Genomic DNA, 72,089 nt, shown 5'->3' on the forward strand with positions numbered 1-72,089 from the left:
GAAATACTCTTAATTGATTATTTAATTAATCGTATACCGATACGAGTTAATTAAATTGCTTAAAATTGACGGATGATTTTGTGAGTATAATTAACGTATCTTATTGTAATATGATTAAATGAGACACGGTCTAAGTAATCGAATTGTTTTATTACTTAAATGAAATTATTGTTTACAGAAACAATTGAAACAGAATGAATAAATTATTATAAATACAGAATGTTGTAGTTTATAATTTGGAGACACTTTTGGTACGAGTAATTACGAATTACTAGTCGATTTTGTAAATGACATATTTTATGAGTATGTTGATTTTTAATATGATAAAAATACATTGCATTGTAACATGTCATGTAACATGTGACACATGACAAAATTGACAAATGACAAAGATAATGTGGACTACCATTTTACATGGTAACCGAAAATAAGAAGGGCATTAAGGGTTTGTGTTGTTTAATTTATTTTATTGAAAAACACAATGATAACCCTAGAGTTGCATGCCTAGCCTCTTGTGAAGAGCAAAAATGAAATGCATTGGGCATGCTACCCAAGGCATTTTTTCGGCCATCCCACAAGAAACGAGAAAAGAGTTTTTCTCTTCCATCACATTATTCATTTTCTTTTCACCTAATATTTTTCCTAGTGTAAGAAAGAGATACTCTCTACAATATGTAATTTTTCTAGAGAAATAAACTCACAAATACACTACCTCTTGAACCGAAATTTCAAGAGCCAAATTAATATTTTGTGTCAATTTTTAAGTAGACTAATCTTAATACTAGATCATATTATATTAGTCTTTAAGATGTATTCCTTGGGTATATGCTTTTGGGAGGGATTCTATACTTGAATCTTGTTCATCCATAAGGAAAACTCAAGAACTAAGTAAGGTAGGTGACCTTACTAGTGCCCAAATATCCGAAACATGCAATGTAAGGAACCGATTTCTTCTCTTAACTATTGATGTTTGCATGCATAAGATCTAGAATTTATTTTATGACTAAATAAATTTGAAACATATAAGAATATGTTAAGTAATGAGATATAGATTTCCAACAAGTGGTATCATAGCACAAGGTTGTTTGCATGCAAATCGGTTATTGTTTTTCCGAGTTATATGATTAACAAACAAAACTTATAAATTTGTGTTTATTATGAAATATCACGAAATTTATTATGCATGTTAAAGTTTCTGGTCCTAAAATGTTTTAGGATACTTTGGTTTAATTTATGGATTTTATTGTTCATTTTATATAATATTGGCATTAAAATGTGATTTTTATGATAAAAATGTCATTTTTGGACGACAATTAGCTAAACTTAGAATTTTCCAGTGGTTTTTGGATATGTTTTCACATATATTATTTTTAGTTGATCTGGAAATTTTCATAATTTTTGGAGTTATTATGCTCGAAAAATGGATTTTTCATGATAAAAATCGAATTTAAATGAAAAATAGGTTAATATGAGAAATATTTCGAATATAGTCATAGAAATTTAGTATGTTGTCACATGCAATTTTACAAGATGTGTGTAAAATAATAGGCTATAATGAAGTCTTCATGCATGATTTATGGATTTTTGATGAAAAATAGCATAAATAGTGACTTAATTAGTGAATAATTGCTAAAACATACTTCATGACTAAGGAAAAACTTCACATGTTGCATTTTATTATCTTTTTCAGATCTAAAATCGAAAATTTGATGAATATAATTTTTCTCATGTTTTAATGATTATAATTGATAAATCCGATAAACCGCAACATTGTTTTTCCCGATAAATTTCGAAATTTTTAACCTAAGTTTTTGAACATTATGAGTGTCATGGTATTTTTCCAGAATGTTCATGAGTTTAAATTTCAAATTTTGAATTTATTTAAAATTTTTGTGATTTATTTGGAGTTTATAGCATTTTATTATAATTTTAGGTCCATTAATGAACAATTTTAGAAATATGAGTTAATTATGGTCAAATAGTTAGTGGAGACTAATTTTGAGTCCTAAGAAGTTAGGGTAATTAACTTGTGCATAAATATGAATTTATGTAATTATTGTGATTTTAAAAGGTTGAATCACGCAAATCCGTAAAAACCGATTAATATACGATATTGGCTCCTTAAAGGCAATTTAGCATAAAATTGGGCATGTTCATACATATTATAATGCTGCATTTTATTTATGATTGTCATAATTTTATTTTATGTAATTTTTGAATTATGTAATTTTACTTAGTATGGCCTTAGTTTTTTAATTGGTATTACCCGAAATGTATGGGAATATCGATTTAGTTGTAATTTATTGTGATCTCGTATCACCGTTTTATAATTTAATAGATTTATTTTATTTTAATTACAAATGTATAATAGGAAATTATGTAATTTGTTATGTAATTTATTTATTATTCCGGAGTTCCATAAAGACGGAGTCTTTCAAGAAGGCGATACATAAAGACGGTGTTATCTCGAGATGCGTGCCTCAACTGAAGTTCAAGGGACCAATGGAGTTGGTTTCCGAATATGTAATAGTTAAATAGTTTTTCTATTTTAGGAAGGCCATACTAGGATTTATTTTTATGCTTTGCATTTTATTTATATGTCGCATGCATCGCTAAATCGCCATAACTAAAACATGCATCATCTTTTAATCGAGTTTATCGACCGTGTCAATTAAAATTATCGTAGTTAACCGCTTTAGTTCACTTAAAACGTGATAGATAATAAATTGACACGACCTCTCGCTAAAATAAACAATTGAGACATAGCCTTACCAAAGAGTAGAAACCATGAAAACCTATTTCGTGAGGGAGTGCACTCGGCCACACTGGGGTACAAACCTTGTTACGTAGGGGAAGTGGGTGATAAATGTCTATCCACCGAATTCATGTTGATGATGGTTTTATCGGCCACACCGTGCCCAAGTTAATGTGGGTTTGGATCATGGACACATTTATTCGAAATTTGGATTGAACTCAACAAAAGTTTTTCGATAAGGGTTTTATCGGCCACACCGTGCCCCTGTTGAATGTGTTTTGGGCTAAAGATAAATGTTAATGTAATATTATCGACCAAGAGTTCTAAAAGTAGAATCGATTAAAGAGTTAATCCACCGAGTTATATTGATAAGGGTTTTATCGGCCACACCGTGCCCGAGTTAATATGAATTTGGGTCTTGGAATCATTTATAATAGTTGGGTAGAGGTCACTATATAAATGCTCATATCTTGTTAATCTTTTTACAAGTATTAATAAAACGATAAATGTTAAGTTTTCCACTATTCCGTTATCATATTGTTCTATTTCTTTACCCAATTCATATACGATATCATTTCGATTTTTGGTTCAAATCTCCATTAAAACATCGTAACTAAAGACAATATGAATTTGCTTCGAAAACCTCAAATGAACCATTGCTAAGGATCTCTTGTAAAGAGTATAGATTAAAGTTATTTATTATCAAACAGGTTTTTGATTCTTGACTAACATATCTACTTACAATGAATTGTTTCTCATATGCTTAATTAAATTAAGTACCTTGAAACGATAAATTGTTTTGGTGATTAGATTTGTCAGAATTCGTAATTGACCAAAATAACGCAACCACTTCAATGAAAGTTTTAAGACTAAAACAATTGAATTGAAGAGCAGTCTTCATAGGATTCAACTTTGCTTCTCAAGATTCTTTGAAATGAGTGGGAGCATTCTCTTAAACCGTTAAGAAAAGGACGAGGTTCAAGAAGTAAAATTAGAATGAAATTGATACAAGGTAATGTTAAAAGTAACGTTATTGAGAATGACGATACTAAACCTATCAATCCCGACCGATAAAGTTTCCACTGTCTTAAATGTTGGACACTAGAAAGGAAACTACCCCAAATTATTGAAGAATCAACAAGTTAGTTGTGGGACATCTAATGGGACCTTCTTCTTTAAATGTTTTTTTGATTAAACATAAATTTTGCTAGTACTACTTCGTCAATATTAAAAACCGGTGGTGGTTTTCATCATTATGTTTGATACATAGGATGATTAGAATATGACGACTAGCAACAATGAAGTCGAGAGATAGAGTCATTGTGTACTAAATCTAGTTTTCGGGTTTGGAGTTGTACTTAATTGTGACTATTAAGTACATAAACTCTAAATAAGAATACAAACTTGTTAAAATACAAAAGAGGTTTCACTTTTGTGACCCTATACACCACGATTTGATGTATGGGTAGCCCATTATCAAGGTGATTATATTCTAAACCAAACTAGAATGATATATCATGAAGATGATGCAAGACTCAAATTGGTAACCCAAGATTAAACCTTAAATTCTGGAATGATTAACGCAAAGAGTTATCGAGTACTCTTGAAACCATTAGATCGTATGGTATATGCGTATCTTGTATTCAAAGCAAGATGTCTCGTGCCTTTTGGTTAAAAAGGAGATCGAGGTTGTAAATCATTGATTCAAAAGAGGTTGATCATTTTCTTTTACCAAAGATTTAGGTTGACACTAATGTGTTCACTTAATAATGTAAATAGAGAAATCTTTGAAGAAATTCAAAGAGTTTAAGGGATCACGATTTAATCGTGATGGGATTATCAAAGTAAAGACTTTGATATAAGCCAAAGGAAATGTGATATAGTATCACAAGTTAATCTCTCTTAACACACATTATGGGATAATATGTGGTTGGATAAGAAATCAAACGCTATTCGATATGGTTTGGATTTCAATCAAGTTACTTTGAGTTACTTGATCCTTTTTGGGATTTTATCATTTTGTCTAAATTATTTTTCCACTAAATCTAAAGCAAATCATATGAGATATGAAATGGTAAGGTACCATGTTTGTAAGTTTTCACAAGAAACAAATGCTCATTTTTCCCTTGAAATGATCACGAGTACGACGGGTTTGCGGCTCGTGAAGCTGTCTTTCTAAAATACAAGTTTATTTCTAGAAGACAGAGTGGGAGAAATTATTCAAGAGCCACAAAGAAAGTTATGTCGCAGGAAACTCGTCTTTCTTGGCTACATGAGATGTTTTGTGTAAGAAGTTGTTTCTTCAAAACCTAGGAGGTTAAATTCGTCACTTGTTAAAGATGATGAATTCATGCTACTTTTAAGAAAGTAAAGAGCTTATAACTTACAAAAGAAATTGTTTGATTCAAGTTGATTACTTCTGGAAAGTAATCAACAAATGACTTACATAAGAGTGTTTAAGTCACAACTCAATACAAGGCTTAGAGCCATGAAAATCCGAAATAAAAGGCTTGATTAGTGACAAAGGGTTTTGCACTAATAAAGACAGATTTCAAAGCAAGATTGGTTGCAAAGGGTTTTGCACTAATTGAAATGCTTAAGTCTATTTGGATCTTCTTAGGGATTGTGTTTCATTATGAGGATATGCATACAGCAAGTGAATCTAAAACCCACTTCTTCAAAAGAAGGAATGTATTCAATACATGTCATGAGTTTTATAGATTCTTACAATCCTAAGATAATGTGAAACTTAAGAGAGGATCTTAAGTAGGACATCAATGAGTTGGAATCAATGTTTTGATCATGTTATAAAACTTTTCTCGATAAGTCGAGAAGTTGTGTTTATACATGGAGTTTAGTGGGAGTTACGGAAATTTTAATTAGTCTTATATGTGGATGACATATTGATCATTACGAATGATTTAAGACTTTTGGAGTAATATAATACATCTTTAATATCTAGATTTATGTAGATAAATCCACATGATATTAGCGTCAATAAGAAGTCTTATGTTGATAAGATTCATGACTAGTTCAATTAAATTGAACATATTTGATTGATTCCATTTGCTTCCGCTGCCGAATCAATTAAATAGGAAATGATGTATAACACTTCATATACTTTGAGTATGATGAATTGTTTTCAAAATCGAATTTAAGTAATCTTTACCAAGTAAGCCATAAAGATTACCCTTAAGTGTGCTTGAAGCATTAAGGAAGTAAAGCAAAGTGTTTATGATGCAATTTTGTGTAAGGGTGTTACACAAATGACAATTGACAATTGAGATTGCGCATGGTTTCCGACAAAACCATAATCAAAACACATCAGGATGGTTAAGATACCATTGTGGTTATGTTATTTAAAAAATAGATTTTCTGGAATCGTTCTAGGCAATAAAGAACAATGAGAAATGTTTACAACGGAAATTGAGTACACTTGCAATCATGGGATGTGCAAGAGAGATGGGTCCCGCACACTGTGAAAACAGTGGGAGCTATTCTAAGGCTAGAGGGCCTATGTCTTGATTGGATCTCGACACGTACTCAGAAAGTTTTGTAATGCAAATGTATACATTACAAAGGAAAACGAGTATGTAGTAAGGTTGAGTAAGGTACAAGAAGTTGATAAAACCTACTAACCAAAGTGAAGAAACCCAATTTGATTAAGATTGTGTTGATGATGCCTTAAGACAAATTAATCTCATTTGTTATTTAATTGTGTGCCTCTTAAGTTTAACCATGTAGCATGAAGCTCCAATTGTCAATTCAAGGTTATCAAGAATGTCATCATGAAGATCAAAGATGAAGATAGTCATTAGTGCTAATGTCATGTGTTGTAAGGTGATCGTTTAACACGAATTTACGTTTAGGTGCAAAAACAACAGTTGAGTCAACAATTAATTAAGGCTCGTCTTTGAAAGAAATATTTCGAAAATATTTGAATCTTTGTTAAAGTGCTTTTAACTTTCACAAATGTTTTCTGGAAATACTTTGAAGTCTTTTAAAGAATATAGAGCTTTCAATGACTTGCTAAGGAGTTTGCTTGCACAATAAGACACTTACTATAAATGGGTTGCTTGCTTTTACATTTATGGAAATGTTTATGGTTCCCATAAACACAACCATTTATGCTTGTTTCTTGTTGAAAAACCCAGCCTATTTTTGTATGTGTGCACAACCTGGTTTCTTGCAATCTTAGGCACCGATTTCTTGAGGAAGAATACTCGGTTTCTTGGAGAGCATTTCGGTTGGCTTTGCATGTTGCCCAAGCAAACTACTTACATTATTTTAATCACTTGTGCTTATGAGTGTAAGATATTTTAATGTAAAGTATACTACTTGAACATTATAAATAGCTTGCTTAATTCATTTTTACAAGTGTGCAACAAACGAGTTTTAAACTGAAAAAGACTTAAGCTTTCAATCGAGTAAATTAACTTTGCAAAATCGTTTATCATTTCAAAATCTTTGAATCTTTTGCAAGTTTGTTTATTTATCTTTTGAGTCTTTTACTTGAGTTTGTTGTTGCACCTAGTCGTTTTAGTCGTGTTCAAGGATCCCGTGTTTTGTACTTAAACTTTATCTCCTCCGTTCAATTGAGTGAACAATATTGAGATAAGTGGTCTTGTAACAAACGGGTAGAACCAAAAGTCTTAGGATAGAGTTATCCTTAAGCATGAAGTCTTCGAAGCGGAGTAGCTTTTGAGCGTGAAGTCTTTCGGCGGAGTAGCCCAAAGCAAGAGTCTTATTGCGGAGTAGCTTTAAGCAAGGAGTCTTTCGGCGGAGTAGCCCAAAGCAAAAGTCTTGGAAGCGGAGTAGCTTTTAAGCATTAGCAACCGGAGTAGGTTGGGGAGTTGTTTTATTATTCGGGGTGGTCTTAGTTTGTATGAGTTTACTTCGATCTAAGACGTTTAATAAAATAGCGCTGGACGTAGGTCGCGGAGTAGTGACCGAACCAGTTTTTAAAAACATCGTTAGTCGTGTCTATTTCGTTTTATTTCCGCCGCACACTCTACTCACGTCTTTATCTACAAAATCAATCGTTGAGTACATCAGTAACTTCGCTTGCTGAATCGTTGTTGAATACTTTTAACTCTCTAGTTCTAAGTATCGACTTCTCCTTTCATCTAAGCATTGTTTAAAGTGTTTAAGAGTTTTTTAAAGAAGCTTTCATTAAGCTTAAATTTTAAATAGACACCTAATTCACCCCTCCCCCTCTTAGGTGCCCTCGTCCTCGACTCTTCAATTGGTATCAGAGCCTTGTGCTCTTGATAATCGGTTAACTACCAAAGTGAGTTGATCCTATAGTCATCGACGGGAAACATACTAAGTACCCTATCTTCAAAGGGGATAACTACTCCTGGTGGAAGCACCGTATAGAACACTACGTCAAAAGTACGGATTATGAGTGTTGGGTCATTATTCAAAAGGGTCCCCTTGCTATAAGTTCTAACATCGACTCGATGGGAAAAGTGCCGTGAAAAGCGAGGAAAGTTATGTCGAGGCTGACTATCGTAAAGTCGAGAAAAATTCTAAAGCCATGTCCATTCTTCAATATGGCATCAGTGAACAAGATATCAATCGCATCTCCGGATGTACCTCGGCTAAAGAGATTTGGGACACGTTAAATCTTGCTTATGAAGGAACGTCCCAAGTCAAGAAGCATCGTATTGACCTTCTCATGCAACAATATGAGATGTTCAATATGATGAAAGATGAGTTAATCAATTGTCTTTCTTCTCGCTTTTCTAGTATTGTTAATGAACTTAAAGGTCTAGGTAGAGAGTTTGATTCCAAGGATATAGTCCGAAAGATCCTTCGTAGCCTAAGTGATAAATGGCAACCAAAGGTGACGACTATTGAGGAGGCCAAAGATCTGTCCAAATTGTCCCTCAATGAGCTAATGGGCTCACTCATGGCACACGAGTTAAGTCTCGCAAGGCGCTCGGGTGAAAGCTCCAAAGCTAGAGGTTTCGCTCTCAAATCAACCTCAAGTGATGAGGAAGATGATGGAGATGACGAGCAAGCTATGTACTCACGTAACATGGCGGATATGATCAATAGTCACATCCTAAGAAGTTCAACAATGCTAACAAAAAACGTTTTCAAAAGAAGAGATCTTATTCCACGGTGGCTTGTTTCAAATGTGGTGAGAAAGGTCACCTTATCAAAGATTGCCCCAAGTGGAATGAGTTCAAATCTAGAGAAAAACGAGATTTTGCAAAGAAAGATTTTAAGCATAAAGTCATGTCTGCAATATGGGGTGTATCTGATTCCGATGAGGATGATGTCCTTGAGGAAGAATTAGATGCCAAAGTTTGTATGACAACTCGTCTTGATCTTGACGGACCCAAGTCTTCAAAGAAAGAATCCGCACTCTGTCTTATGGCGCACTCCGACGACTCCAGCGATGACTCCGACACCGAGGTAATGAATCTCAAGAACAAGGTAAGAACTCTTTCTAAGGATAAGCTTTGTTTGATGTTTGATGATGTACTTGAGAAGAGTCTTGCTAAAAACGATAAACTCTATGACTTGCAAACTCAAATTGAGGAAATTGCTGAAGAAAATGTTGGTCTTAGAGAGTGTCTAGATGAGATAAAAGAAAGTAACATCATTCCATCACTCAGAAAAGAAATTAAAAAATTGAGGAAAGAAAACCTTGTTCTCACGAATATTGCTAGCTCGTCAAAATCAACAGTTGCCTCAACTGTTGTTTCTGATGTTGAAAAAGAAAACGAGTCTTTAATTATTCAAGTTGATATTTTGATTAAAGAACGAGACTCACTGCTAGCTGACCTTACCTCGTGTCGACATGATAATAAACAACTTGAAGAAATTGATATGTTGCTTAGTGATGAATGTAGTCATGCTAAATCCGCTTTCGATAAAGTAGGCAAACTAAATCTTGACCATCTTGCTAAAATTGAAACATTGACCAAAGAGTTGCATGATGCTAAAGAGTTTTACAGGAAATGGGAAGGTAGCCAAAACATTTTAGACTCCCTCATAAATCAGTCCCAAAAATCTGAAGAGAAAGCTGGACTTGGTTTCCAAAGTATGTGATTCATGAATCGTAACTTCGTAAACTGTGAACCAAGCAAGACCGATTTTCGAAGGAGAAAATATGCAGGCCTTCCTGAGTATATTGTTTGCAACTTTTGTGGTAAGACTGGTCATGACTTTAATGGTTGTCCTAATCGACTAAACGACTTAAATAAGAACATCAAGGTTGCTAAAAAGGAGTGGGTTCGCAAAGATTTGATTAACAATACAACTCACAAAAAGGGATCCAAATTCGTTTGGATTCCTAAACTAACCTCTTGATTTCTTATAGGCATTAGTGAGAGGCAGCAGCAATTGTTACTTGGACAGTGGATGTTCACGTCATATGACGGGAAGTAGAAACCAATTTCTCTCACTAGAAGCCTACAATGGTGGCACCGTGACGTTTGGTGACAATAAGAAAGTGTTGGGAAATGTGTCCTCAACAATAGTGCGATCACATGATTTAAATATCATTATTAAATCTCATTTTAAGAATACATATGGGATGTAATATTTTACAGTCAACTGGTCCACACATATCGGTAATGGTTGGCTGACTAGAGTTTGACATTACTGTCGTGCGACGGTGGTGATCAGTTGATCCCCTTAGGTCATACCTATAGGGAAATACTCTTAATTGATTATTTAATTAATCGTATACCGATACGAGTTAATTAAATTGCTTAAAATTGACGGATGATTTCGTGAGTATAATTTACGTATCTTATTGTAAATATGATTAAATGAGACACGGTCTAAGTAATCGAATTATTTTATTACTTAGATGAAATTATTGTTTAAAGAAACAATTGAAACGGAATGAATAAATTATTATAAATAGTAATGTTGTAGTTTATAATTTGGAAACATTTTTGGTACAAGTAATTACGAATTACTAGTCGATTTTGTAAATGACATATTTTATGAGTATGTTGATTTTTAATATGTTAAAAATACATTACATTGTGACATGTCATGTAACATGTTACATGTGACAAATTTGACAAATTACAAAATAAAATGGATTCTCCATTTTATGCTTAAAAACCGAAAATGAGGAGGTAGTGTAAGATATGTATTGTGTTTTTATCTTGAGTGGAAAACACAATCATGATATCTAAGTACTAGCCTTGCAAGCCTAAGCTTTTGAGAAGAGCAAAAACAAAAGGCATTGGGCATACTACCCAATGCTCTCTTTTTCGGCCTCCCATAAGAAAGAGAGGAGAGCTCTTCTCTTTAATATCATTATTCATTCTTCCCATCTTTTCTAGTGTAAGAAAATCCTCTAAAACTCTCTACAATTTATGATAATTCTAGAGAAATAAAATCTCACAAAACATCACCTCTTGACCGAAATTTTCAAGAGCCAAAATACAATTTATTTTGTGTCATTTTTATGGTAAAACTAATATTATTACTAGATCTAAATAGTATTGGTTTATTAAGATGTATTCCTTGGGTATATGCTTTTGGGAGGGATTCTACCCTTGAGTCCTTGTTCTTCCATTTGGAGAGCTCAAGAACAAGTGAGTAGGTGAACTCACTTGTGCCCATAAATCCGATTTTATGGTGAGAAAATTATTTTTCTTCCTTATATTGTTTATTAGTTTGCATGCATAAGACCTTTTTAATCTTATGACAAATTAATTTTAAAATATATGATTATGTTAGTATGTATATAGATCTACATTTCCTTCAATCGGTATCAAGAGCCACGGTTGTTTGCATGCAAATCGGTTAAAAGTTTTTCCGAGTTATAAGAATAACAAATAAAATTTGTAAAATTTGTGTTATTATGAGATATCACGAAATTAATCCATGCATGTTAATATTTCTGGTCCTAAAATGTTTTAGGATATTTTGGTTAATTTTTCGGATTTTTATTGTTCATATTATACAATAATGGCATTTAAATATGATTTTATGAGTAAAAATGTCATTTTTGGTCTAAAATTATCTATACTTCGAATTTTCAGTTGATTTTTGGATATGTTGTCACATATATTATTTGGAGATAACCTGTAAATTTTCATAATTTTTGGACTTGTTATGCTCGAAAAATGAATTTTTCATTATTAAATTCGGATTTAGGTGAAAAATAGGTTAATATGAGTTAAATTTCGAATCTGGTCATAGAAAATTAATATGTTGTCACATGCAATTTTACAAGATGTGTGTAAAATAATTGGCTATAAAGAAGTCTTTTTGCATGATTTATGGATTTTTGAAGAAAAATAGCATAAAAAGTGACATTATTAGTGGAAAATTAATAAAACATAATCTATGACTTAGGAAAAACGTATAATGTTGCATTTTATTATCTTTTTCAGATCTAAAATTGAAAAGTTAATGAAAATAATTTTTTCCATGTTTTTATGATTATTTTAGTTAAAATCGATAAACCGCAACATTGTTTTTCCGGGAAAATTTCGAAATTTTTTAACCTAAGATTTTGAACATTATGAGTGTCATGGTATTTTTCCAGAATGTTCATGAATTTAAATTTCAAATTTTGAATTTATTTGAAATTTTGTGATTTATTTGAAGTTTAATAGCTTATTTTTGTAATTTTGGACCATTTATGAACAATTTTATAAAATATGGGTTAATTATGGTCAAATTATTAGTGAAGACTAAATTTTGAGTCCTAAGAGGTTAGGGTAATTAACTTATGCATAAATATGAGTTTATGTATTTTTGTGATTGTAAAATGTTGAAATCACGCAAACCAAAAAAAAACCGAGTAATATACGATATTGGCTAATTAAAGGCGATTTAGCATAAAATTGAGCATGTTCATACATATTATAATGCTGCATTTTTCTTTATGATTGTCATAATTTTAATTTATGTAATTTTTACTTAGTATGGCCTTAGATTTTAATTGATATTGCCCGAAATGTATGGGAATATCGATTCGGTTGTAATTTTATTGTGATCTCGTATCACCGTTTTGTAATTTAATAGATTTATTTTATTTTAGTTACAAATGTATAATAGGAAATTATGTAATTTATTATGTAATTTTATTCATTCCGGAGTTCCCAAAGACGGATTTCTTCAAGAATGGCGATACATAAAGACGGTGTTACCTCGAGATGCGTGCCACAACCGAAGTTCAAGGGACCAATGGAGTTGGTTTCCGAATTTGTAATAGTTAAATAGTTTTTCTATTTTAGGAAAGGCCATACTAGGATTTATTTATCTTTATGCTTGCATTTTATTTTATGTCACCTGCATCGCTAAATCGCCATAACTAAACATGCATCCTTATTTCATCGAGTTTATCGACCGTTTCAATTATAATTATCGTAGTTCACCGCTTTAGTTCACTTAAAACGTGATAGATAATAAATTGACATGACCTCTCGCTAAAACAATCAATTGAGACATAGCCTTACCAAATAGTAGAAACCATGAAAACCTATTTCGCGAGGGAGTGCGCTCGGCCCCACCGGGGTACAAACCTTGTTACGTAGGGGAAGTGGGTGATGAATGTTAATCTACCGAATTCATGTTGATAAGGGATGTATCGGCCACACCGTGCCCAAGTTAATGTGGGTTTGGATCATGGACACATTTATTCGAAATTTGGATTGAACTCAACAAAAGTATTTGATAAGGGATGTATCGGCCCCACCGTGCCCTTGTCGATGTGTTTTGGGCTAAAGATAATTGTTAATGTAATATTATCGACCAAGAGTTCTAAAACTAGAATCGATTAAACGTTAATCCACCGAGTTATATTGATGAAGGATGTATCGGCCCCACCGTGCCTAAGTCAATATGAATTTGGGTCTTGAAATCATTTATCATAGTTGGGTAGAGGTCATTATGTAAATGCTATACTTGTTTACAAGTATTATTATAACGATAAATGTTAAGTTTTCCTCTATTCCGTTGTCATATTGTTCTATTTCTTTACCACAATTCATATACGATATCATTTCGATTTTTCAAAATCTCCATTAAAACATCGTAACTAAAGACAAAATATGAATTTGCTTCTAAAACCTCAATTGAACCATTGCTAAGGATCTCTTGCGAGGAGTATAGATTAATGTTATTCATTATCAAATAGGTTTTTGATTCTAGACTAACACATCTACTTACAATGGATTGTTTTTCATATACTTAAATGAATTAAGTATCTTGAAGCGATAAATTGTTTTGGTGATTAGATTTTCTGAATTCGTAATTGACCAAAATAACGCAACCACTTCAATGAAAGTTTTAAATATAAAACGAACAAATGAAGAGTAATCTTCATGAATTCAATTTTGCTTCTTAAAGCAAAGACTCATTGAAATGAGTGGGAGCATTTTCTTAAACCGTTAAGATGGGACGAGGTTCAAGGAAGTAAAGATTATAATGGAATTGATACAAGGTAATGTTAAAAGTAAAGTTGTTGAGAATAGCGATACTAAACCTATCAATCCCGACCGATAAAGTTTCCATTGTCTTAAATGTTAGACACGAGAAAGGAAACTACCCCAAATTATTGAAGAATCAACAAGTTAGTTGTGGGACATCTAATGGGACCTTCTTCGTTAAATGTTTATTTGATTAAACATAAATTTTGCTAGTATTACTTCGTCAATATTAGAAACCGGTGGTCGTTTTCATCATTATGTTTGATACATAGGATGATTAGAATATGACGACTAGCAATAATAATGTCGAGAGATAGAGTAATTGTGTACTCAATCTAGTTTTTGGATTTAAAGTTGTACTTAATTGTGACTATTAAGTGCATAAACTCTAAATAAGAATATAAACTTGTTAAGATACAAAAAGGGTTTTCACCTTTGTGACCCTATACACCACGATTTGATGTATGGCTAGCCCATTATCAAGGTGATTATATTCTAAAACAAACTAGAATGATATATCATGTAGATGATGTACGATTCAAATTGGTAACCCAAGATTAAACCTTAATTTTTGGAATGATGAACGTAAAGAGTTATCGAGTACTCTTGAAACCATTAGATTGTTAATGGTATATGCGTATCTTGTATTCAAAGCAAGATGTCTCATACCTTTTGGTTGAAAAGGAGATCGAGGTTGTAAATCATCTATCCAAAATAGGTTAATCATTATCTTTTACCAACGATTTAAGTTGACACTAATATGTTCACTTAATAAGGTAAATAGAGAAATCTTTGAAGAATTTCAAAGAGTTCAAGGAATCACGATTTAGTCGTGATGGGATTATCAAAGTGAAGACTTTGATATAAGCCAAATGAATTGTGATATAGTATCACAAATTAATCTCTCTTAACATGCATTATGGGATAATGTATGATTGGATAAGAATTCAAACGCTATTCGATAAGGTTTGAACTTCAATCAAGTTACTTTGAGTTACTTGATCCTTTTGGGGATTTTATCATTTTTGTCTAAATTATTTTTTCACTAAATCGAATCATATGAGATATGAAATGGTAAGGGTACCATGGTTGTAAGTTTTCACAAGAAAGAAATGCTCATTTTTCCCCTTTTCAATTATCACGAGCACGACGGGTTTGCGGCTCATGAAGCTGTCTTTCTAAAATACAAGTTTATTTCTAGAAGACAGAGTGGGAGAAATTATTCAAGAGCCACAAAGAATGCCACAAAGAACGTTATGTCGCGAGAAACTGGTCTTTCTTGGCTACATGAGACGTTTTGTGTAAGACATTGTTTCTTCAAAACCTAGGAGGTTAAATTCGTCACTTGTTAAAAATGATGAATTCATGCTACTTTTAAGAAAGTAAAGAGCTTATAACTCACAAAAGAAATTGTTTGATTCAAGTTAATTACTTCTAGAAAGTAATGAACGAATGACTTACATAAGAATGTTTAAGTCACAACTCAATACAAGGCTTAGAGCCATGAGAATCCGAAATAAAGGGCTTGATTAGTGACAAAGGGTTTTGCACTAATAAAGAGATATTTCAAAGCAAAATTGGTTGCAAAGGGTTTTGCACTAATTGAAATGATTAAGTCTATTTGGATCTTCTTAGGGATTGTGTTTCATTATGAGGTTATGAAATACATAACAAATGAATCTAAAACCCACTTCTTCAATAGAAGGAATGTATTCAATACATGTCTTGAGTTTAGTAGATTCTTGCAACCCTAAGATAATGTGAAACTTGAGAGAGGGTCTTAAGTAGGACATCAATGAGTTAGAATCAACATTTTGATCATGTGATAAAACATTTCTCGATAAGTCGAGAAGTTGTGTTTATACATGGAGTTTAGTGGGAGTTACGGAAATTTTTAATTAGTCCGATATGTGGATGACATATTGATCATTGCGAATGATTTAAGACTTTTGGAGTATTATAATACATCTTGAATATCCGGATTTATGAAGATAAATCAACATGATATTAGCGTCAGTAAGAAGTCTTATGTTGATAAGATTCATGACTAGTTCAATTAAATTGAACATATTTGATTGATTTCATTTGCTTCCGCTGCCGAATCAATTAAAAAGAAATGATGTATAACACTTCATATGCTTTGAGTATGATGAATTGTTTTCAAAAATCGAATTTAAGTAATCTTTACCAAGTAAGCTATAAAGATTACCCTTAAGTGCTTGCAGAAGCATTAAGGAAGTAAAGGAAAGTGTTTATGATGCAATATTGTGTAAGGGTGTTACACAAGTGACAATTGACAATTGAGATTGCGCATGGTTTCCGACAAAACCATAATCAAAACACACTAGGATGGTTAAGATACCATTGTGGCAATGTTAATTAAGAAGTAGATTTTCTAGAATCGTTCTAGGTAATAAAGAACAATGAGAGATATTTATAACGGAAATTGAGTACACTTGCGATCATGAGATGTGCAAGAAAGATGAGTCCCGCACACTGTGAAAACAGTGGGAGTTATTCTTAGGCTAGAGGGCCTATGTCTTGATTGGATCTCGACACGTACTCAGAAAGTTTTGTAATGCAAATGTATACATTACAAAGGAAAACGAGTATGTAGTGAGGTTGAGTAAGGTACAAGAAATTGATAAAACCTACTAACCAAAGCCTTCTCAAAGGCTAAACATGATGAGTCATGTCATTTCAATTAAATTGAAATGAACAACTATGTACAAGATCAAATTAGATTATAGAACATGAAATAGTAATCAGGCATTGACTATTCATATGTGATAATCGCATTTGTCGTTCGAGTTTTACTTTAAAACTCTTTTATTATACTTTGTTACATCCAAACGGGTTGTAGAGACAATCGAACCCCGTTAAAGTGAACGCGGATTAGCATTGTATTCGCCCATAGTCACTTGTATGAGGTGACGTCTCGAAGTGACTAGAGTGTGATGCGATTGATGGCAAGTTCAAGTACCATACAGTCATGTGAGATGACTAGTCGATCACATAGGCAGATTGTTAGGAACACTTTGTCGGGCCTTATGACCGCTTATAGAGTTCTGGCAAATTTATATAGCCTGGTCGTGGCGAGAGCTGCTATAGTATTCAAATGAGTCGATTCTTTTGACTAAAGACTATTCACCTAAGATGGCTCAGTTTCAGATTAACTTTGATTTGTGTTACTACGACCTTCGTAAATGGGGTCAAATGGGCATATTTTGGGTTATGATGGGCGTGGCTAGTCGAAGGGAATGAGTGCGATAGGAATTGTCCATCCCCTTGTCAGGGTTAAAACAATATCTCAGGGCCACTCGAGGAGTAATGAACTGGAAATGCGTGGCCACGCTCGGAAGGTATCCAGAGTGGATAAATCCGGTCAATCAGTTATTCTCCAGATCGAGGAAACCACTCTCGATATGATCACTTGCAAGTACGACCTGAAAGACACCTTGCATTGAGTGGGAGATAGTAATAGGACAAGAGAATTGGTGACGCACACTTGTCGAGGACAAGTGGGAGATTGTTGGGAAATGTGTCCTCAACAATAGTTCGATCACATGATTTAAATATCATTATTAAATCTCATTTTAAGAATACATATGGGATGTAATATTTTACATCAACCGGTCCACACATATCGGTAATGGTTGGTGACTAGAGTTTGACATTACGTCGTGCGACGGTGGTGATCGATTGATCCCCTTAGGTCATACCTATAGGGAAATACTCTTAATTGATTATTTAATTAATCGTATACCGATACGAGTTAATTAAATTGCTTAAAATTGACGGATGATTTCGTGAGTATAATTTACGTATCTTATTGTAAATATGATTAAATGAGACACGGTCTAAGTAATCGAATTATTTTATTACTTAGATGAAATTATTGTTTAAAGAAACAATTGAAACGGAATGAATAAATTATTATAAATACAGAATGTTGTAGTTTATAATTTGGAAACATTTTTGGTACAAGTAATTACGAATTACTAGTCGATTTTGTAAATGACATATTTTATGAGTATGTTGATTTTTAATATGTTAAAAATACATTACATTGTGACATGTCATGTAACATGTTACATGTGACAAATTTGACAAATTACAAAATAAAATGGATTCTCCATTTTATGCTTAAAAACCAAAAATGAGGAGGTAGTGTAAGATATGTATTGTGTTTTTATCTTGAGTGGAAAACACAATCATGATATCTAAGTACTAGCCTTGCAAGCCTAAGCTTTTGAGAAGAGCAAAAACAAAAGGCATTGGGCATACTACCCAATGCTCTCTTTTTCGGCCTCCCATAAGAAAGAGAGGAGAGCTCTTCTCTTTAATATCATTATTCATTCTTCCCATCTTTTCTAGTGTAAGAAAATCCTCTAAAACTCTCTACAATTTATGATAATTCTAGAGAAATAAAATCTCACAAAACATCACCTCTTGACCGAAATTTTCAAGAGCCAAAATACAATTTATTTTGTGTCATTTTTATGGTAAAACTAATATTATTACTAGATCTAAATAGTATTGGTTTATTAAGATGTATTCCTTGGGTATATGCTTTTGGGAGGGATTCTACCCTTGAGTCCTTGTTCTTCCATTTGGAGAGCTCAAGAACAAGTGAGTAGGTGAACTCACTTGTGCCCATAAATCCGATTTTATGGTGAGAAAATTATTTTTCTTCCTTATATTGTTTATTAGTTTGCATGCATAAGACCTTTTTTAATTTTATGACAAATTAATTTTAACATATATGAGTATGTTAGTATGTATATAGATCTACATTTCCTTCAGAAAGGTGAAATTATTGCAATCGGGAAGGTTGGTAAGTCATCGTCACAATGTGTCGACAAAGTGTTGCTTGTCAAAGGTTTAAAGCATAATCTCCTTAGCATATCTCAAATGTGTGATAATGGTAATATCGTTGAATTTTGTGCTAGTGAATGTCGTGTTTTAGATGGTAATACAAGAGAAGTTGTTCTAGAAGGAAAACGTGTTAAAGATGTTTACTTGACTAATCTTTTTGGTTTGTCTAGTCGTACCATGTCTTGTATGAGTGCTTTGAAAAAGAACGACCCATGGCTTTGGCATAAGAGATTAGGTCACGTAAATGCTAGAACATTGAACACCCTTAAGCGACTTGACTTATTTGATGGCATTCCTAATATGAAATTTGACTTTAATAGTTTGTGTGATGATTGTGCTAAGGGGAAGCAAGTAAGAAGCTCCTTTAAATCCAAAAAGTTCGTTAGTACATCTAAACCTCTTGAGTTACTTCATATTGATCTATGTGGTCCAATGCGTGTTAGAAGTAAAGGAGGTAGTCGTTTATTATGTGTGATTGTTGACGATTTCTCACGATTTGTTTGGCTTCTCTATTTGAGTTCTAAAGATGAAGTATTTGATGAATTTTTAATTTGGTTGAAAAAGGTCCAAAACAAGTTTGATAAAAAGCTCATATCTTTGAGATCCGACCATGGAACCGAATTTGAAAATTCCTCATTTATTACTTATTGTGATGAGCACGGTATTAGCCATAACTTTTCCGCGCGTGCTACACCTCAACAAAACGGGGTTGTAGAGCGTATGAACCGTACACTTGAAAACATGGCTAGGACTATTCTCATTAGTAGTAAGTTGCCAAAGAAGTTTTGGGCCGAAGCCGTCAACACATCATGTCACATTTATAATCGTGTTATGATCCGAAAAATGCTTAACAAAACACCCTACGAGTTGCTTAAAGGAAGAAAGCCTAATTTATCCTATTTGAAATGCTTTGGAAGCAAATGTTTTGTTCACAACAATGGAAAGGATAATTTGGGTAAATTCGATGCTCGTAGTGATGAGGCCGTATTTGTCGGTTATTCGGATCGTAGCAAGGCTTATAAAGTGTATAATAAACGAACCATGAAAATGGAAGAAAGTGTGCATGTCATATTTGATGAGTCTAGTCTTTTTCATTCTAATACACAGGAAGAGGATGATGAAGATGATGAGGACTATAAGCTTGGAATGATTCGACATGACATGGATGATGTACACGAGGAAAACGAACAAAAGGAGCAGAATCAACAGTCGGATCAACTATTGACTGAAGGAACTGGCCAAGAGACAGGGGGAACAGAAACACTTGAACCACAAAATGAGGCTACGACATCCAGGGGGAATGAGGGTACACTTGAACAAAATGAACAAACAGAAACAAACCCTCAAACACAAAATGAACCAAAACCAACAGTTGAGCGAACTGTTGAGTCAGAACCCCAAGAAGCCTCACCATCCTTAATCGTACCAAAGAAGTGGAAACACCAAAAATCTCACCCCCTTTCTAACTTGACCAGTGACTTGAATTCGGGAAGGAAAACAAGATCATCCCTCAATGATTTCTTTGCATCTCATGCGTTCCTCTCACAAATTGAACCAACGAACATCACCATGGAACTTGAAGATCCGAGTTAGGTGATGGAAATGCAAGAGGAACTAAATCAATTCAGAAGGAATGAGGTATGGCATCTTGTCCCTAGACCTACTGGGTGTACCGTGATTGGTACCAAATAGGTCTTTTGCAATAAGCTAGATGATTCGGGCAATATCGTAAGGAATAAAGCTAGACTAGTGGTGCAAGGATTTAAACAACAAGAAGGCATTGATTATAATGAAACCTTCGCACCAGTAGCTAGGCTTGAAGCCATACGTATGCTCATAGCTTTTGCAGCTCACAAAGGCATCAAACTGTTTCAAATGGATGTCAAAACGGCTTTTCTAAATGGTTATTTAGAAGAAGAGGTCTTTGTGGAGCAACCACCGGGTTTTATGAACAATGAATTTCCAAACCATGTTTTTAAATTGGACAAGGCGCTTTATGGTTTAAAACAGGCTCCAAGAGCTTGGTATGATCGCTTGTCAAAATTTCTTTTGGAAAATGGTTTTGTGCGTGGATCGGTGGATAAGACATTGTTCATAAAGTCACAAAGTGTGGTGAATGTTGATTATACAGATTTATGTCGATGACATAATATTTGGTGCAACGAATGAACTCCTTTATTTGTACTTTTCGGAACTAATGAAATCTGAGTTTGAGATGAGTATGATGGGAGAACTAGGTTTCTTCCTTGGGCTTCAAATCAAGCAAACTCAAGATGGTGTGATGATTCATCAACAAAAGTACATAAAGGAGATGCTATGTAAGTTCGGTATGACTAATTCTAAACCCTTCTCTACACCTATGGTTTCATCCACAAAGCTTGACAAAGATGAGAATGGTAAGAAAGTTGATGAAACGATGTATCGAGGTATGATCGGTTCATTACTTTATTTAACCGCTAGTCGACCGGATATTTTATATAGTGTATGTCTATGTGCTCGTTTCCAAGCTAGTCCTAGACAATCGCATTTCATTGCCGTTAAACGTATTCTTAGGTACTTGGTTGGAACGTCTAATTTGTATCTTTGGTATCCCTCACATTGTCCTTTTGAGCTTTTAGGATACTCGAATGCAGATTATGCCGGAAGCGTTGTTGATCGAAAGAGTACATCCGGGATGGCTACTTTCTTAGGTCCGTGTTTGATCTCATGGGCGTCTAAGAAACAAAACACCGTTGCTCTTTCCACCGCTGAAAGCGAGTACGTAAGTGCCGCATTGTGTTGCGCGCAAGTTCTTTGGGTTCGACAACAACTAAGGGACTATGGTATTATCTTTGATTCAACTCCTATCTTTTGTAATAATACTAGTGCCATTAACATTTCAAAGAACCCTATACAACACTCAAGGACTAAGCATATTGACATAAGACATCATTTTTTACGTGATCATGTGGAAAAAGGTCAAATTCGTCTTAAATTTTGTAGAACGGAAGATCAAATAGCCGACATTTTTACAAAACCGCTTGAAAGAGAACAATTCGTAAAACTTCAGTTGGAAATTGGTTTGTTGGATTCCGCGTAAAATTTTATGACGACTTGCCCTCAATGATTGACTAGAGTAGATGTTACACTTGTTTTTATAAGTGATTATGTGTTAGTATTACTCAATGAATTAGATGATTAATTTGCATGTAAATCCAATGGGTAAAGATATTATTCACATGGAGCCACTCAACCATCATCTAACCATCAAATCTCCTTTCCCCATTACCCATGTCCTAGCCGCCTAAACCCCACCTAACCGGCTACACCCACCTTCCTCTCAACCAATCAAATAAAAAAGCCTAAAACACTATTCACCTCATTTACTACATGTCCAAATTTTCAACTCTTAAATCATGACCTCCTTACTCACTTTCAAAATATTCAAAAAATTACACCTTCCCCAAATATTCTCCAAAACCGTCAGAAGCATACCTCTCCCAACTGTCACTTTTACTTTCACTATAAGAATCATGCCTCCAAAATCAACTAAGAAACTCTTGAATGCAATCCGAGACTCCTACAAACCGAAAGTACCAACGGTTGAACCACAAATCGAAAGTCTTGGATCAAAAAGTGCCCAAAATCAAAAACCACCAAAGAAACCTAGAGTCTTTGTGCCGAAAACCCCAATGACAAGGAAGAAATCAGTTGCTAATCGTCCTAAAACAGCTGCCGAGGCTAGGAGATTCTCAAGTCGGGTGTTCAATCAAAAATTCGATTTGAATATGCCGCATGCAACCGAAACCGAGGGTGAAGAAGGAAGCTCACGGGTTGTTGGTGAGATTGATGATGATGGAAATCCAATCATTCAAGAAGTTGAGGGAGTTGATGTTGGTGTTGGTAAGGAAAGTAACAATGATGAGGAGATTGTTGATGAGGATGCCGAGAAGGAAGGAGAGAAAAACAGTGAGGAAAAGAAAAATGAAAGTGAAGAGGAGAATGAGGAAAACATTGAAAAAGAAAAAGAAAAGAGTGTTGAAAAATCAATTGAAAAAAGTGAGGAAAAAGAAAAGAGTGTTGAGAATGTTGTTGAGGAATCCGGTGAGAAGAGTAATGGGAAATCGAAATCGAAATCAAAATCGAAATCGAAGGGAAGTGTTGGTGATGATGAGATGTTGAAAGATTTGGTTGGAAATAAAAGGAGAAAAAGGAGAGGCAAAACCGTGAGTGAGGCAACGATTGTGGAAACGGAAATTGACACGGAAAAATTGAATGCCGTCTTCAATAATGACGAGTTATTCAAGGAGGAAACCGTTCCCAAACCGAAAGGCAACGCAAGGAGAATGTCCACTCGGGTTATCTCAAAGAAAAGGAAAGTGGAGGAAATGGCAAAGGAAGCCGATGAATCGAATAGTGCTATGATTTCTATTGAGCAACCTCTTGATGAGAACAAGTCCAAGGCACTTGAAATTCTTCATGGGTATCGCTTTCCAAAGGATATATTTGATTGTTGTAAGCATGTCATCCAAGGGAACTTTAAATCGGGCCATCGCTATGAACTCGAATGGTATGATTCGTCCCCTGCTTTTAAATTCTTTAAAGATGCAATTCATGCACAAAAGTGGGAGAGTCTTCTTAATCTCTATAACCGAGTTTACTTAGCGGAGATTGTTCAATTTTATACTACGGTCAAAGTCGATGTCCAATCGGGTAGTCTTACCGCCGTTATCAATAACAAACCCTTGTGTCTCAATGTTGACATTGTTGGGAAATTGCTCGGTATTCCTACAACCGGGTTATCCTCATTTCCCAAGGGTGGTTGGCCGACTATTGATGGTAGAAGTTCCTTGACCGTAACAAAGTTTCTAAGTCCCAAAGCTACGTCCCCTATCACACTAAAACCGCGAGAAATCAAAATAAACCACCGGTTCTTTTTCAATTTCATTTTTAGAACCTTGATTCCTTGTAATGAGAGCCGTGGTGTGTGTGGTGTGCTAGACATGTGGTTGATTTATTATCTTGCTAAACACCTTCAAATTAACCTACCCGCTTTGATGTTCTTTCACATTGATCATCTTGCTAAGATTTTTGAGAAGCGTAAGGTTGATAGTTCCACCGTGTTAGCATATGGGATGCGGTTATCGGTCATTTTCGAGAAAATGGATATTGTGGACTCGACTAGTTTCGGTGTGGATCACATGTGTGACACTATGACCTCGGGAGTTTTATCACAAATGTACTTGAAAATTGATGGTGATAAACTTGCTCGTATTTGGTCGGGTATGAAGGCTACTGATGTCGCCTCCTCCTCTATGCAATCGTCTTCTATGACACGTCTCACTAAGGATGTTAAAGCCTTGTTGGATCTCCAACATGCTCAAATGAGTGAGATTGCGGGTCTTCGTTTGGAAGTGTCGGGTTTGCGTGAGGAACTCAAGGAGGTTAAGGGTCAAAATGAAGAGCTCTTAGAGATGGTTCACGGGTTGGTTGGAGAAGATGAAACAGAAGAAACCGATGATTGATCTCTTGCTCCTAGCCGTGCCTAGCCTATGCCGTATGTCGTACCAAGCCTTTTGCCATAACCATGCCTATTGCCTAATCAAAACAAAAGCCTTTCTAATCCCTTTTTACCTTGGCTTTGTGTTTGTGATAATTTACTAATATTGGTTATGTTGTTAGTTGTTGAACAATTTGTTTTGTATAACTCTAATCCTTATTTAGACTTGTGTTCTTCCTACTTGATGATGTCAAGAGGGGGAAGTTGTTTAAAATTGCAGGTGGTGATTCAATGACTCTTAGGCTTGCGTACACCGTAACTATGTTTACTTGGCGATAATATGTTCTACCTAGGCTAACGAAAAATTTGACTAATTTTCAATGACCATGTATTTATGCATCTTATTTTGATCATGTTTCGACTTGTTAACCTTCACCATGGATTAAGGGGGAATTGCACACTGAATTTTATTTGTCTTGCCATCATCAAAGGGGGAAATTGAAGAAACCCAATTTGATTAAGATTGTGTTGATGATGCCTTAAGACAAATTAATCTCATTTGTTATTTAATTGTGTGCCTCTTAAGTTTAACCATGTAGCATGAAGCTCCAATTGTCAATTCAAGGTTATCAAGAATGTCATCATGAAGATCAAAGATGAAGATAGTCATTAGTGCTAATGTCATGTGTTGTAAGGTGATCGTTTAACACGAATTTACGTTTAGGTGCAAAAACAACAGTTGAGTCAACAGTTAATTAAGGCTCGTCTTTGAAAGAAATATTTCGAAAATATTTGAATCTTTGTTAAAGTGCTTTTAACTTTCACAAATGTTTTCTGGAAATACTTTGAAGTCTTTTAAAGAATATAGAGCTTTCAATGACTTGCTAAGGAGTTTGCTTGCACAATAAGACACTTACTATAAATGGGTTGCTTGCTTTTACATTTATGGAAATGTTTATGGTTCCCATAAACACAACCATTTATGCTTGTTTCTTGTTGAAAAACCCAGCCTATTTTTGTATGTGTGCACAACCCGGTTTCTTGCAATCTTAGGCACCGATTTCTTGAGGAAGAATACTCGGTTTCTTGGAGAGCATTTCGGTTGGCTTTGCATGTTGCCCAAGCAAACTACTTACATTATTTTAATCACTTGTGCTTATGAGTGTAAGATATTTTAATGTAAAGTATACTACTTGAACATTATAAATAGCTTGCTTAATTCATTTTTACAAGTGGGCAACAAACGAGTTTTAAACTGAAAAAGACTTAAGCTTTCAATCGAGTAAATTAACTTTGCAAAACCGTTTATCATTTCAAAATCTTTGAATCTTTTGCAAGTTTGTTTATTTATCTTTTGAGTCTTTTACTTGAGTTTGTTGTTGCACCTAGTCGTTTTAGTCGTGTTCAAGGATCCCGTGTTTTGTACTTAAACTTTATCTCCTCCGTTCAATTGAGTGAACAACATTGAGATAAGTGGTCTTGTAACAAACGGGTAGAACCAAAAGTCTTAGGATAGAGTTATCCTTAAGCATGAAGTTTTCGAAGCGGAGTAGCTTTTGAGCGTGAAGTCTTTCGGCGGAGTAGCCCAAAGCAAGAGTCTTATTGCGGAGTAGCTTTAAGCAAGGAGTCTTTCGGCGGAGTAGCCCAAAGCAAAAGTCTTGGAAGCGGAGTAGCTTTTAAGCATTAGCAACCGGAGTAGGTTGGGGAGTTGTTTTATTATTCGGGGTGGACTTAGTTTGTATGAGTTTACTTCTGAGACGTTTAATAAAATAGCGCTGGACGTAGGTCGCGGAGTAGTGACCGAACCAGTTTTTAAAAACATCGTTAGTCGTGTCTATTTCGTTTTATTTCCGCTGCACACTCTACTCACGTCTTTATCTACGTAATCAATCGTTGAGTACATCAGTAACTTCTCGCTTCAATCGTTGTTGAATACTTTTAACTCTCTAGTTCTAAGTATCGACTTCTCCTTTCATCTAAGCATTGTTTAAAGTGTTTAAGAGTTTTTTAAAGAAGCTTTCATTAAGCTTAAATTTTAAATAGACATCTAATTCACCCCCTCCCCCTCTTAGGTGCCCTCGTCCTCGACTCTTCACAAAGCCTTCTCATAGGCTTAACATGATGAGTCATGTCATTTCAATTAAATTGAGATGAATAACTACATAAAAGATCAAATTAGATTATGGAATATGAAATAGTAATCAAGCATTAACTATTCATATGTGATAATCGCATTTGTCGTTTGAGTTTTACTCTAAAACTCTTCTTTTATACTTTGTTATATCCAAACGGGTTGTAGAGACAACATTGAACCCCGTTAAAGTGAACACAGATTAGCATTGTATTCGCCCATAGTTACTTACATGAGGTGACGTCTCGAAGTGACTAGAGTGTGATGCGATTGATGGCAAGTTTAAGTGCCATAGAGTCATGTGAGATGACTAGTCGATCACATAGGCAGATTGTTAGGAACACCTTGTCGGGCCTTATGACCGCTTATAGAGTTCTGGCAAATTTATATAGCCTGGTCGTGGCGAGAGCTGCTATAGTATTCTAATGAGTCGATTCTTTTGACTAAAGACTGTTCGCCTAAGATGACACAATTTCAGATTAACTTTGATTTGTGTTACTACGACCTTCGTAAATGGGGTTAAATGTGCATATTTTGGGTTATGATGGCTGTGGCTAGTCGAAGGGAATAAGTGCGATAGGAATTGTCCACCCCTTTGTCAGGGTTAAAACAATATCTCAGGGCCACTCGAGGAGCAATGAACTGGAAATGCGTGGCCACGCTCGGAAGGTATCTATGATAGATAAATCCGGTCAATCAGTTATTCTCCAGATCGAGGAAACCACTCTCGATATGATCACTTGCAAGTACGACCCGAAAGACACCTTGCATTGAGTGGGAGATAGTAATAGGACAAGAGAATTGGTGACGCACACTTGTCGACGACAAGTGGGAGATTGTTGGAATATATGTCCTCCGACAATAATGCGATCACAATTGTCGATCATGATGATCACATATTTAAATCTCATTTTAAGAATACATGTGGGATGTAATATTTTACAGTCAACTGGTCCACACATATCGGTAATGATTAGATGACTAGAGTTTGACATTACTGTCGTGCGACGGTGGTGATCAGTTGATCCCCTTAGGTCATACCTATAGGGAAATACTCTTAATTGATTATTTAATTAATCGTATACCGATACGAGTTAATTAAATTGCTTAAAATTGACGGATGATTTTGTGAGTATAATTAACGTATCTTATTGTAATATGATTAAATGAGACACGGTCTAAGTAATCGAATTGTTTTATTACTTAGATGAAATTATTGTTTACAGAAACAATTGAAACGGAATGAATAAATTATTATAAATACAGAATGTTGTAGTTTATAATTTGGAGACACTTTTGGTACGAGTAATTACGAATTACTAGTCGATTTTGTAAATGACATATTTTATGAGTATGTTGATTTTTAATATGATAAAAATACATTGCATTGTAACATGTCATGTAACATGTGACACATGACAAAATTGACAAATGACAAAGATAATGTGGCCTACCATTTTACATGGTAACCGAAAATAAGAAGGGCATTAAGGGTTTGTGTTGTTTAATTTATTTTATTCAAAAACACAATGATAACCCTAGAGTTGCATGCCTAGCCTCTTGTGAAGAGCAAAAATGAAATGCATTGGGCATGCTACCCAAGGCATTTTTTCGGCCATCCCACAAGAAAAGAGAAAAGAGTTTTTCTCTTCCATCACATTATTCATTTTCTTTTCACCTAATATTTTTCCTAGTGTAAGAAAGAGATACTCTCTACAATATGTGATTTTTCTAGAGAAATAAACTCACAAATACACTACCTCTTGAACCGAAATTTCAAGAGCCAAATTAATATTTTGTGTCAATTTTTAAGTAGACTAATCTTAATACTAGATCATATTATATTAGTCTTTAAGATGTATTCCTTGGGTATATGCTTTTGGGAGGGATTCTATACTTGAATCTTGTTCATCCATAAGGAAAGCTCAAGAACTAAGTAAGGTAGGTGACCTTACTAGTGCCCAAATATCCGAAACATGCAATGTAAGGAACCGATTTCTTCTCTTAACTATTGATGTTTGCATGCATAAGATCTAGAATTTATTTTATGACTAAATAAATTTGAAACATATAAGAATATGTTAAGTAATGAGATATAAATTTCCAACATAAGGCGTGTTTACGATCGGTAGGTCGTAAACACGTGTCAATTTTGTGACTTAGGAAGTCGGGTCTAGAATTTTAAGGGAGATGTGAGGGGGCGGACTCTCGCGTGAGGATTGTGTTGTGTGATGGTGGGTATTTATAGAGAAATGTAGGGAGGTAGGTCGGATTATTTTTCTTAGAGGCTAAGCAGATGGCCTAAAGAGGCGCGAGCCACCTCGTGATGGAAAGAGGTGTATTGTCCCTTTCAATTTGGACGTGACCAATTCTCCATCCATTGTTGATATGTGGCATTCATATAAGATATCGTGTAACAATATGACCATCTAATAAGATGATTTTGGGTGTTACTTGTTTTGTGTGCTTGACTCGGGTTTGACCCGTGTGAGTCGGGATTTGAATTTGGAGTCGGTTTTTGGCCCGGTGTCAGTTTTGACTCTAATTAGGGTCATTTTAATGGAAATTTCATGATAAAGACATTCATGGCATTATTTTTGACATTCGGGATTTAGGTTGACTCGGGTTGACTCAGGTTGACTCGAGTTGCGGGTTTCTGAGTCGGTTTTGGGTCCGAAGACGGTTTTGACTCTAATTAGGGTCATTTTAATGGAAATGACATGATAAAGACATTCATGGCATTATTTTTGACATTCGAGGTTTGGGTTGACTCGGGTTGACTCAGGTTGACTCGAGTTGCGGGTTTCTGAGTCGATTTTGGGTCCGAAGACGGTTTTAACTCTAAATAGTGTTATTTTAATGCAAATGAAGTTAGTAAACCATTTTTGAAATCATTTTTCATATTCGCGTAGTGCATTAAACCGTCTCATGTATATCCAATCCACGCACGCATATCAAAAACACGTTACAGTCCGATCATCATCGGGTGGTTTTTGGGAGGTGCAGATACCGGGTATCTACAGTTAATATAACTCACAACATATTGTAATTATAATTAACCATTCATTCTTATCTCAATTGTTTCATAAAAAATAATTAATTTTAGTAATAAAATCTTTTAATTACTAAAATAAATCTTATTTAATCAAATACAATAAGATATAAAATTCTCACTCACAAATGAATTGTTCAAATTTAAGGAATTGATTAACTTGTATCGTCATCCAATTAATCAACTTATCTATTAAGGGAATTTTCCTATAGGTGTGACCTTAAGGGATCAACTGATCATCACCGTCAAACGACAGTAATGTCAAGTTCTAGTTAGCCAATCGTTACCGATTAATGTTGATCAGTTGACTTATAATGAATCATCCCTTACGTATTCTTAATTTGAGATTTAAACATGTGATCGCACTATTGTTGAGGACACATACTCCAACAATCTCCCACTTGTCTGAGACAAGTGTGCGTCACCAATTCTCTTGTCCTATTACAATTTCCCACTCAATGCAAGATGTCTTGCAGGTCGTACTTGCATTTGATCATATCTTGAGGGGTTGCCTCGATCTGGAGAGTAACTGTCTGACCGGAATTATCTACCGTAGATACCTTCCGAGCGTGGCCACGCATTTTTAGTTCACTACTCCTCAAGTGACCCTGAGATTTTAAACAACCCTGACAAGGGGGTGGACAATTCCTATCGCACTATTCCCTTTGTATAGCCACAGTTCATCATGACCCAAAATATACTCATTTGACTTCAGTTACGACAGTCATAGAGTATAAATCAAAGCCAATCAGAAACTTGTGCCAACTTAGGCGAATAGTCTCTAGCCAAAAGAACTGACTCATAAGAATACTATAGTAGCTCTTGCCACGACCAGGCTTTTATGAATTTCCAGAACTCTATAAGCGGTCACTGCCCGACAGAGTGTCCCATAAAGTCTGTCTATGTGATCGACTAGTCATCCCATATGACCCTATGACACTTGAACTTGTCATCAATCGCATCACACTCTAGTCACTTCGAGACGTCACCTCCTATAAGTAACTTGGGGCGCATACTATGTCAATCCAGTTCACTTCAATGGTTCAATATTGTCTCAACAACCCATTTGGATATAACATAGTAATAAATAACTGAGTTTGCATAAAGAAACTCAAACGATAAATGCGATTATCTTATATAAATCAAAGACCAAGTTTTTCATTTCATATCTGTGGCACCCTTGATATTTAGCGTTATCTAATTACTTAAATGCGTAAATTATACAGAAAAACTGGTAGGATATGTTTGTAAATGGTTTAACTAGTCCAAAAACCTGCAATTTCAAAAATTTTCTAACTAAACCATTCACAACCAATTCCAACTCAAGAAGAGTGTCAAAAACCCTGCAACAACAGATAAACTAATTTACATACATAACTAAAGACGTGGAAATATAAGGATACAAACCAAAAAAACAGAAAAGGGAGACATATATCCCTTTAAATAATATACAAACCAAAAGTGTAAAAGGTTTACTAATAGAATAGCCAAAACTAGGTCCAAGGTTCCTTGCTCACTAGCCGTCTGTGACCCCAACTAAGCATCAACAACCTGTCAATCGCATTTTATACAAACACGAAAGCCACAATTCAGTGGGGAGTAACTTCGAGTCCTCCCAGCCACGAATCGTCAAAATTAATGTAACATGTAATGTAACATGTAAACAATTTGATAAACCATTTACTTATCATGTATTCTAGCAAATGACCCCTAAACTGACCAAACTAAACTATCATGTGAATCAGATAACATATAGTAATCCAAACTTTATCAACTGTAACCGGCTTACATCTCACCTATTACAGTTCATAAAATCACCATACAAGAAAGGGCAATATATCAAAGACAGGCATAAGTTCTTAGCACGGTCAATAGTCACTTTGTAACTCGAGTCTATACCACGAGGTAGGGAAGATAATCGAACCGGTATCTTGGCTCAGCGGTTACTATTAAGAAAACATGGCCAAGAGACAACACAACCCTAGCCTAAAATTTGCGCAGACCTAGACATGCGGATACACACCACCGCACCCAAGACCCACAACTTTTTTTAAAACAAAGTGAAGTGAGTACCCTAAGGAAGAAAGACCGAAGGGTTGGCTAGTACTTAAGCCGACCCCATACTATCAAAATAAGTACCGAGGTCATGCCCCAACTTGGATATAAATCCACTAGTCAGAAACACAAAGGCTATCAAGCAGTGAACATATACTCGTCAAGACTATAAAGACCTATCTATGATGAAGGCCGAAGTACTCACCTAGGACCTAGTCACGCCTAGTCCCGGCTTGAATATTTTAGCCCACACCACCCAAGACTCACCACACAAGTCAAGTAAGACACCCACTTAACCTTAAGAGGGCAAAAAGTCCTACTTACCAACCTAAATGCTAACATTCTATCATGTGAAAGGCTTATAATGTCTATTTACAGCATACAATCCCAACAGAATCCTCAATAAGTATTCAATACTAATTTCTAATTCTAACAATAGTAACCATATTAAAGGCTTCAGGGGAAACTAGGGCCATTTTTACAATACAAGTCACTATTAAATTCAATAAGCTATACATGTGAACAAAAGCTTGATAAATGGCCTAAAACAAGAAAAAGGCCGATTATCTAAATCATTCAACCGAATTTTTACCCGCAACCTGACCCGCGACAGTGCACGGGTCAAATTGCGGTCGACCAATCACTCAATTAAGCGACATCGCATCATCAAAGGGACTAAGGCTCGATTTTGGCACAATCAACAAAACATTACAATTATAGCTATAAAATTCATTTTGAGCCTATTAATTACAATTTCCTTTTGTAAACTACCCTAACATGTGATAACTATTAATATAAGCACAATTTTACTAATAACATAATTTTTGTTACTAGTATGCTTCAATTCAACTTACTACCCTTTTGTTACTTATACTATTCTAATATTAATTAACCCGAAAAGACCAAGATTGTACGAAAACCCGCGAGACAAGCACGGACCAACCCGGGCCAACCCCAAGACCGGCCGGGGCTGCCGTGGGCTTTGCCTTCTGCTCGGGCCCATTTGCCGCACCATTTCTCCTCTTTTTTTTTTTCATTTTTATACATTATAAGACCAAATCGAACATTAATTAATCGTCCCAAATTCAATTTTGATAATTTAAACTAACAAAAGGCATAATTTAAGCTAACAATTGACATGCATGCAACCATTCTAAACATGTGAAAATTTCTACACCAACAAAAATCACCAAACATACAAAAATCAAAAACATGTGACGATCTTTCGTCGAGTAACTCGAAATATGTTACCTTAAGCTAGAAAATGAGCAATTAGCACCTCAAAACCGAAACCCTAACCACAACTAGCCGCTATCCTCTACAATATACGAGTCCCCGAACTCGTCTTCCAATCCTTCACCTAATTAAACAATAAAAACACAAAACCGAAATCACCGAAATTTGGTCTTAAAATAACTTAATGAAAATTGAAATTAGAACATACTAAGTTGTAGATCGTGGCGAGGGGATTCCGGAAAGGTAAATTTCGTGAAAAACGGACTAGTAACGAATGAGTTGTGACGATTTTGAGCTTGATTTTGTGTATGTTAATGGTGTTTGGTCTTTTATGAGGTGTTGATGACATAAAAAAAATCAGAAATGAAAGGTAAATGGGAAGGGTGGTGCGCGTGAAAGGAGAAAGGAAAGGAGAAAAGGAAAGTGCGGGATTTTTAGTCGGGATTTTTACGAGTCGGTTTTGACTCGTTTCAATAATAATTAAATCCGTAAGTCAAACGCAAATTCCGTCAAGTCCAATGTCTTTAAACACGAGATTACAATAAAATTGAGTATTCATACGACCCATTTCCAAATTCGTTTACCCAACGTTCAAACGAATTGTCATTTTCCCCCCGATACGCCCTTATTTCGAAATAAAAGATTTTACACGGTTTAAACTATTTTTAAACATTTCAAAACTATCAAAATAAATACTTTTCTTCAAAATATAATAAAATTATATTTCTTCGAATTATTTTTACTTTAAATACATTATTGTCAAATTTTACTTGATTAATTAATTATTTTCGAAACATATTAACGGTCCGAAATTTACGGGGCGTTACAATATCTCATAATCTAGTACAAACTTGGCATGCGTTTCAGACCCATGGAAATAACATGTTGGTCATGCTTAGCCTGCGATAAAGACTTGGTTAAAGGATCAACAATGTTCTCATCCGTCCCAACCTTACAAATCGCTATTTCCTTCTTTTCAATAAAATCTCTAATTACATGAAATTTTCTAAGAACGTGTCTAGACTTGTTACTAGACTTGGGCTCTTTAGCTTAAAAGATTGCCCCACTATTATCACAGAAGATCGTGATAGGATCTTTGGCGGTAGGAACTATCCTTAGCCCCTCCAAAAATTGCCTAATCCACATGGCTTCCTTGGCAGCTTCAGGCGCTGCAATGTACTCAGCCTCTGTAGTAGAATCAGCAATGACCGACTCTTTGAAGCTCCTCCAGCTAACCGCCCCACCATTAATCATGAAAACAAAACCATCATGGGATTTCAAATCATCCCTATCAGTTTGAAAGCTTGAGTTAGTGTAACCCTTCACACTTTGCTCGGAATCTCCTCCAAACACCAAGAATGAATCCTTAGTTCTTCTCATGTACTTAAGGATATTCTTGACGGCTATCCACTGACTCTCACCTGGTATGTCTTGATATCTACTTGTCATGCTCAAAGCATACGATACATCGGGATGAGTGCATATCATGGCATACATGATTGATCCCACGACGGAAGCATAAGGAATCAATTTCATGCGTTCAACATCTTCAGGTTCTGTGGGTGACTGAGACTTGCTCAATGTGACCCCACTACCCATTGGAATAAAACCTCCCTTGGATTTGTCCATGTTGAAACGTCGAAGAACCTTATCAATATAAGACTCTTGACTGAGTGCCAATATCCTCTTAGATCTATCTCTATAGATCCGGATACCCAATATGCGTTGTGCCTCTCCTAAATCTTTCATTTGGAAATGATTCCCTATCCACCCCTTAACAGAGGTAAGCATTGGTATATCATTGCCAATGAGAAGTATGTCGTCTACACACATAATCAGAAAGATGAATTTGCTCCCACTAAACTTCATGTATAAACATGGTTCTTCGACACTTCGAGTGAAACCACTCTCTTTTATAACAAGATCAAAACGATGATTCCAACTTCCTGATGCTTGCTTAAGACTATAGATGGATCTCTTAAGTTTGCATACCATGTTAGGATTTTTAGGATGTACAAAACCCTCAGGTTGTACCATGTAAACTTCCTCCTCTAAATACCCATTTAGAAAGGCGGTTTTGACATCCATTTGCCATATTTTATAATCATGAAATGCGGAAATCGCTAACATAATCCGAATTGATCTAAGCATGGCTACGGGGGCAAAGGTTTCATCATAGTGTAAACCATGAACTTGGGTGAAACCTTTTGCAACTAGCCTCGCTTTATAGACATTATAATGTCCTTCTATACCATTCTTTACCTTAAATATCCATTTGCATTGAAGGGGTCTCACACCTTTAGGCAAATCAACCAAGTCCCATTTGGTTCTCATGCATAGATTTTATTTCGGATTTCATGGCCTCTTGCCATAAAGTTGAATTTGGACTAGAAATTGCAGCTTTGTAGGTTGCGGGTTCGTCACTTTCCAAAAGTAAGACGTCCAATTTGTCATCCAACTCGATGATGCCTACGTATCGATCGGGTTGGCGACTAACCCTACCTGACCTCCTAGGTTTGGAAGGAACAATAACTTGATTAGACGATGAAGGAACATCTTCTTGCACCTCTTCTCGAGTTTGTGGTTCTTGAACTTCATCAAGTTCAAATTTTCTCCCACTTTGTCTTCTAGAAATGTAATCGAATTCTAGAAAGACAGCCTCATAAGCCAAAAACACTTTAATCTCATAACGGTTGTAGAAGTAATACCCACGAGTATTCTTTGGATAACCTACAAAGTAACACTTGTCAGATTTAGGTGCTAGCTTGCCGGTAGACTTGTTCTTTACATAAGCTTCACAACCCCAAATTTTCATATATGACAAGTTTGGGACTTTTCCCTTCCATATCTAATATGGAGTCTTATCTGCAGCCTTGGTTGGACATTGGTTTAATGATTTCATGGCCGTTAGAATTGCAAAACCCGAAAACGAATCCGGTAGATCCGTTTGACTCATCATAGATCGAACCATATTCAGTAGGGTTCGATTCCTCCTTTCGGCAACACCATTGAATTGAGGTGTGCCTGGTGGAGTGAGTTGTGATACAATATCACAATCTTTTAAGTGAGAATCGAATTCATTGCTAAGATATTCTCCACCACGATCGGATCGTAGTGCTTTAATCCTTTTGTTCAATTGGTTCTCTACTTCCTTTTGAAATTCTTTAAATTTCTCAAAAGCTTCACTTTTATATTTGATTAAGTAAACATACCCATATATACTTAAATCGTCGGTAAAAGTGACGAAGTAGTCATAATTTCCTCTAGCGGTGATACTCATTGGACCACATACATCGGTATGTATTAGTCCCAACAAATCACTTGCTCGTGTCCCTTTACCACTAAAGGGAGCACGAATCATTTTGCCAAGGAGACAAGATTCGCAGGTTCCATATGATTGAAAATCAAATGGCCCAATAATTCCAGTCGACACTAGTCCTTTGATGCGTTTCTCATTTATGTGACCTAATCGACAATGCCAAATGTACGATTCATTTGGTTCACTTGTTTTGAGTCTTTTGGATTGTATGTTATAGATATCTTTGAGTCAAAAATCTCAAGAACATAAATGCCATTAATTGAAGTGCCTTGGCCTATGGCCAAGTTATTCCTAGAGATTTCACAACCATTATTCTTAATAGCAAAAGAAAATCCATCCATGTCTAACATGGCAACGGAAACAATGTTCTTAGATAAAGAAGTTACAAAATAACAATTATGTAAGTACAACTCAAAGCCATTAGCTAAAACAAGTACATAAGTTCCTCTTGAAGTGGCGGCTACCCTAGCTCCATTTCCTAGTCGGAGATCTACATCATCCTTGTTTAGCTTTTCCACGTTTCTAAGCCCCTGTATATTTAGGAAATATCGGTATACTTCCTCTAGAAATTCTAGGATTATAACGAAATTATAGTTATGAAAAACTAGTCATAAACGAATTTACATAAACAAAAAGAGTAGAGATTAAGAATTAACCTTTAGTCCTAGCAAATTTGGCCTAAGAACAAATATCGAATTGATATTCTCCTAATCGTTGCACCCAAAATATTTTGTGAAATGCCTCTCAATTTGCTAGAATGAGATTCCCAATTTTGTGAATTTTTAGGGTTTATGTGTGATGTGATGAGAGAAAATTAGGTAAAAAAGAATTAGGAGAAATGATCTCCCCTTTCTCTCTTTCAAACCGTCCAAGAGGGAGTAAAATGGGAAGATATTTATTTTCTTCTTTTTACTCCCTTTGACCGAGTAACCAACCCAAAATAAGGAGAGGAATCTTCTTATTTTTGGTAGTTATCCTAATGTATAAAAATGTGTATAATTATCAATTATCATTTATGTCGTCATGTTATAATAAGTCTACATACAACAGTTTGTAGTCGATTTATTAATACCGGTCTGTCAACATTTATAATGATAATTTTGTATAAAATATAAATTAACTATAAATATCGCATATTTATAATTTGCTAATTAAATATAACTGGTTACGTTTAATTACGAATTAACATCTTAATTCGTTTAAGCTAACATTATATACATTAATTAAATATAACAGTTTATATTCAATTTTACGAGTGTGACTAATTCGTCTCATCTAATATTATTTAATTGAATTAAATAATCGTCTCATCATCACATTGACTAACTGTTTAGTCAAATACATGGACTAAACTTTTAGTCAGGCATCAATGTGATTATATTTTCATAAAATCACATCTCTCAAACACATCCTTTAGGTGTGACTTTTAGGGACCAGTTGATCACCGCCATCAGTATGATAATAACGTCAAACTTCTAGCAAGCCAACCGTTATTAAGTAAACGTTAATCAACTGATAAAATACAAAGTATACCCTTGTGAACCTATAAGAGATTTATATACATTATCACACTAACTGTGGAGGACACAAGCTCCAACAATCTCTCACTTGTCCTCACAAGTGTATGTGCGATAACCGATTCTCATAGCCTAAAATTTCTCCCACTCAATGTAAAACAATTTGCAAAATCCGTATTCAGAAAGGTCGTATTTTATAAGTGATCAATATCAAGAGTGGTTTTCCCGACTAGAGAGTAACTTAACTTATAAACGAATCATCATTTGAGCATGGCCATGCATTTCAGTTACAACTCCTCGAGTGGCCATGAGAAATAACTAAACCTGATAATGGTTGGATATTTTCTTCAACTCGAATCCTGCAGATATAAGCACAGTATGAAATGACCCAGAAAAATCTGCTTAGCCCCCAGTTACGGTCGACCATGAGAAAGAAACCAAAGTCACCCAAAAACTGCCTTAATCTCAAGAGACAGTCGATAGTCAAAAGAATCGACTCTAGGAACACAATGGACGTCCAATCCACGACCTGACACCGAATATTTTTAAACATTTAGGACTCCATTACGTTGTCACAATTTGTCCTACGAGGTATCGTTATAACTCGCATCGGTGATCGATCAGCCAACCGTTTGACTTATGGCTCGTTGAACCCACCATCAATCGACTTCACAAAATAATAGCCAGAGTTATCAGCTCATGTAGGCGATTACGGACCAAAACAAATATAATGTAATTCCGTTCACTTTGTGGCGTTCAATGTTGTCGTACAATCCACATGAAAAACAAAATATTATAATAAAACGATGAAGTTATAAATAGCATATGTAAAGGAAAAATGTATCGAATTCATAATCAACTACTACAACTCAGGAACACGCTTAATTCCCATGGAAATAACGTGCCCTTCATGCTTATCATATTTCAACGGTTTAGTGAGAGGATCCACGATGTTGTCATCCGAAGCTATCTTGTCAATCACTATCTCCTCTTGCTCCACGTAATCACGGATCAGGTGAGCCTTCCGATGTACATGTCTAGACTTGTTGCTAGACTTAGGCTCCTTAGCCTGGAAGATGGCACCCCTATTGTCACAATAGATGGTGATCGGGTCATTCGAACTAGGAACTATGGTTAGTCCTTGTAAGAATTGACGCATCCATATTGCTTCGTTTGCTGCTTCCAAACCGGCATAGTACTCGGATTCAGTAGTAGAATCTGCTACAACTTCCTGTTTGGAACTTTTCCAGCTGACCGCAGCACCATTAAGAGTAAAGACGAACCCGGACTGAGATTTTGAATCATATCGATCCGTTTGGAAGCTAGCATCTGCGTAACCGATTGCACATAGCTTAGTATCTCCTCCATAAGTCAATACCCAATCCTTAGTCCTCTGTAGGTACTTAAGGATGTTTTTAACAGCTATCCAGTGTGTTTCACCTAGATTCTTTTGGTACCGACTCGTCATACTCAATGCATATGCCATGTCTGGACGTGTGCATATCATGGCATACATGATTGATCCTATGGCTGATGCATAAGGAACACGACTCATGCGTTCAACCCCTTCAGGTGTCGTGAGTGACTGAGACTTGCTCAAATGCATCCTAGACGTAATTGGAAGGTTCCCCTTCTTGGAGTTGGTCATGCTGAACCTTTCAAGAATCTTATCTAAATAAGACTCCTGACTCTGTGATAACATCCGTCGTGATCAATCTCGATAGATACGGATTCCCAATATGCGTTGTGCCTCACCCAGATCTTTCATCTAAAAATGGTTCTTCAACCATCCTTTTACCGAAGATAAGAGAGGAATGTCATTCCCAATCAAGAGTATGTCATCGACATACAATATCAAGAAAGCAATCTTACTCCCACTCGACTTGACATATAAGCATGGTTCCTCGACCGATCGAGTGAAACCATACTCTTTTATCACCTGGTCGAAACGATGATTCCAACTCCGAGAAGCTTGCTTAAGTCCATAAATGGAACGCTTAAGCTTGCACACTTTCTTAGGATTTTCAGGATCTATGAAACCTTCGGGTTGTACCATGTACAACTCCTCCTCCAACTAACCATTTAAGAAGGCGGTTTTCACATCCGTTTACCAAATTTCATAGTCATGAAAAGCGCAATCGCTAAGATTATCCGAATGGAACGCAACATAACTACGGGTGCAAAAATTTCATCATAATGCAATCCGTGCACTTGAGTGAAACCTTTATTTTGTAAAGCCATTTGCACTGAAGAGGTCGTACCTTGTTAGGTAAATCAACAAGATCTCATACGTCATTCTCATACATGGAGTCCATCTCGGATTGCATGGCTTCAAGCCATAGCTTAGAGTCGGAACAGGTTATGGCACCTTTATAGGTAGCGGGTTCATTACTCTCTAGGAGCAAAATGTCATTTTCCTCGACCATACCAATGTATCTTTCTGGAGGATTAAAGACTCTACCCGACCTCCTAGATTCCCGAGGAATATTAACCATTTCATCAGTTGAAGGAACAACTTCCTCCATCTGTTCCTCGGTTGTTGGTTCTTGAATCTCCGATGGCTCGAAGGTTCTATTACTTGACTTGTTCTCAAGAAATTCTTTCTCTAATAACTTTGCACTAGCCGCAACAAAAACTCGATGTTCGGTAGGCGAATAGAAGTAATGACCAAACATTCCTTTTGGATAACCAATAAAGTATGTCTTGACCGATCGCGGGCCGAGCTTATCCTCGTGTCTCCACTTGACATAAGCCTCGCAGCCCCAAACCCGAATAAAGGACAAGTTAGGGACCGTTCCCTTCCACATTTCATATGGAGTCTTGTCGACAGCTTTAGACGGACTTCGGTTAAGTATAAGAGCAGCTGACAAAAGAGCAAAACCCCATAATGAATCAGGTACTACCGTGTGACACATCATGGATCGAACCATATCAAGTAATGTTCGATTTCTCCGTTCGGACACACCATTTAATTGAGGTGTTTTGGTGGAGTTAAGCGTAAAACTATTCCACGAGTCTTTAAGGTGTTGATCAAACTCATTTGAAAGATATTCGCCACCCCGATCTGAACAGAGTGCTTTAACCTTTCTTCCCAGTTGGTTCTCAACCTTATTCTGGTATTCCTTGAATTTTTCAAAGGACTCACTTTTATGCTTCATTAAGTAGACATATCCGTATCTACTCAAATCGTCCGTGAAAGTGATAAAATATCTATAGCCATCTCTACCGGTGGTTGACATAGGTCCACATACATCAGTATGTATGAGTCCTAATAGGTCACTAGCGCGCATTCCAACACCTTTGAAGGAAATTCGAGTCATTTTGCCGATAAGACATGATTCACATGTGCCAAATGTAGAAAAATCGAATGCGGGAATAGTCCTATTCTCGATGAGTTTCTTTACACGTTTTTCATTTATGTGTCCCATTCGACAATGCCATAGATAAGTTTGATCTTTGTCACCAACCTTTAATTTCTTATTATTCACATGTAATATATCTGTGGTTTGATCTAAGATGTAAATTCCATTCATGGAAACTGCTTTGCCATAAACCATTTCATTAAAAGAGAAAATACATCTATTGTCCTTTATTGAAAATGAAAAACCGTCTTTATCAAGTACGGAAACAGACATAATGTTCTTAGATAAACTGGGTACATAGTAACAATTATATAAATATAACTCAAACCCACTAGGGAGCTAGATTACGTATGTTCCCTTTGAGACTGCAACAACTCGTGCTCCATTCCCGACTCGCAGGTCCACATCACCCTTTGCGAGAGGTGTGATGTTTTTTAGGCCCTGCAAATGATTACACAGATGAGAACCACAACCAGTATCAAGTACCCAAGTTCCGAAACTTGCATGGTTAATCTCAATCATATGAATATAAGATGACATACCAACAGGAGTGACGCGGCCTGCTTTTATGTCCTCACGGTACACGGGACAGTTCCTCCTCCAATGTCCAGTCTTGTGACAATGGTGGCATTCAACGTTACCGTCCTTGCTCGTTGCCTTGCCTTGTGAGCCACTAGTCTCACAGGCCCACTCTTACCGTTTCCTGATTTTTTAAACTTTGGCTTTCCTACAGTTAGGTCGCCGTGAGCTTTGCCCTTACCCTTATTCTTGTTGGAAATCATGAGAACATCTTGCTTCATGCTCCCACTCAATTTCATATCCTTCTCGGTCTGTACGAGAAGTGAGTGTAGCTCATGAGGACTTTTCTTTATGTCATTCATGTAGTAATTTGCCCTGAAGAGGGCAAAACCATCATGAAGTGAATGAAGCATAAAGTCAATGACTATTCTCTCACTGATTTTGCAATCAAGTGCCTCCAATTTCTCGACATTCTCAATCATGTTAAGAATGTGTGGGCTAACCGGTTGGCCCTTCTGGAGTTTCGCATCAAAGAAGCGACAGGTATGCTCATAAGTAACGATTCTCAGTGCTTTTTAGAACTCATTAGTGAGCGTGGTGAAAATCTTGTTTGCACCTTGGGCAATGAAGCGTCTTTGCAAATTGGTTTCCATTGCAAAAATGAGTACGCTCTTTATCGCACCCGCTTCCATAAGGAAGTCACTATAAGCAATTGACTCGTTAGCTCTTGCATTGGGGCCAAGGTTTGGCGGTACTGGCTCAGTTAAGTACTTGAGCTTACCGTCAGCAATGGCAGCATTCCGTAATGATGCCTCCCAGTCCGCAAAGTTGGACCCGTCATTCTTCAGTCGTGTGAATTGATTCATGTGGTCCATGAAAGCTTTTAGCCAGGATTCGCGTCCAAGTGTGGCACTTGGCATAGGGATTTCGTTATTTCCAGCCATTTGTTGTAACAGTATTATCAATATAAACGAATTCTACACTGCGAAAGAGAAGAATAAAAATAATAAGCATACTCATCGTTATGATTTAAGTCTAATGCAATACTGTTATAACGCGAAGACTCAAGTATTTATACAATTGACCTTCCTCAAGAATTATATAAATGATCCCAAGACTCAATTATCTGTAAATTGATAAGCCAACCTCTTGGCTAATTCTACTACTAGAATTCTTGGTCGATAAATTTTTGTAAATTCTATCTTTAGTCCATCATAATCACGAGAAACTCTTCGGATTATAATGTTGAGGTAAACTAAGTCAACACAAACTACTTACCCAACGTAGAAGGGGTCATATGGAGAGTAAGATCCTATATGCCTACCGACAAAGAAGGGATTCATAGCTGTTTGGCCTATAAAGACTAGTCTCAATTTCAGGTTTTAGAGGAAGATCCCATCAACTTTATTTTAATTCATTTTAAGTGAACTAATATCTAGCATGCGAGAATGAATAAACTAAGGTGATGGCTTAAAATTGTGTGACATCTGTATGTCTATGAAAACTAACATCCATTGTTGTTAGAATCCCGATTCGATCCAACGATTATACGATTTTACGATCCAAAAATGCTTGACCGATCCTGAATCCTACGATTCCATCATAGTTGTAGAATCTTACGATCCTGTTAATTTGAAAATTTCTAGAGATGGAATAATAATACGATCCTACGATTTTACGATCCTACGATCCGATTCCATAATAAAAAAATTAATATATATTTTTATATAATGACATCGTAAACTCAAATTTCGTGTAATTTGTAGAAACATGTTCATACAATGACACTAAAATCATTCCTTACCAACATTTTATGAATAAATATTAATAAATAAGTGTTTTAATTTTCAATTATATGTTTTTACCAAATAAAAAATTATATTTAGGGAGTTTGTAGAATCTTGCGATTCTACGATCCGATTCTACCGATTCGATCCTACTCTCCCCATCGATAAAAAGTAGAATCCCGATCCTGACAACATTGCTAACATCCAAACTATATGAGTCAATTTTCATGCATTTTAGTAGTAGGTGGTTTGGTTTAGGCGGAATATGATGCACTAATTATCATGTGAAGAAATGCAATAAGAATGAAAAACGTAAAACAAAAACAAAGTCCTAGTGTGGCCTATCTACCAAAATGAACATAAATACAACATTGGAATCCTTCCTAGGACCCGAGAAGCTTGTCTTGATGTTCCATCTTGGTCCATGTAGCGGGAGTGAGCAATCCAATCTCCATCTTTAGTCTTCTCAAAATTACAATTAAAAATTACATAATAAACCTATTTACATTCTAATTTCAAAACCATAATATAAAAGAAAACCAAAGGAGATACGAGATCTCAAAATTACATTAAAATTATGTTTCCATCATTACGAAAACATAATTAACTAAGGCCACACTAGGTATTACAAATTACAACCGATTGCAAAAATACGTAAATAAAACATTCAACAAAACATTCAACTAAATAAAAATGCATCAACTATAAATTAATCATTCAAGACATAATTCCTTAATTATGTAGAGTAATTTATCCAAACCACCTATTTAAATGATCAAATTATGTGACAATTCCTCAATTACTCACAATAATTTCAATCTTAATTCACATTAACCTATAATATGAATTAATCTAACATTATTTTAAACTTCTTTAAAATAATTTGGGTATCTCAAATTTGTGAACCTTTTCACAACAAACAATTATACATTATAAATAATGTATAAAGATTATTGGCCAAAAATGAACAATTTTTTATTTTTTTTATTAATGCTCTCGGCAAAACAAAAAAAAAACAGAATTTTTTTTCCTTTTCAATGCTCACGACATTGTGCAAAAACGAAAAAAACAGATTTCTTTTTCTTTTCTCTCGGCAATTCCAAAAATAAAAAAAACCAGATTTTTTTTTTATTAAAATTGCCCTAGGCAATCCTACAAAAACGAAAAAAAAAAACAGATTTTTTTTTTCTTAATCGAAAACAACCACTTTTATATGAACAATTTGTTTAAAGTTGCTAGTAGAACAAGATTGGCATAATCAACATCTTATTAATTTAAACATATATTCAAACTAGATGATTCAATTTAACCTCTTAAAATGAATATCTAAATCATGATTAAATCGATTATCCGGATATATGATTCATCACAATTGATTTGAACATTATTAAATTTAATGAATCATGATTATAAATATCAATTTAAAACCATGTATGCCAAAAACTATATAGCAAAACAAATGAACATCATATATCAAAACAATTTCCATTTACATTTTAATTTAATTCTTATTAAATCAAAACATCTACAAATTTATCATATTATCATCTTAACATATTAAAACAACAATATGAATAAATCAAATGGAAACAAAACATCAAAAATCAAAATTCATTTCGGCAAAAATAAAAAAAACCTCACGGCCGAAATTTTTTTCGATTCTCCAAATTTTTTTTGTTTTTGTTTAAATCCATTTATGAAAATCATACAAAATAATTTCATGGTCTATGCTCTGATACCACTTGTAGGAAATATCGGTATACCTCCTCTAGAAATTCTCGGATTATAACGAAATTATAGTTATGAAAAACTAGTCATAAACGAATTTACATAAACAAAAAGAGTAGAGATTAAGAATTAACCTTTAGTCCTAGCAAATTTGGCCTAAGAACAAATATCGAATTGATATTCTCCTAATCGTTGCACCCAAAATGTTTTGTGAAATGCGTCTCAATTTGCTAGAATGAGATCCCCAATTTTGTGAATTTTTAGGGTTTATGTGTGATGTGATGAGAGAAAGTTAGGTAAAAAAGAATTAGGAGAAATGATCTCCCCTTTCTCTCTTTCAAACCGTCCAAGAGGGAGTAAAATGGGAAGATATTCATTTTCTTCTTTTTACTCCCTTTGACCGAGTAACCAATCCAAAATAAGGAGAAGAATCTTCTTATTTTTGGTAGTTATCCTAATGTATAAAAATGTGTATATAATTATCAATTATCATTTATGTCGTCATGTATTAATAAGTCTACATACAACAGTTTGTAGTCGATTTATTAATACCGGTCTGTCAACATTTATAATGATAATTTTGTATAAAATATACATTAACTATAAATATCGCATATTTATAATTTGCTAATTAAATATAACTGGTTACGTTTAATTACGTATTAACATCTTAATTCGTTTAAGCTAACATTATATACATCAATTAAATATAACAGTTGTTTTGTCCATATTTTGCGCAAGGCTGGAAATACGACCGGGGTAGAATAGTATGGGGGTAACTAGTATTATCCTGTTTCGATATTATCGTAATCATGCCTAGGCAGGGTTGATAAAAAGCAATGCAAATAAATTAAATAATAAGACAAAGGAATTTGTACGTGGAAAACCCTTGAATGGGAAAAAACCACGGGCACCAAGCCAGGAGAGGATTTCACTATGTAATTGGGAGAATATAAGTATGATAATGACAATGTTTGTAATATTTCTTTAAGTGTTGTGTGGCTTGTAATATTGTAGAGCATATGTTGTGTACGTTAAAGTGTGTCCCTTCCCCAAATGATCTTCAAATGCTTCTTATATAGGCAGGCTGAATGGCTGCCAAATCTTTGTACTTAATGCTGAATATTTCTCCTTAATTGCAGTCTTTATTGCGCATTAATGCCTATTAATGCTCCTTATTTATGACAGAATCTTCATAATCAATATGCTCTTAATTACCATATTAATGTGGTAATAATCCTATATAATTATCCTTGACTTGGTCAATTGTTGACCTTACACTTGACCGTTGTTCTCTCCGGCCTGGTGCCTGTCTCCTGATACCCTGATAGCCTGACACCCTGATGGCCTGACGTCCTGATACCCTGATGGCTTGACGTCCTGACACCCTGGTGGCCTGATGTCCTGACACCCTGAAGATGATGTGGGAGTCTAGGCTTATCAACTGGTGCCAAACTTGGACTACCCTGACGGACCTGCCCTGATCGTCAGGCCAGGGTAGAATTCTATCCTGTCAGTAGTGCGAAATTCCAGGCCCAACAATTGCCCCTTATCTCGTTACTATCGCTGGGTCAGGCTAGAAATAAGGAGATAACCTTATCTTTTCATCTTTAGACGACTTCTTCAGGACGATTCAGCGTGGTTCATCATTAAGAAACGGCTAGTTGCAGTAAATCCCAAACTTTACAGTCTATAAATAATTTCTTCACTTCATACTTTATTATCCACCAAAACTTGATCAATTCCTCTATAATTCTCCCAATCTTTCTTTGATCTTTGTCTTCAACCTTCGTCTATTTTCCTTGAAATTACCAGAAAAACTAACCATGGTTGTAAAAAGATAATCAACCAGGGTTGCTGTTGCTCTTGGCACACCTTTCGTCTCAAACTCTGAAAATATTTCTGAAAATAAGCCTGAATCTTCTGGAAATTAACCCATCACTTTTGGAGATGCATCCCCTGCTCTAGCTGTTGATAATGTCACCATCTTCTAAAAAAAATTTGAGCCGATGAAGGTTCTCGATGAACAACACTTTTTCCTCAATCGTCTCAAACCTAAGTTTGAGAAAATTTGGAAGGATGAAGGCATCATTCCTGCTGATTCTGGCGTATGGATTCCTGAAAATTCTCCCATTTGGGTGGACTGGTCATATGTATCAGGGCCAACTTGGTTGGGCCTGACCTGACGTATCTTAATTTCGATGCATGCGTTGGTGGTGAGTACCCTTCGATTTTTGTTTGCCCCGCACAAATTCTCGTTAGTACAAAGGAAAGCGGGAAAGTTCACGTGGTGGTTGCTTTGTCTTGATCTGGAGCTGATCTTGATAAGCTAATTGATCTGAATGATGCCCCTGCCATTCCTACTTGGTATATTCAGTATGTTACCCTGTACGTATGATTCAGTCATGTAGCCTACGTACAGTTGACCTGGCTTATCTTTGCCCCACCATATGAATCAGTAATGTTTGCTTTTTTATCAAGTGTATTCGCGGAGTGTTTGAGTCAATGTTCATTGCTGCCACAAGGCAGGGTAAGACAAAGATTATATTGAAAAAGTATTCTGAGCCGATGAAGGCTAGTATGTTTCTTGAGAAAGAGGAATTATGGCGCTCGGTCAGGCGAGGAATAATTTATGATCGGTGTTATCATCTAGCCCTGACAAGAGGGATGTCATTCGCAGAAATGTCAATCAATGGTTTTTTGCCCAACCAAGGAGAATATCCTTGGTAGAATCATTAATCATTTTGTACATTTTCCCTGGGGGAATGTCCTTGTAAAGACAATTTTATATTTTGTAGGTCCTAGTCAGGGAGATTATCCCTGATAGGATGGATATACATTTTGCTATCTTTGCTCCAGAGGGTAAGGGTTTTATTAATGATATATGTAATACCCGCCCTTTTTAGAGACCCTTTGACCAGCATTGACTGACCTTGGGAGCGGGATTAGTCTTAGAATAGTGTGCCAAAACCATCTTGGGTTGCGTGTCATGAGTGGTACTCGATAGAGTATAGGCTACTCGATCGAGTATCTAGGTTACTCGATCGAGTAGGGGCTCACTCGATCGAGTATGTTGGGTACTCGATCGAGTACCGAGTTTTCAGCGAGGGTTTTATATCGCGTTTTGTTAAATCCGCAAATCACTTCCGCCACTTTCCTCCTATCCTTCAGTCGCCTCTTTCTTTTCCCTTCACCTCAAAACCTCCATGGAAGCCTTTTTGAAGATCCTTGAGCCTTAGGAGGGCGTCACTTGAGTCGGGTAGCGGTCTTTTGCTGAGTTTCTCCCTATAGGTATGTCATAATCATCATCCGTGTCCTTGTTCTTCGCGATTAGGGTTTGCTTGGTGGTAATAGATGATTGTGTTGTGCTTATAGGCTTTGCTTGATTGCTGGATATGTCATATGCTGGCATGGATTGGTTGCAGTTGCTTAAAGGTAGGTTCGCCTACTCAGTTTCTGTAGATGGTCTAGCGTGTCGGTCGTTGTGATTATTTTGTGATCGCTTAGTATCGTAATTGTTTGGTGACGATTGTGATGGTGATTGTGGTTGTGGTCTTAGGTTCTCGAGATGCGTTCTCGGCCGAGTGGAGTCACTTGCGGGAGTGGCTTCACGCCCTAGTTTCGCCCTTCGTGGAACCCGCCACGGAAGGGGATGTGCACATTAAAGGGCAGGGTTGTCGCTCGATACGATGAGCGGGGATTTGGTGGGAACGGCTGCGGTCCTCCACTGCCAGGACTGGTCCAGTGGACAGTCAGTGATAGAGTTGAGTTGGTTATCGTGACTGTGTTTGAGATTGATAGCATTGTATCGAGTTAATGTTAGTAGTTGCTGTTGTCGTGTCTTATCTCGGTACTGACCTTGTGTGGTGTTTGTTTGTTATGTGTCTGGCGTGATCCCTTATGGTGAGCAGTTGGTCTTAGCAGGTGTTGATATTGTTGATTGCTGAAGTCCGGGCAGGGATGAGTCTTCACGAGATATGATGGTCATAACGAGTAGTCTTTGAGTTGTATCTTTTATACCGTTTGTTGGTTTAAATCACTTGTAATATAACTTAATAGTTCTTTTATCGACATTTGATTATTACTAACCTCGGGCAACCGAGATGGTAACGCCCTTATATGCTAAGGAAGGCCTAGTTAAGGCTCATCTGAATATGGGGGTGTTACAAAGTGGTATCAGAGCGACGATTGTGGAACCTGTAACAAATGAACATAATGAACGTAGGGAGTCTAATAAAATGAACCTGGTGTATGTGTAATGGGAGCCCCAGCTGATGCTAGATTTTGGGTGAGTAGGCGCCCTCATTTCAAAATCTTGACCCCATGACACTTAAGCCAGTCACATGGTATGGGAATGTGGAGTCCGTGTGTCTATGTGTGATATGTATGTTAATTGTGCCGGAGCTACCTCCGGTTAAGTCTTTGTTAGAATTAATAGGGATGTGATAGTGGTACCTGGGCCGCGTATAGTAATCGTTGGTGAAATTAGTGGAGTTTTTGGAATGATTAGTGAGTTTATACGATGGTTATGAGATATGTGACGGAAGTTTATATAATAGAGATGCGTGAAAATGTGGAATTGAATGTGGTGACATGAAGAGTGAACATGTAGGTGTTTGCTATAAGTTAATGATGACGGGAGTCATATACGAGTTTATAAATCCTACAGTAATTACAATGATGATAGTTATAGTATGGTTGAGTTATAATTCGAGTCATAGCATATAGTAATGCATTTATGCCTTATTCGTTGGTTGGAATTTTTCCGCTGCGTAATATTTGATTCGTGCAAGATGAATTGCTTATGATAGAATGTAAGACATGATTGAATAAGTTGTTTGAAAAGTATGTAATTATGTGATAAGTGAAAGAAAGAATTGATGTTAATTATATGCTTTAAATTGAAGTGAACACGAGTTTAGTAGTAACAAGTAAAGTAAGTTTAAGTGTAATATGATGGCATGATTATGTTTATAAATAATTCGGTGGCAGGTAAACCGAGTTGGGTAACTTGTATAGTGTAATGTGACGTGTATCTTATTTGTTGAAGAATTGCATTTTGCGCGATAATGGTTGTAATACGTGATGGAGTATGACAATTCGTGCCAAATTCCGAACTAAGTTTGGAATCGACACACAATGTTGTTTTGCAGGAATCTTCAAGTTACTTCGTATTTCTAACCGAGTACTTAACCATACTTGACCGAGTGCGAGTGCTTACTAGACCGAGTAGACCTCACTCGATCTAGTTAGGAAGCTATGACGTCGGGATGTGGGGAAAATTCCTGCAGATACTCGATGAATTAGCTCCTACTCGATCGAGTAGGGTGGTACTCGATCGAGTACCCTAGGCACTCGATCGAGTAGGTTATTGTACAGTGAATCCTACGGGTTTCATAAAACCCCTATTCTTTTTATTTCTCCCCATTCATCCTCTATATTTCGAACCCTAGAGCCTTGTTTCCTCTCTAAATCTCTCATACTCTTTGGTTAGTGGTGATTCTTGGGGTTGATTTCTTTGCTTAATTTCGTTTCTTTACTTTGCTACTCAATCAAGGTATGCTATTCTTCTTAATGTACATGGTTTACTGATTTGAATGTGTTAGAGAAGTGAAACAATCTGAGATTTTCGATTATTATGATCAATTTGGTGCTTTTAATTGTTGAAATATGATTCACATGCCTCCTTTCCATGTTTGCTTGTGATTAATTGCTGTAAATTAGACTAGAAATTGCAAATATTGAACCCGAAATTTCTAGGGTTTCCAAAATTGAAATCGATTTTTGGTTGTTTTACAATGGTTAGATGGTAGAATTGAGCCCTATGTGTTGTTTACATCATGTTGAAGGATGGATTTGATGATTTCCACCTTAAAAAGTTGCCTTAAAACTCCGTCTTAAAAGTGCCTCAAATGGGAATTCGCGATTTATAATTGGAATTTGGTGTTGTGAATGACATTATAAGTATAAGTTGAACTTCAATATGATAATAGAAACGATAATTGATGAAAATATGCCAAAATTATCACAGCTGTAAAGACCGTCTGAAAATTCTAAGTGAATTGTTGTTCATAATATTGAAGGGTGATAATGATATGTTCCAAGTTATTCTTTTCCATGAACTAGTAAGAATGCCTCACATGTGATTAGAAGTGTGTTTGGAATAACCTTAGAATCATGCTAGGATATTAGAATTTGCTGAGCATATGTAATCACCATGATAATTTCTTTCACAACTATGGCCTATGAGTAGTAGTAATCTGAGCTTGTATGTCAAATTTTGGAAACTGTTGGTGAATGTGTGTACATAGCTTAATATTCAAGGTTAATGGCATGACTTATGTGCTTCACATGTTGAAATTTGTTGGTGAATTGGTCTACCTAACTGAATGAGTTAAGTTCAAGTTACATGAAGTAAATGCTTTACGTGTTTGTGCAAGTTGCTTAAGTCATATGCTGAAACAGATGCCTTGACTGAACATAGGAACCCGCCAAAGTAAACGGGGGAGGGGTAATCCACCTGAGATGGGGGAAGGGAGTGGACCTGTGGTACCCGCAGTTCTAGAGTACCCTTCTGTTGTTTTTGTTGATTTCAAGCAAAGAGAGCGTTTTGTAGCTTTACAAAAACGCAAAATGAGACCTACAAGGTGTATAGACACTACTTTGTTGGAGGAGTTGGAGATAGAGACGGATGTCCGTCACATATTTGAGACTTTGGGTCTTCTTGGGTTGTATAGGCTGAGGAAACACACTTATCCTTTTCTCACCTTGGAGTTTATGAGCTCCTTTATCTATGACCTCGTTGGCCAGACCGTTGAGTTTCGGTTGATGAACACTAGTTTCTTGCTTTCTATGGACCAATTTGCTTCTCACCTTGGGTTGGCCAAGCCTCCCAAGGACTCCATCACCGACATCCCTGCTGAGTGCGGTGTATGCCGCCTAATGCCTTGTCGACCGGAAACCGGCTCCTACCTCGAGTAACATGCGATTAATGACGTTGCATGTCACATTGAGGATCTTTCTCTGTTCTCTCTCGAACCTTCTTTATGACAGAAAGGATATCAGTAAGCTGAACAACCATGAGGTGTTACTTCTGATGTCTTACTTGAACCCGGAGCGGACCCGAAAAGTGGTCTTTAATGCTCCTTCCATGGTTTGTGCCGCCCTTGCCTTGATGGCTACTGCCTCTTCCTGATACTTGAGTTGTGGCGCCATCGCCACTCGGTTAGCTGAAAAGCTAACCTCTTTCGAGGCTTCTTCGGAGTACGTGCCTCTAGTTACCCCGGTGCCCACCATGGACCGTGACTACTATCTCGACCTGAAATGGTTGAGGACTTTGGCTGACGGTAGCCTAGCTTGGAGGGTGTGGGGCATGAGTTGGATGAAGATTCCAGCTCCTGAGCACCTCCCACCCACGGAGCCCTTGGAGCCGACGGTAGTGACGGTGGACTCCGATGATGAGGAGGAGGAGGAGGATGATGATAGACCCCGCCATCTGCAGACCTACCTCATCGACGACACCATTCTCGAGGTGATGCCGGAGCCGACAAAGGGCGAGAATGCGTCGGTCGTGGCGGTGGAGAGACCTAGGTTGGGGAGAGGACCCCGTCGAGTGAGGGAGAAGACCTCGGAGACTAGGCCACGGCCGGTGGCACCACAGCAGCAGCAGCCTTTTCCGTGCTACCCTTACCTCGACACCCCGGAGACGCGATCCAGCTACTTGGCAGAGAGAGTGTCATCTACCTTGACACTCCGGAACATGCACGAGATGGCGTACGTTCAGGGGATAGGGACCGAGGGACCGCATCCGGTGTGGTGGAGTGGAGTTGGGAACTACACAGGGGTTTTCCATTCCTACGGGGTGGATCAGTCGACGTGGGGGACACCTCAGTCCTTTGCCTATGGTGGCTTGACTCCATGGTATGTGGGTCCGGGAGCAGGAGCAGGAGGGGACGCGGGGATTGGGTCATCGGGAGCAGGTGCTTCTGGCGGTGGTGGTGATGATGAGGTGATGGAGGAGCAGCAACAGCAGCAGCTGGAGGAGTGATACTCCTTGTTTTATCTTTGTTGATGGTAGTTGGTGTTAGTGGTTAGTAGTGTTGTTAGACTTTAGTAGTTTTTTTTGTTGCGACTTTGATTTTGGGACTTGTATTGTTGGCCATAAGGCCGGATTTGATATTTTAACTTGTTGCAGGATGTTAGAAGTCGGGGAGTCGTCCTGACTCGATTTATATGACAAATATATGCATGTATGTTGCCTTATGACATGTTGTATAGAGGAACTTGGCCTGTAGGTACTCGACAGAGTACCCCGTACTCTATCGAGTAGCTGCAGGAAGGTGGGATAAAAAGCATTCTGACCTGTAGGCTACTTGATCGAGTAGCCAAGGCACTCGATCGAGTAGCATGGCACTCGATCGAGTACCGCTACATACTCGATCGAGTAGCACTATTACAGGAGGTTTTCAAAAATTAAAAATGTTCAATTGTTTTATAATTGCAAGTTTGATGTTTAAGGTAGTTATTACTGCATAGTAACACCTTTGAACCGTTAATTTCATATGTTGGAAGTCGTGTTTGAAGTTTTATAAGCGTATTTGTCACAATTAGTGAAGCGGTAATAGTTTCTTGTTACTTTAATGTTGCATACGACCTATTACGAGCTATTTATTGGAGTTATAACTTCTTGTACACTTGTGCATACCATATTAACATGTGTTGTCGACGGTGACTATACATTCTGGAGGTTTGTGTATGAATTCTAATTTAACGAGTATATAGTTAGTGAGTAATGTCCATGACAAATAACATGGTTTTCTTTAATGTTATGATGCAAATAATAGGTAATATGTGTTGTAATTTTGGTGGTGAACTTCGGGGACGAAGTTCCTTTTTAGAGGGGAAGAGTAATGTCGCGAAAATTATCGCGAAATAAAAGGCTGATATCGAAATTATGTTTTGTTTGCCTATAATGTTTTGTTGTTTAATTGCAAAATTTTCTAGTACCATTGGTTACTTTACTTGTATGAGGTGTATTTGGTTACCTCGGTTTGTGGAGTAATTCATGCGTTGAAGTGAAAATGATAGAATGAATTGTAAAGGACCGTCATAAAGAGTCTTATCTCGGCGCGATGCGTCGTAATTGAATGAATTGAGTAACACGGTAGTGTTAATTTTGCAGTATGAGGTTGATATGAGATACGTTTCGGGTTGATAAATTGTTGTCACGTGATGAGAGATGGTTGTTTGTGTTGGCTCATATGGCAAAGTCGATGTTTGATACATAGTCATTAGTAAGAATTGATGCATACATGTAGAGTGACAATTAACGGTGATAATGCTTGCATGATAGTGGTAAGAGTCGATAGGTATAAAGTGTAGACGGTGATGATGATGACATGGGGGGGGGATGGTATTTCCAAGGAGTAATGGTTTGAGCGGGAAGATGGGTGAGGTCGTGTTGTTTCCGTGTCTTAAGCGGGAGATAGGTGAGTTGAACTTCGGGGACGAAGTTCTTTTTAAGGGGGGAAGACTGTAATACCCGCCCTTTTTAGAGACCCTTTGACCAGCATTGACTGACCTTGGGAGCGGGATTAGTCTTAGAATAGTGTGCCAAAACCATCTTGGGTTGCGTGTCATGAGTGGTACTCGATAGAGTAGAGGCTACTCGATCGAGTATCTAGGTTACTCGATCGAGTAGGGGGTCACTAGATCGAGTATGTTGGGTACTCGATCGAGTACCGAGTTTTCAGCGAGGGTTTTATATCGCGTTTTGTTAAATCCGCAAATCACTTCCGCCACTTTCCTCCTATCCTTCAGTCGCCTCTTTCCTTTCCCTTCACCTCAAAACCTCCATGGAAGCCTTTTTGAAGATCCTTGAGCCTTAGGAGGGCGTCACTTGAGTCGGGTAGCGGTCTTTTGCTGAGTTTCTCCCTATAGGTATGTCATAATCATCATCCGTGTCCTTGTTCTTCGCGATTAGGGTTTGCTTGGTGGTAATAGATGATTGTGTTGTGCTTATAGGCTTTGCTTGATTGCAGGATATGTCATATGCTGGCATGGATTGGTTGCAGTTGCTTAAAGGTAGGTTCGCCTACTCAGTTTCTGTAGATGGTCTAGCGTGTCGGTCGTTGTGATTGTTTTGTGATCGCTTAGTATCGTAATTGTTTGGTGACGATTGATATGGTGATTATGGTTGTGGTCTCTGGTTCTCGAGATGCGTTCTCGGCTGAGTGGAGTCACTTGCGGGAGTGGCTTCACGCCCTAGTTTCGCCCTTCGTAGAACCCGCCACGGAAGGGGATGTGCACATTAAAGGACAGGGTTGTCGCTCGATACGATGAGCGGGGATTTGGTGGGAACGGCTGCGGTCCCCCACTGGCAGGACTGGTCCAGTGGACAGTCAGTGATAGAGTTGAGTTGGTTATCGTGACTGTGTTTGAGATTGATAGCATTGTATCGAGTTAATGTTAGTAGTTCGTTGTTGTTGTGTCTTATCTAAGTGCATCGACCTTGTGTGGTGTTTGTTTGTTATGTGTCCGCCGTGATCCCTTATGGTGGCTTGGTTGGTCTTAGCAAGTGTTGATATTGTTGATAGTCAAGTCAAGGCGGGGATGAGTCTTCACGAGATATGATGGTCATAACGAGTAGTCTTTGAGTTGTATCTTTTATACCGTTTGTTGGTTTAAATCACTTGTAATATAACTTAATAGTTCTTTTATCGACATTTGATTATTACTAACCTCGGGCAACCGAGATGGTAACGCCCTTATATGCTAAGGAAGGCCTAGTTAAGGCTCCTCTGAATATGAGGGTGTTACAATATAAGCTTCGTCTTTTAGGCTTGCTTTGTTCAATCCTGTCATTCTTTAAACTTGTTAACCTGTCAAACCTGTTAACCTGTTTTCTTCAAATCTGTTAACCTGTTTTCTTCAAACCTGTGAACTTTGTTTTTCCAGTCCTGTGGACCTGTCAAAATCTTTACTTTGTTAACCTGTAAGACATTTTTGAACTTGTCCTGTCATTTGAGCTATCGTGAGTAATTCAACCATGTATGGTTTTTGCCATAATGGTTGAAGGGGTGGGAAAACCGGCCTGTCAGGAGGGCTTATGTCCCCTGCTTGGCTGGAGGGCTTGGTATTCGGCCTGTCGAGAGGGCATTTTAGACTGATGGTCGGGATAAAACACCCTTGCACCGTCTTGCTGCGTCCAGTCGATTGTTATCCGTGGCAGTAAACCTAGTCAGGTCAGGCAATTATTTCAACCTGATTGGTCCTGACTCTTTACTGTATCCGGTGGTGGTTACCAACTCGTTAGGCACTGTTAAGTGCAAAATTTTTGTTTCAGGAATATATAGTAGAGTAGCCCTCAATCCTGAATATTTATGCATATAAACATTTATCATGTATAATTGTTCAGGATTCAAGTAAAACAAATTTGGTTAGAACATCCAGCATGTGAAATGCAAACACGTAGGCATGAAGAGAATGCACATTGTCACGTAACATGTTCAGGAAAGGCACGGCATAGCACACATTCAGATGAATAAGTTTGGAATTTTTACCTAGAACATGCAGGGCAGAAGTTACCACAAGTATGATTGTGCTTTTAGGTGGATGACATTCCAAGATATTGAAATCATGTCTCCTTGCAGTGTTAGTGGCATGTAAGGTTCTTCAATCTGTTGGGTTCAGGCTGATTGGCCAGGTTGGCAATTTTTTTTTTTTTTTTTTGACGACCACCTTTTCATTTGATTCAGCTTGACCATTTGCTTTAGGTTAGCCATGCCCCACTTCACAAATGACTAGGGTGTAGGGATTGGATGTAATAACTTAGATGGTTGATGAATAGTCGAAGTATGCTCATGGCAGGCTTCGCGTTTTGGAGAGTATTCCAGACAGTCAGCCCTCAGTGTAGGCCAGTAGTAGCCTGTCCTGAGAACTTTGCTTGTCAGGCTCTTTCCTCCTTTGTGGTTGCCACAGTGTCCATCGCGTTTTTCTTGAAGTACTAGTTTGGCTTCGTCAGGCTCCAAGCATCTCAGGTAGGGTCCAGCCTTGAGTCCTACTCATTTCAGCATCTAGTAGACTTTTACTTACATCGTAGACATGATGTTGTTGACCTTCCTGTACTTTAACTAGGCACTGACAGTATTGTCAATGAGAGAGGGATAAACCGACAGGGGGTTTTCCTTTTCCTGGCTTGGCCAGTAAAAATGGAGACGAAAATATAGCTTCTAATCCTTGGATAATGTTGCCTCGTCAGGAGTTTTTTTACTTCCTCATAGATGTTTATATTTTTTTTCAGGGGCGGATTTGTGTTGTTTCTGTCGCACAGACTTCATAGATGTGTCAATATTGAGCCTATAGGTAATGAGGTTTAGCATATACTTCAATTGTATAAAAATGAGATCAAGCAAAGCTATATAATTAATTTTTTTTTTGAAACTTGCTAATTCAGGCCTGACAGAATCAGGGGAGTGAGATCTTATTAATATATGCATGTCAGGGTACTCATACATGATCTATTTTTATGTAGGGTGATGCTACACATGTGCCTCTGACTGGATACGGTAATTGCTAGGTGAGGAACTTACCTGACTCGGAAGGCTTTAAGGTTTCAAAATAACAGTCCAGGGCTGATTTTTGTTCAGGTCGGAATCCAGCCTGTCAGTTTGGATGTCTCTGACTGGTTTTGGTAATTGGAACTCTAGTATTGCTTTAGTCCGTTCAGGACTGACTGTAACGTCTCCTTTGGTCACCATGTAACTCATAAACTTACCACATGTCACATAAAGTTGTACTTGGCAGGACCGAAATATCTTACAAGGATATCACAAGTAGGTTATAAATGATACACATGACTTACAAATCACAACAATGTTAACTAGCAGGCCAGGATAGATTATGTCTCCAAACGTTCGTGTTGTATAATGTGTGTAACATGTTAATATTAAAAATTCTATTGATCAAAGGTTCTAATCTCATGTTAGACATGCTTGATATATAATACTGAAAAGCTAATGAGTAATCACGTAAGGATTCATAACAGTAGCGTGATAAAAGATCTAAGCATATCAAGCCAGGCTAGTCATGACAGGTTAATTCATCCTTCAAAAAGACAATCAGGTCAGGCTTGGTCGATTTATTTTTCCATGATCCGCCAGGTCAGGATAGGGTTGACTGACCCTGGCATATCAGGACTGCCCAAAAACTATCATATGTAATATGGTCACTAAAAAATATTTAATTCATATCTACCTTGGAGTATGTACTATGATGACATATTTATTTACAAGTTATGCAAAGAATAACAACGTACCATTGCAGGAATACTTGAATACCTTTATGATTCATTTTTGCGCTATGGCGGTAGAAGGACTGGCCTGTCCTTATCAGATCTTAAGAATAATCAGGCTTTGGTATAACCGTTCAGGGTTGTACTGGATGTTCAGGCTTGAAATGATGATCAGGCCTGCACTGATACTATTCATAACTGACTTGGAAGCCTGTTCTGGTCAGGACTAAGTTTTCCAGCCAGGCTCGAATTCTTGTAAGTTTAAGGTTACATTTCCTAAAAACATCAAATTACTATAATTAGGAATATTCACCGTAGATTAAAAGCAAGTGCCAAAATTTTAAGATATATTTCTTATACTTTGTAAAAAATGTATTAGGTATAGGAAAAACTTATCTTTGAATTTCTTTGGTGACAAATATGCCCTTGAATTCTCCTTAGGCAACACCGGAGGTTGTAACACTTATGATTGTTGGAAGGACTTTTGACTTGTTTTAGTAATATTTCCGTCGGATCTAGCACTTCTTCATTCCAAACGAGGGTTATAAAAAATCATTGTACCAATTTTTCTCAAGGCTCTCAAACTTGTGACAAGAAAAAATCTTGTGAATATTTTTGTAGGATTAATAAACTAGTTTCCCCACAGACGGCGCCAATTGTTTTGTCCATATTTTGCGCAAGGCTGGAAATACGACCAGGGTAGAATAGTATGGGGGTTAACTAGTATTATCCTGTTTCGATATTATCGTAATCATGCCTAGGCAGGGTTGATAAAAAGCAATGCAAATAAAGTAAATAATAAGACAAAGGAATTTGTTCGTGGAAAACCCTTGAATGGGAAAAAAACCACGGGCACCAAGCCAGGAGAGGATTTCACTATGTAATTGGGAGAATATAAGTATGATAATGACAATGTTTGTAATATTTCTCTAAGTGTTGTGTGGCTTGTAATCTTGTAGAGCATATGTTGTGTACGTTGAAGTGTGTCCCTTCCCCAAATGATCTTCAAATGCTTCTTATATAGGCAGGCTGAATGACTGCCAAATCTTTGTACTTAATGCTGAATATTTCTCCTTAATTGCAGTCTTTATTGCGCATTAATGCCTATTAATGCTCCTTATTTATGACAGAATCTTCATCATCAATATGCTTTTAATTACCATATTAATGTGGTAATAATCCTATATAATTATCCTTGACTTGGTCAAATGTTGACCTTACACTTGACCGTTGTTCTCTCCGGCCTGGTGCCTGTCTCCTGATACCCTGATAGCCTGACACCCTGATGGCATGACGTCCTGATACCCTGATGGCTTGACGTCCTGACACCCTGGTGGCCTGATGTCCTGACACCCTGAAGATGATGTGGGAGTCTAGGCTTATCAACTGGTGCCAAACTTGGACTACCCTGACGGACCTGCCCTGATCGTTAGGCCAGGGTAGAATTCTATCCTGTCAGTAGTGCGAAATTCCAGGCCCAACAACAGTTTATATTCAATTTTACGAATTAACAGCTAATTCGTCTCATCTAATATTATTTCATTGAATTAAATAATTGTCTCATCATCACATTGACTAACTGTTTAGTCAAATACATGGACTAACCTTTTAGTCAGGCATCAATGTGATTATATTTTCATACAATCATATCTCTCAAACACATCCTTTAGGTGTGACTTTTAGGGACCAGTTGATCACCGCCATCAGTATGATAATAATGTCAAACTTATAGCAAGCCAACCGTTATTAAGTAAATGTTAATCAACTGATAAAATACAAAGTATACCCTTGTGAACCTATAAGAGATTTATATACGTTATCACACTAACGGTGGAGGACACAAGCTCCAACAGTATATGATTAAAAAGGTGAGAACCACAACCGCTATCCAATACCCACGTTGAGGTGGAAGTATAATTTATATCAATAACAAAGATTTTAGAAGAAATATTACCAAGTGGATCGTCAAGTCCATCATTGATATCTCCCAAAAAGATGGGGCAATTCCTCACCCAATGGCTCATGCCATGACAATAAAGGCATGCATTATTGGTAGTCCCACTAGCCAATAAATCCCTATGGTATGAATTAGACCTCTTACTTCTCTTCATCTTCTTGAACTTTTTCTTCTTGATGGCAAGCCTTTTGCGAAAACTCCCAATAGCTTTATTATTTCTCCTTGCTTCCAAAGACAAGGATCTGTGGATACCCAGTATCTACTGAGACTCCAATAAACACCCGATGATTTTCAGACTATAACATGCTTTGGAATCGCGGCGTTTGATCGACAATTTGTGTACAACTTTACGTCGGAAAAACTAAAACGATTTCGAAAATAAAACATTTCAAAACTTTTCAAAAGTACCTGGAGTGTTTAATGCACGACGACGGGGTCGTAATGACACTAACTAGAGATAAAACCGACACCGGACCAAAAACGACTCAAAAATTCAAATCCCGACTCCAACAACGAGTCAAACCGAGTCAACCACCAAAAACAAAACATTCAAAGCCTTCTATACAAAGATTTTCCGGATTCATGAATGGTCAAGTACCAAACATGTGACTACAAATCCTAGGATAGAACAAATCATGATTGCACTTGTGTGAAAGTGACAGGACAACTCGAAGACCCGCGACGTGGCTCGCGCCTCTTTGAGCAGCCCAGGTGGCCACGTCGCTCAAAACTCACACAACCACTTATTTTCCTATAAATACCTCTCAAATGCCCTAATTTGAGAACTTACGCGAGTGTCCGCCCCCTCTTTTCTCCCTTAAAATTCTCGACTCGACTTCTTAAGTCACAATCCGACGCGTATTTACGACCTACCGATCGTAAATACAAGCCTTACACATTGTTTTGTACCGTCATCATGCATTAAATAACTTGACCGACCACTTCGACCCCTACACCGTCACTAATTTTAATAAACACTCTTTTTACTTACCAAAACGGTTTTAAACCGAGTCTTTTTCCGACCAAACGAGTTGTTACAGTTACGTCAGTTTCTCGCCATAACCAAACATTGTAGACACCTCATTTCTGCACCTCCCACAAACCACCCGGTGATGATTGGGCCGCATGTTTGGTACGCAGAACGATTTGTGACAGTTCGTAAGTTTATCATTAAGTTATTGCTCAAACACTGGTGTCTACCTCTTAATTGTCATCTACGCGCCGATACGGTCGTTTTGACAGTAATTAGAGTACATTTGGAGTCCGGGTCTAAAACCGTCATCATTTTCTGATAACCGCTAAGATCCCGAGTCAGAATGTTCTGGAGTGTTCCGGATATTTCTATTCCATATTTCACAACCTTTTAATCTTTGGTAAAGAATTTCCCGTAATATTCATACAAAATATTAAGGAAAATAAGATTAATCCGTTATTCCATAAATTAAACACGGAAATCTTTCTTTCGCAGGAGGAAACCACTTGGGAACAGACGCAGCAGGTGCTGCGCCTCTTCCAAGGGACGCAGTCACTGCTGCGCCTCTTCCCAAGTCCTTTTCTGCGTATTTTTCGTATATTTTCATATCTTTTCGAGATTCACTTCCAAAGTTTCTCCGAAAACCCTAATTCCTTCACGTGATTAGTATAAATAGGAGCCTTCGCTCCTCATATTTCTCACGCAAGTGTCCGCCCTTCTCTTCTCCCTTTGCATTCTAGACCACGTTCTTACTTTTTGGCGCCTACGTGCTTGAACATTCGACCACGTAAGCTCGGATCTTTCTAAGTACCAGCCTCGTTTTGGATGACCGACCAATTTGACCAACTCCACCATAATCAACTTTAATTAATCTTAGTCGTTTTCCTCCTAGAGGGCACTTTTGTTACATTCGAGTCGAGCATCACTAAAACATAAACTTAGTTCATCTCGTTTCGTCAAACATGTAAGTCTGAGGGTGTAAATCCTTCTTTTATTTATTGTTATTTACTTTTTGTAATCATCATGTAAGATTTATGTCGAAAATACAATTAAAACCGATTTCTAAAACCCTTTGTTTAATCCTTTTTTACGGATTAACAGAAGACACTCGTCGAGAAGGGACGCAGCAACTATTGCGCCTCTTGGAAAGGACGCAGCACTTGCTGCGCCTCTTCCTGAGGTTGCCGCCGTTCCTGATTCTCTTCTTCTTCCTTCGTCCTCTGTTAGTTTCGTTTCTTTGTTTTCTTTCGTCATCATTTGTTCTTGTTTCGTTCACATAATAGTTTTGCATATTATTAATCACTGTTAGTATATAATTCATCGTTAAATCCCGACTTAAATCCCTTATAACCAATATTTGCGGGTTTTCGTCATTAAAATCAATCCGGGTTGTAGAGATTCGATTCATTCATATTGAGTTTCTGGAATTCGATCTTTGATATATTTCCATCTGTTTATCCGTCATTAGCTCTTCATTAATTCTTCATATTTAACCTAATTAGTTCACCCATGTCACTAATCAATCTTTCATTCATGTAATTAATTCGTTTACATTCGTTTCATCCATGTTTTATCGTTTTTATGACTCATTCACATGTAATTAATGTATTAAATCACTTTAATCCGAGTCGAATATCGTAATCAATCATTAAATTCACCCGCGAATACTAACGATTTGCAGTTCCGGCTTCACAGCCAGAACTCAGCCTTGGAACAGACGCAACAACTGCTGCGCCTCTTCCAGAGGGCGCAGTCCTGCTGCGCCTGTTCCAGGTTGATTTTTGTCTCTGAACTTCCGTTCTGCCTTGACCTAGTTTAATTAGTTTACATATTCAATTAATTGCCATTCGTATTATCGTTAATAATCTGTTCGTTTATTTATTCTTTCTCAAATTATCCGTTTTAAAAGTATTTTCGTCATAAATTAATGAAATCGATGTAATTATTGTAATTTTCATTATTGTATTATTGTATTTCTTTTATCGCATTGTTTGTATGCCTTCACATGTAAATGAATCTAAATCCCTACTTCGACTCAATTGTATGTTAAATTACCTGTTCACCGACTTAGTTAATTCTCACATACTAGGATCAATTTATTGGATGTTGCATTGCATGCATATAGATCGACGATATATCAAGTATAGATGATTTTCCCTAATCATTAGTAGAGGCCGCTATCGAGACGGGCGGGATTAGGTGTTCGATCAAAAGAGCTTCCTAATACGTACCCTCACCCCTTACTCCAGATCTCTGTGAACATCCGTGTTCATTGGCATCCACGAGAGTCATTCTAGACATAGAATGCTAAGGGTAACGAGTTCTTTGTTTTCATGTCGCTACTTTGTGTCTTGACATGACACGAGGTATTCGAACGGTTTCCAATTTTCCACAATAAATTGGTGGCGACTCCACAAATGCAAACGCTTGTTTCCCAAGCGCCCCCGTGGCCCGTGTCCACAGTTTGGCGACTCCGCTGGGGATAATACACTTACGTGTAGCCAAAAGGGTAAAACTCGAACAAGGTTAGCGAATAGTTTGTACAAGGCAATTGTCGATTTTCATAACTCGGTCTTCCTAGATCGTTTTATTTGGCCTTCCTCGGCCCAACCCAACCTGTTCGACCAATCGTCCCGTCTAAACGGTCCTAATTCTTATTTGGGCCTAAGGATGGATAACGATTGACGTCATCCATACCATGGTACTTACTCTTGTTTGTATCAAGGACTTCACTACTTGAGGAAATGGACTAGGAATCGGTCTTACTCTTGTTTGGTACGAGCCTCTCCACAGACTTCGAGTTTGATTGTTCGGTATGGCAACCCACCCTTTAAACTAAAACCTTTTTAAATGCACTCAGCATCCCGTTATAATGCTTGTATAAATGTTTGTATCTTACGTGATCACCATTTCTAAACGAAACCATGACGATTTTTGTAAAATCAAAATCCCTTTAAGATGTAAATTTCGAAAAAGCCAATGATTAGCGCAAAACCGAGTCAAAACTCTGTCCATTTGTCGAGTCAAAATTCCGGGCCCAATCCCATTTCAAAACCTCACTTCGAGTCCACTCCTACAACTACACTACAATTGACTAGGACCCACATTTTCAAACTTCATCATTTCTGCAAAACTCACTCGACACAAGTGGCACACACCCACTTCATAAGTCAAAACATTTCTCTCTTAGTAAGTTTGTTAGAATGGTCGATCGTGTTTTGATTCGTCGTCGATCTCTTATCCAGTTTCCAAGATGCCTGAAACAAGCGACGTAAGCACCGACCAACCCCAGAATGGTAATGATCAACTCCTAACCGCGCTAGCTCGCCTCCAAGTTACTCAAGATCAAGTGCACGACCGCCTCGATACAATCGAAGGCCGAATTTATACCGTAGAAATAAGGTTGCCTCCTTGGGAAAGTGAAGTAGATGATGGCTTTGTGAACAACTTCGGGGAAGAAAACCCTCCCATAGGAATGACTGCAGCTGAGAAACAACTCCAATATTTGGAGGAACAATTGATGTATCTCAAAGGGGATGACATTTATAGGGAAAATAACCGTAAGTATGAGGCCGTGAGTTCCAAGTTGCCAACCAACTTCAACATGACGGATATCCCTAGATTCAAGGGGCACGAAAACCCTTTGAATCACATCCATGCTTTCAAGGACTACATGTCTATCAAAGGTATCAAACCCGAGATGTTCTTAAGGATCTTTCCTTCATCTCTTGACACCATACCAAAGCAATGGTTCTACTCTCTAGAACATAAGAAGATCAATACTTGGGAAGATGCCGCGATTGAGTTTGCTAAGCAATATGCGGATAATGCTGAGATCCAAGTTAACATGCGCACTTTAGAGGTTCTTTCCCAAAATGACAAAGAAGGTTTCACCGACTTCCTAAGTAGGTGGAGGAAGACTAGTACCCAACTAGTTGAACGCCCAGACGAAGCTATCCTCGTAGAGAAGTTCGTGGACAACGTAAAACCCATCTATGCGAGTCATTTGAGGTACCAAAACATCAAAACTTTCAAAGACTTAACCGTACTAGGAACAAGGATCGAAGATGACATCCGTAAAGGGCTCTTGTCCAAGACGGTAGGCCGAGGATATCAAGGCTCAACAAGTCGTTCTTACGGCTCCACTAGCAAGACCGATGAAGTTAATCTCCTCGAGCCATCTAAGAAGAGTACCCCACCGAGGAAAGTTACAAATATTGGGGACACTTACTCCAATGCTCTAAAAAGGTTAATGAAACAAGGCAAACTCCAACCCATAGGCCCTACACCCGAACCGGAAAAGAAATTCAAGTTCTGGGACGAGAATTCATACTGCGAATATCATAGGGGTAAGGGACATGACACAGAAAAATGTTACAAATTGAAAAATGTGCTTCAAGACATGATTGAGGATGGTCGACTACCAATACCGCCGGGAGGTAAGCCCAACAACACTCAGAATCCTCTTGGAATTCTAGTGATCACAAGTGAAGAATCTACCTTAGATTGTTCACACCTCATTTCTCCAGTCGAAGATGAAATCCACACGATCGAGAATGAAGGGTTCTACTCTACCATTTCCCCTACCATTACCGACTTCATCGCATGGGCAAGGAGTGTGGATAGGCAAGTTTCGGAATTGGAAAATGTGGTGACAACTTTACATGACCCCAATGCAACACCTAAAGAACATGCGCCACTAATTTTCTCCCAAAATGCTACTATGCAAGAAGTAGTCGCCGTGGTTGATAAACTAATCGACCAAATTACACAATTGGAAGACGAGATCATGAGATTGAGGGAACTAGCTACAGTCAATGGAGTATGGGCCGATGATGATGAAGACGAGTACCTCATTGAACACTCCTTAGTCAAGGAAATAGTCCAAAATGGTGAAGACCAAGATGTAGACCACCTAACTCGTTCGGGGCGTCCATATCAAAATACTACTCAAAGTGGTCCAACCAACGTTATCGCACCTAATGATAACGAAGATGACTCTACTGATCATTTGCTAAAGCAATTACAGAAGACAAAGGCTGATCTTTCAGTCTGGCAACTAGTAGCAAGCTCATTCCCACATCGCCAAGCTTTACTACAAGCTTTGGCCAAAATAAACGTAGCACATAACTCACTCCACACCCGACGATGTAGTCAACTTGGTCTTCCAAGAATCACCGAAGCTAAGTAATCCTATTACTTTCTCAGATGAAGATTTGCCGCCCTTTGGTGCTAGTCACAACTCGGCTCTTTACATCACTGTCGTTTGCTTAAAGAAGAATGTGCCAATGACCTTGGTGGATGATGGCTCCGCGGTCAACGTCACACCCTTGAAAACGACATACAAACTAGGCATGAAAGAGTCGGATTGGACCCCTACCAATCAAGGTGTCCGCGCATATGATGGAACACGACGAAAGGTAGTAGGACTCATTAACCTAACAATAGTCACCGGGCCAATTGAGCGAAAGGTTAACTTCCAAATAGTGGACATTGAAGCTTCCTTCAACATACTTCTGGGAAGACCTTGGATTTACGCTTCCAAAGCGGTAACATCCACCCTTCACCAAAAGATCAAAATCCCACTAAATGGCAAAGTGGTGACGATCACTTCGTCGCCCATCAAGGCAATAATCGAAAAGAAGTCAAATAATCAAGTCCTTGCGGATCCAGTATATGAAGTTGGGGGCTTTCAAAGCATAAGTGTGATAGAAAGTGAGTTGGCACCCCTATACTACGATCCCTACTCCAACTTGGTGGTCAACCACATACTCAAATCCAAGGGATACTTCCCGGGAATGCCTTTGAACCCTGCCCGAAGAAACATCTTCGCACCCTACAAGGAAGGCAACTCAAAAAGAATACCACTTGGACTAGGATAAAAAACCACTAAAGAGGAAGTTCTCGAGATGCTCGCTTAAGTTCAAAGCCGTAAGCACGTAGGAGTCCAAATGCGACCATATCTCCCTACCCTAAATGGATTCTTTGTTAGGGAAGGAAGTCAAGAACTCTTTCACGGATTTCCCGAACCTTGGCACTACCTCGGAAGGAAGCTAGCCGGAATCGAGATCTTTCACGATTGCTACTTCATTCCTCCAGAAACGGTTCCTACCGTCAAGGCTCGTCAAGCACCTTGCTTAGACGAACAAGATGTTAGTCTACTATTTGGAGAAGATATATTTGTTAGAGCCGTGCAGGATGAGATCATTACCATGATACTTCAAGACGATCACTTCAACCCTACCGCATTAACCACAGAAACAAATGCGAACCAGCAGAAAGGATGGAGAAAATCAATCAAGTGGACCAACAATCAAGGAAGACTCTTCAAGCTCACCACTGGAGAAGGAGAGATGTTCAAGGGAGAACCATAAGACGATGAATTCGAGTCAGAGTCAGAGTCGGAGTCAGAGTCGGAGTCTAGAGAAGTTACTAGGGAGTATCCTCCTGTCGTCGTCCCCATTCGCTTTGTTTCTCCAAGCTTAGCCTCAAATAGTAACGATAGCTCGGGAAATGTCCCAACAACTGTCCCTTTACCGCCGCTGATAACAGATTAGATGGCTTCATTGTTTCAACTTTTCTCAAACTTTAATATGAATAAATCAGGTTCTGCTTACTCTTTGTGCTATCTTGAATGCAATTCTGTTTACGATGATACTGAGGATGACCCAGACCCAGATTCAATTGAGATACCTCCCTACATAGCCAAGGAAATACTACAAGAGGGGGAAGGGGGACCAGTAATAGAGAACAACGAACCCATCAATGTAGGAACCGAAATAGAACCCCAAGAACTTAGGATAGGAACGACCTTGAGCCCTACTGAAAGGGCCAGTTTCATAGACCTCCTGCACGAGTTCCAAGACGTTTTCGCTTGGTCCTACAAAGATATGCCAGGGATTGACAGGGATATCGCCGAACATAGAATCCCAATTAAGCCAGGTTTCAAGCCCGTGAAACAGAAGCTTCGTCGAATGAGGACAGAATGGGCTCTCAAGATTAAGGAAGAAGTCGATAAGCAATTCAAAGTCGGGTTCATCAAAGTTTCCGAGCATCAGAATCGGGTAGCCAACATAGTACCCGTACCCAAAAAGGATGGGAGAATCCGTGTTTGTGTTGATTTTAGAGACTTAAACAAAGCAAGTTCTAAAGATGACTTTCCTCTACCACATATCGACATATTGGTGGATAATACCACAGATCACGCGTTACTATCCTTCATAGATGGGTACGCGGGTTACAACCAAATCAAGATGGCCATAGAAGACATGCATAAGACCGCCTTTGTCACTCAATGGGGAACCTATTGCTACACGGTCATGCCGTTTGGGTTAATCAACGCCGGAGCTACATATCAACGCACCGCAACTACACTCCTACATGACATGATGCATAAAGAAGTTGAGGTATACGTAGACGACATGATTGTCAAGTCCAAGGATAGAGAGGGGCATATTGCGAACCTTCGCAAATTCTTCTCAAGGCTACGAAAGTACTACATGAGGCTCAATCCTCAGAAGTGCGCATTTGGAGTAACATCTTTAAAGCTCCTGGGATACGTCGTTAGCCAACGAGGTATAGAAATAGACCCTTCCAAGATCAAAGCTCTGATCGAAATGCCACAACCTCAAACAGAAAAAGAAGTCAGAGGATTCCTGGGAAAAGTACAATATATAAGTCGATTCATATCGAAACTCACCATGATCTGTGAACCTATCTTCTAAAAGCTCAAGAAAACAGATCACACCATGTGGGATGATGACTGTCAAAAGGCATTCGACCGAATCAAGGAGATATTAGCTAAACCACAAGTGCTCATGCCACCTCAACGAGATCAACCTCTTGGTTTATATCTCACAGTAACCGAAACAGCCATGGGCGCCATGCTAGCTCAAACCGTAGGAAAGGAAGAAAGGGCTATCTACTACCTTAGTAAGAAGTTCCTGGAGTACGAGTGCAAATACTCACAACTCGAAAAGACATGCCTCGCTCTTGTGTGGGCAACGAAGAAGCTACGTCATTACATGCTTAGCTACTCCGTCAAAATATACTCCAAAATGGACCCTGTCAAATACCTCTTCGAGAAACCCGTCCTCAACGGACGCCTAACGAGATGGACCTTGATGCTCTCAGAGTTCGATCTCAAATACGTGCCTCTGAAAGTTATAAAAAGGCGCGCCGTTGCGGAATTCTTTGCAGAAAATCCCATCAATGATGCACAAACAATAGATACTTGGTCATTTCCAGACGAGGATATACTCCAAACCGATGTAGACTCCTGGGACCTTTACTTTGATGGAGCATCAAACTTAAGAGGATTTGGAATAGGAGTGTTGCTCATTTCTCCTGAAGGCGAGCATACACCGATCTCTGTCAAACTCGACTTCGAGGTGACAAATAATGCTGCAGAATACGAAGCTTGTCTCATTGGACTACAAGCGGCAGTGAGCTTAGGCATTAAAAACCTCCGAGTGCATGGGGATTCGTCCCTGATCATCAATCTAGTTACAGGATCTTGGAAAATCCGAAGCGAAAGCTTAGCACCTTATCAAGCCAGAATAGACCAAGTTGCCCAATTCTTTGATCATGTGACCTATCTACACCTACCTCGAGAAGAAAATCACCTCGAGAAGAAAATCAATTTGCAGATGCTCTTACAAAACTTGCATCTCTGATTAATATGCCAGATGACATGGTGGAAATGCCTTTATGTATCGAACGACGATCAGAGCCAGCTTATGTCCACCAAATCATCGATGAAGAGGAAATCACAGAGGAACCTTGGTTCCAAGCAATCCTAAATTTCAAGCTCAACGGTACCTATCCACCGGATATGGACAAAAGGGGACAACGTGCTATACGCCTACTAGCTTCCCAATACGTTCTCATGCAAGGAGAGTTATACAAAAGAACACCTCTTGGTGTAATCCTACGTTGCCTTGATCATTCACAGGCGCGGAAAGTGATGGAAGAGGTCCATGATGGAGAATGCGGTCCTCACATGAGTGGGCCCATGATGGCAAAGAAAATTACACGTTTGGGGTGTTATTGGACAACAATGGAATCCGATTGCATCAAATACGTAAGACATTGCCACAACTGCCAAATCTTCGGGAATGTACAGCATGTCCCTCCTTCATTGCCCTATACGATGACATCTCCTTGGCCATTTTCTGCCTGGGGAATTGATATAATCGGGAATATAACTCCAGCCGGAACAGGAGGTCACTGTTTCATCCTAGTGGCAATTGACTATTTCACCAAATGGGTAGAAGCGGCTTCCTACACTAGTCTCACGGCTAAAAATGTAGTAAAGTTCATACAAAACAACATCATCTGTCGATACGGTTGCCCACATGAGATCATTAGTGATAATGGATCACATTTCCAAGCTGAGACTGAGCAATTTCTAGCCAAGTACAAAATTAGGCATCACCACTCTTCGCCATATAGACCACAGACTAATGGCACGGTAGAGGCGACAAACAAAAACGTTGTCACAATTCTCAAGAAAATGATTGACAATTATCGAGATTGGCCAAGCAAGATACCCTTTGCTTTGAGGGGATATCGTACATCTGTTAGGACGCCCACTGGGGCCACCCCTTTCTATTTGACCTACGGAATGGAAGTCAGACATCGACCCGGTCGAGTTAGAAATACCATCATTGCGTATCTTACTCGAAAGTCAAATCCCAGAAGCCGATTGGAAGAGGGATAGATATGAAGAACTCATCCTCCTGGATGAACGTAGGCTACGCGCATTACATAATGTCCAAACATATCAAGCACGTATCAAACGAGCCTTCAATAAAAGGGTCAAGCCAAGGAACATCGAGGAAGGAGACTTAGTACTCAAGTCGATTAGAGCTCCTTTACCTGTCGATCCACGAGGAAAATTCAAACCTAATTGGGCTGGGCCATTTCTAGTCAAGTCCATACTTCCAGGGGGTGCGGTTAGAATCACAGACCTAGATGGGAATAAATTTGCCAACCCAACAAACCTTGACCAACTAAAGCGGTATTATGCCTAGAATAGGAACAAAAACGCGCCTCGCGCAACCTCATATGTCGCTCTTGTGGCACTAAATAAACGGCCCTTGGCCTAAAATAAGCTAATATCACCCTGCTCTTGCATTCTGACAATTTTTAATCCTCATATCGTCAAAGAAACTAAATTGCACCTTAAGAGTAAGTAAAAAGCTCATGCTTATCTTCTAAGTTCATCACAAGCTCTTGCTTGAAACAATTATTCTTTTACATTTACTCGAATTACGCGCAAGGGTTTGATTTCATTTTTTTAATGAATACGTAGGCAATCCTTCGCAGGATACAACCCATTAATTTTAAAATGTAAATAGAAGGACATTTGCAGTCGCATTTGGAATTCGACAAGAATAATAAATAGAAAATCACAACGGTTTCATAACCAATTAACCTCCTTTATTTCATTCATTTTCTAATAATAATAATAATAATACATTACATAATAATAATAACGCTAAAGAAAAAAGAATAAAATAGGCTAGGATTCTAAAAAATCCACCTTCTTATTACAATCATAATAATAAATAATAATAAAGACTTGGGCTATTCCACCATTTTCCCTTTGCCCTTGTCATTTTTGTCA

Source organism: Silene latifolia, chromosome 6, assembly GCF_048544455.1.
Source record: "Silene latifolia isolate original U9 population chromosome 6, ASM4854445v1, whole genome shotgun sequence".
Classification (NCBI taxonomy): Eukaryota; Viridiplantae; Streptophyta; class Magnoliopsida; order Caryophyllales; family Caryophyllaceae; genus Silene; species Silene latifolia.